This window comes from Dipodomys merriami, unplaced genomic scaffold (assembly GCF_024711535.1).
Source record: "Dipodomys merriami isolate MVZ:Mamm:240054 unplaced genomic scaffold, mDipMer1.0.p SCAF_11, whole genome shotgun sequence".
Classification (NCBI taxonomy): Eukaryota; Metazoa; Chordata; class Mammalia; order Rodentia; family Heteromyidae; genus Dipodomys; species Dipodomys merriami.
In genome coordinates, this window is record NW_027202382.1 from 15,192,311 (window position 1) to 15,264,399 (window position 72,089).

Consider the following 72,089-nt stretch of genomic DNA (forward strand, 5'->3'; position numbering starts at 1 on the left):
AACTGCTATAATAAAGGTGATGTACAGGGGGTTACAGTTACATAAGTCAGGTAAAGAGGACATTTCTTTTTTTTTTTTTCTTTTGCCGGTCCTGGGGCCTGAACTCTGGGCCTGGGCGCTGTCCCTCAGCTCTTCAGCTCAAGGCTAGCACTCTACCACTTGAGACACAGCGCCACTTCCGGCTTTTTTCTTTTTTCTTATGTGGTGCTGAGGAATCGAACCCAGGGTCTCATGCATGCAAGGCAAGCACTCTACTACTGAGCCACCTTCCCAGCCCCAAGAGTACATTTCTTTTTGAACAATGTCTTCCCTTCCCTTGCTCTCTTGTTATCTCCTCCCATACCCACCATGAGTTGTATAGTTCATTTTCAACAGTGTCTAGTTAGGTACCACTGCTAAATTTGTTTACCCTGTCCTTCCATCTCTGTGATTCCCCCTTACCCTTTGAAAGACAGATAAATAAACGAGACAAAAAAGAAAAGGAAACAAAAACAGTAACAAAGACAAAACCTCTTGTTTCCATTTCTGGAGTTCATGTTGATAAATATTATTTTATATGATCAGATGCACATAGTCATTCCACCTTTGCATTCTTCTAAGAATTTCATCCTTTGGCCTCACTATGTATGTCCTTTGGACTCTTACCATGCAATAGGCCCTGTGCTTTCTGCATACATTATCTTTCAAGTGCTTATAACCTGCCCTATAACCTCCATTTTGCAGATGAGTGAGGAAACCGAGCCACCATGCTGTGCGCCATGCATAAATGCTGGATGGGCAGGCTCAGAGAGGCATCTATTTCCTTGTGCATGCCAAGACAGTGCAGATCTACTAAGGGAGGGGCAGCTGGGGATTTGACTTCACGTGAGCAAAAGTGGCTGACTTTGAAGAGGAAAGGAGCTCTTTCTATCTGTAGTCCCCTAGGACTGTCCAACAAGACAACACCTGCAGAGGGTTGAAACTGGGGAGAACACATATTTCCAGTCCTCTAGCCATGTCAAGGCTCCTCCAAGACTTCACACCTGCACAAATCAGACCATGTCTCTCCCTGCCACAGGTCTTGCTTCCCTTTGTCTCTATCTTAGGGCTTCTCTGTTGGCTCTATGTAGGTCAAAGGGCAGAGAGAGAGCCCAGCAGGTTACATCTAGGACTCACTGGGTGCAATGGAACACACTGATCCTCACCTGGTCTCTCCCATTGACTGGCTGGGGCCTGGATTTCTGGTTGTAGAGAGCTGAGAATCCCACCTCGCTGGTGTGCAGTGTCTGGCATGAAGTACCTTTTCTCCCCAGCTCTGGGCTCTGAAAGCAGAGTGATATTTCACTCTAGGACAACATGCCTTCTGGAATCAGATGGCCTTGAAATAACATGTTTTCCGGAAAAATACCTTCCTTAAAGGAAACCACTTGTTCCAAGGAGAAGAAAGAGTCATTGTACTTTGTCAGGTCCCCATTCCTGAGGATGTGACACTTGTAAAGCCAAACACAGTTGGAGACAGAAGACCTACAGACCTCTGAACAACCTCACCCAGATGCCTCATCCAGCTGTCCAGGAAAATGTCAGCATGAGCACCAGGCGCCAATGGCTCACTCCTGTAATCCTACTTAGGAGACTGAGATCTGAGGATCATGCTTCAAAGACCTGAACAGCAAAGTCTGTGAAACTCCTGTCTCCAATTAACAACTGAAAAGCTGGAAGTGGAGCTGTGGGTCTAGTGGTAGTGTGTTAGCCTTGAGCAAAATAGCTCAGGGACAGTGCCCAGGCCCTGAGTTCAAAGAACCAGGACTGACATGGAAAAAAAGAAAGTTTGCTTTCTATAAGAAATACTTAATGGCTTATTATAATTATAAACCACTATTGTGTGATAATATTCTTTCAATAACATTAAATATTGTATCTTCCTGGTATAGGTACTGGATATAGAAAATGTTTAAAAAAAAAAAAAAAAGAAGAAGAAGCCAGGCACCAGTGGCTTGCATATGTAACCTAGGTACTCAGGAGGCTGAGATCAGAGGATTGTGAGTTAAAATCAATTCAGGCAGAAAACTCCACAAGACTCTGTCTGCAAAATAACCAGCAAAAAGCTGGTCTGTAGGCATGGATCAACTGATAGAGCTCAACCAAACTGAGCATGAGTGTGAGGCCCTAAATTTGCCATGGCATTTACAAATTCTCTCTCCCTCTCTTTCTCTTTCTCTTTTTCTTTCTCTCTCTCTCTCTCTCTCTCTCTCTCTCTCTCTCTCTCTCTCTCTCTCTCTCTCTCTCTCTCTCTCTCTCTCTCTCTCGCAAGCTCTATGTAGCCCAGGCTGACCTTGAATTCGTGGTTTTGCTGTCTTTGCCTCCAAAATCTTACATCTGAAGTATCCCAACTTCCCGGGTCCAGTGGGACTTGAACTCATGATCAGTGAAAGGATTCACCAACATTCAATCAATTGGACTAAGAATCTTTATTAGCCACAGCAACTGCTCCCCACTATATCAGGACAATGAAAAACAGCAATAAAGTCAAATAGTTCAGAGTATTTAAAGGCAAGATCTATGTTGGGGTGGGGATACTCGAAAGTGGTCAGCAAGTTACAGAAGCAGGGATAGCAGTTAGTGATTACAGATGGTGATTACAACGCCAGTAACCAAGGCAATAAGTCATCAAGGCTAAGTTCTTATCCCAGTTCTTCCCTTTGTTCAGTTCCTGGTTCTGGGTTTAACTGATATTGACCAGAACACATTCCAACTTCTTATTTATCACACCCAAAATCAAACCACCTTCCAGGTTTTCTGGTTCTTTCTGAGTTTCACTGTTATTTACTGAATTCCAGTAACCTAGTGTTTAACCCCCTAATTACCCAGGCCCTTTATCTCTGGACTTTTCCTTTTACTGACTAGACTGGAGTTTTTCTATATAGGGAGATCCCGCCTTTCAAGTTTGGCCCTATTCTTTCTCACTTTGCAAATTTCAGTAAATGCTAGGCCAGAGTTTGTTCCATTTCGAGGGTCTGTACTTATGTTTCTCAGGTTACCTGAGAAACTGTTTGTCCCAATTAAATTTCATTTTTCCTTTATCTAATTTATACTCTATTTGTTTAATTTAACCTGGTTCTAACTGGTTCTAACAAGGTTCTAAATGTTGTCTTTAGATAAGCCTCCAATATTCTCAGAAATTTAGTATACTTACAACCATTTCTCTTGTCCAAAGCCTTCAGTGAGCATCTCAATTGACTAGTATCTTTATCTGTGTGAGCAAGACGATGTCTGGTCCACTTTTACAGAGCACACTGCATTTAGCACACTGCCACACTAATGTGATCATTTCCATTTGCCTAAATGTTCCTGCTTTCCAAGGCCTTTGTAATTTGCTTCACTTCAGTGGTAGTTCAAATTGCACAAGTTGACCTTTCCTTTGTCCTTCTCCATAATAATAAGCCAAAGACAATCCAACATTATTCATAGGCATCCTTTCATTCAAAAATATTTGTTGAGAGCTTTGCATTGGGCACCCACCAGTAGACAGGACGGGTGAAATCCCTTGTCTCTGAGAGTGTGTGCTGGGGAGGTAGTCAACAGCAAATAAGAGACTGTAAGTTATAATGAAGAGTGCAGCTGTAGGGAAAGCAAAGCAATGGGACTGTAAGGTCTTCCCAGGAAAAATGGCTCCTTCACAATGGTTCTTCCTTGGCCCCTTCCCTAGAAGCCCCCACCCTAACCCAGGTAACTGGTGCACCTGGCGGTAGTGGGAGGTTCCCAGGCTCTGAGTCATGTCTCATTCATGCATTCACCGTGGCCACTCCTCCTCCTTGCCTCCTCCCTACATTAACCCAGTCTTTCCATGCGTTGGCCTCTTCACCATGTGTAGGATGACAGTTCAGATACATCTAATAAACTCTTTTCTGCTTGAATGATCATGTGGTAGTCTCCTTTTTGGCCTAACCTTACTTAATGGTGCCAACACCCAGGAGGGGTTAATGTTAGAAGCTTCCTCTTCTCTTTCTTCTGAGGGTAAATTCCCATCCTGGCCACCCCTCCACATACCCAAACTTCTAAAGGAATGCCACACTAAATTTCTTGCCTTTACCATTGCTGGCCACACATCCACCATACCATCTACTGTCTATGTCTGCCGAGTGACTCCCATCTACTTTCTATGTCCTCAGGGACTTTTCTCTTCTACATCATCACCAGGCATGCTCTAAAGGACTCCATAAATCCCAAACACCTTATTTTTGCCACAGTTTCTGCTAACATAGTGGTAAATGGGCAGAGATTCTATACATTCAGGCTCTCCTTGTTCATCCTTGTCTCTCTCTTGATTGACTCCTGTCTCATAAGCCTCCCAGCTACCTCCTGTAGAAACTTTCCTTGTCTTGTAATTCACTCTCCTCTCCCCTTCTCTCTTTCTCTCTCTGTGTGTCTCTAAAACTGTCTGTCTTTCTCTGTGACTCTCCTCGGGAGCATACTCTGTTACTGTGTGTCCCTGCCTTTCTGTGTGTCTGTCTACTTGTCTGCTTGCTTGCTTACTTAATAAAGCTCCACTAAGTTTTCTTACCATCCTGTTTTTTCTCATCTTGGCCATGTGATAGGTTGTCTTGCAATCCCCATTCTTCTAACAAGTGTTCAAAGGTCAATTTGTATGCCAATCCAGAAATTCCCTATCTTGGTCACATGGTGGGTTTTCATGTGGCCCTTCACCTGTCTAGCAAGTGTTCAAAGGATGATTAGAAAATGTAAAGAAAGAGAAAGGAATTGAGGAAACAAAACTGGTTTCTTTGGATAAGAAAGGATTTGGAAAATAAGAATTGTCTTAAATGTTTGTTCCAAAATGGAAAAAGGGATAAAATTAAGACAAACCTTGGAAAGTTTGTAAGTAGAGAATAGTATGAGTATGTCTTGAATATATAAGATAAAGCTTAGGAGTAAAGTTTATAAAGTTGGTATGTAATTAAATTATCTGTGATTTAAATAAGGTCAAGATGTAAAAACAGCATCTCATTCTTTATGTCCATCTATGAAAGTAATTGTTTGTGCACTATTAAATTTGTCAAGTTTTTAATATGTGTTTCCCAGGGAGGTGAGCTGTCTTGGATACAGAGTCATTCAGTTAAAAATTAACTAGATTGTTTTAAAACTCTCATCATGTCTACTGAGTCTTGTCGTTGCAGATTTTATCCTGTGCAGCATTTAGTCAGACCCACAGAGGAATAAATAACTTTTATAAGTATTTATTAGTCAATTCTTAATAAGTTCCAGGTAAGCACTGCTTAAAAACTATTTCTATTGATCTCCTTTTTGCTTCAACTGGAAGTGAAAAGGGCCAAGGCTCATTTGATCTGAGGATTGTGGTTTGAAGCCAACCCAAGCAAAAAAGTCACTCAGAGACTCTTATCTCAGAATATTGGAAATGGAGCTGTGGCTCAAAGTGGTAGAGTGCTAGCCTTGAGCAAAAAAGCTCAGGGACAGCACCCAGAGCCTGAGCTCAAGGCCCATAACTGGGACAAGCCATCCCAGCAATGAGACCTAGATCCCTGGGACAAAGCTAGTCTTGGCACTGAAGGATGATGGAGAGGAGTAAAAGAGGATGATGTCATATCCTAAATGGAGTCAATTTATGCCTGCTCTTTCAAAACTAATCAGAGCTGGGAGATCAAAAGAAAATAGTTAACAAGCATGCCTATCTAATGTTCATACCTGTCTTCTAAATGGCATGAACTTATAATGAGTATTAGACTCAGAACAGTTAGCCTTGGAAGTTTCCTGGGTCTCCCATACATATTCTATAATCCAGACATCTACCAAGGCCTCCTGCTGGTCCCTTAACCACTCCAATCAATTCAGCTCCAGCTTCTGACTGCTTATTCTTAACCAGTCTACCATGATCTCCCCCACCAAGTTGCCAGATGTTAATCAGTCAGAAGTAGCATGGGGCATATTCCATTAACTCCAGGGCCTCCTGGAATGCAGGAGATAGGAACTAACCAAGTAATTCAATTTTTAGTTTTCTGCCCTGAACCCACCCTTTTGACATTGTGTGCTCTCTAATAATATTTTTTTCTTATTGTTCAGCCCCTGCCTTGTAGGATGTATTTCAGATTTCATCCAAAGACACACAGGCATGTTCACCACCAAGGAACAGTTACTGCTGCAATCTCTTGGACTGGACCAGACATCTCTGCCTTTTACCCCTAATGTCAGCCCCCCTTACCAGCAGGAAGTAGACAAAGAGAATCAGTGCCCCTTTATGACTATCAAAGGGCTGGAATGTTAGGTCTACCTGGGAAAATGGCCCCTTTTCTTAGAGTGAAGCTGCACATAGAACCTCCTCCCTCTTTGTTTTCCCTGTGGGACTGCACATGTCCTTCCCTAGAAGTCTCTACCCAGCACCTGAGTAACTCAGGTGACTGGCACACCTGGGGGCAGTAAGAAGTTACGAGGCCTGGAAGTCATTTCTCTTTCCTCTGAGGTCATATCCTGGACTGCTCTGGTGAATTTTCTTTTTTTGGGGGGGGGGTCCAGTTGTGGGGCCTGAACTCTGGGCCTGGGTGCTGTCCCTCAGCTCTTCAGCTCAAGGCTAGGGCTCTACCACTTGAGCCACAGTGCCACTTCCAGCTTTTTTCTTTTTTCTTTTTTTTTTTTTTTGTCGGTCGTGGGGCTTGAACTCTGGGCCTGGGCGCTGTCCCTCAGCTCTTCAGCTCAAGGTGAGCGCTCTACCACTTGAGCTACAGCGCCACTTCCAGTTTTCTGGTGGTTTTATTGGAGATAGGAGTCTCACGGTCTTTCCTGCCCGGGCTGGCTTTGAACCGCGATCCTCAGATCTCAGCCTCCTGAGTAGCTAGGATTACAGGCGTGAGCCACCAGCGCCCGGCTTTTTTCTTTTTTCTTATGTGGTGCTGAGGGATCAAACCCAGGGCCTCATGTATGCAAGGCAAACACTCTACCACTAAGCCACTTTCCCAGCCCCAGCCCTGGTAAATTTATGTCATCTCAACTTGTAGTGAACTTCCCTTTCCAAAAGGGAAGTTGATGACTCGGGCCCTAAAAAAGAGTAATGTATAGAGAAATGGCACCACATAAAAATGGAGTAAAAGACATCAGTCCTGACACACACACTGTGAATTTTTTTTTCTTTCTTCTCTGGGTCTGGGCGCTGTCCCTCAGCTCTACAGCTCAAGGCTAGCACTCTACCACTTGAGCCACAGCGCCACTTCCAGCTTTTTCTGTCTATGTGGTGCTGAGGAATCGAACCCAGGGCCTCATGCATGCAAGGCAAGCATTCTACCACTGAGCCATCTTCCCAGCCCCACACTGTGAATTTTAAATATAACTCTAAAAGTAGCATTATCAGATGATTGCTGAGGTCTCTCCTGTCTACCAGATCAGAGGCATGAGAGAATCAGGACTGAACTACATCCAGAGAATACTGGAAGATTATTTCCTTGGGGGTCTACAAGGGAGCTGCCTTGTAAGGTGAACCTGGCACCCCTGAGTACTCATTTCCCACCAACAGTACATTTACTGGGAAGTCAGGACATTGCACTGGAGCCTTGGAGTCAACATCACACATCAAACTTTGAATGGCATCTGCCATGAGCACCTTTCTTTCTATAACATAGCTTGAAACCCAGAAAGAGACAGAGACTCTTACAGCCTAATATATACATAACTTATTAAATGTCTCATGGTGTTTCAAGGCAATTCTTCAAGGCAATTTTCTTCATATTTACCCATTTGAAGTAGTCTGGTTGCATCTAGAAGAGAATAAGATGAAAAATCAAGCTTGGTATCCAGGGCCAGATGTAGAGTTGAGTAAGGATAGAAATGAAGGAAGACTGGCCATGAGTTGATTATTGTTGAGGCTGAGTGATGAATAGGACAGAGTTGAGTTATTTAACACTTCTGCTTTTGTGTATGTTTAGAATTGCCTGTAATTCCAAGGTCAAGCAATGTGTCTACATTTCTTTAGATAGTAATGATGAAGCTGGAAATGGAACAGAGTGATGTTTGTTCCCAAAGCCTGTCATGTCACATCCCAGACACTATACCATTGTACCCAAATAAAATGTTTCTCAAAAAGATAATGACTCCTTTAACATACTGTATAACAGTGTTACTATTTGTAAAATTGTATCAGTACAGTCTCACAACTATGCAATTATACCTCTTCCCAACCCATCTAGCGCAGGAGATGTTCTTCTGTAGGGCATCTAACCCCAATATGCTCAGGCTAAAGCACTCAGAGTCCCTATATTCCTTAACTCTTGGTGCTTGCCTTGAGTTATACATACATACATACATACATATATATATATATATATATATATATATATATATATATATATATATATATATATATATATATATATATATATGGTGGGTAGGTACCTAGGGTACACTGCAAGAATCAGATTATGTTCATGGAGTTTGCTAGTTACCTCTTAAGACAAGATAAAAACTTTGAATGTCAGCCTGAGACACTTAATCCTTGTGAATAAATGACATTTTGGGTCTAACTTAATGTAAGTTTCATGGAATTGCTTAAGATGTCTGCTTTGTCATTTTATTTGCTTGCTAGATTTTTTTTTCTGGGAAAATACCTTGATTTTGGTCAAGGGAAACAGAATTATTTTATCTCTCAGTGCACACAGGGTATGGGGTCCCAGGACCTTACAACAATACCAACATTTTAGTATACTTGAATCCCTTACATAAAATGGTATATAGTATTTTACATATAGCCTTTTTTTTTTGTCCATCATGAGGCTTGACTCAGAGCCTGGGCGCTGCCCCTGAGCTCTTTTACTCAAGGCTAGTATTGTACCACTTGAGCCACAGTGTCACTTTCAGCTTTTTCTGTAATTAATTGGAGATAAGAGTCTTATGACTTTCTTCCCTGGGCTGGCTTTGAAAGGCGATCTTCAGATCTCAGCGTTTTGAGTAGTTAGCATTACAGGCATGAGCCACCAGTGCCCTGGCTTGTGGTCTGACTTTACCTTTCTAAGATTCCTGGTTTGCAATCTAATCCACACTGAGGTAGCTCCAGAAGGTGAAGGCTTTGGGAAGCAATTAGGCCTCAAGGTTTTGGGATCTTTATAAGAAGGATGGGGCAGGGCTCAAGTGAGCCACCAGGGCCTGGCTAGCCTATGTTCTTATATGAACTTTAAGTCAATTATAATAGCTAGCATGGTATAAATGTTTTGTTAATAATATATAACTTTTATAATTAATTATTAAGTACATATTATTAACAAAACATTTATATTGTGTTAGGTCTTATATATATTATCTATCTATATATGTATACATATACATGTATATATCTTGAGTAAGGGCTTACTATGTAGCCCAGGCTAGCCTGGAATTACTATCCTCAGTCACCCAAGTGTTGGGATTACAGTCATGAGTTATACTGACAAATTATTATTATTATTATTATTATTATTATTATTATTATTATTATTATTATTATCATTGGCACTGGGGAGAACTTGGGATTCAGGACCTCACTACAACTTGAGCCATATCCTCCAGATGCATTAAGAAACATCTTCTTAATATGGAGATATGGAGCTCAATTGTATAGGTTCTGGTCCCTAAGACACAAGATATACCAAATGTGCTGTGGAGGTCACTCAGTAACTTGTGCAGTGATTTCATCTCTGCCTGAAATTGCTATTGACTTTTGTGTTATGATTCTTAGGGACATTGAAGACATATAGACTTGCATAAATGGCCACATTAAAATTGTCCCTGTAAAAAGTCTGATGGCAATGCTTAATCTGTTTTCTATGATAATATTTTTTTCTCTTTATTTTTATCTTATTTGGTTTATTTTTAATTTATTGATTGATTGATTGATTTTGCTAGTCCTAGGACTTGAATTTAGGATCTGGGTGTTGCCCCTGAGCTTTTTTGTTCAAGGCTAGTGTTCTACCACTTGAACTATAGCTCCATTTCCAGCTTTTGGGTGTTTAAGTGGAGATAAGAGTCTCACAGACTTTCAGCCTCTTGAGTAGGTAGGATTATATGTGTGAGCCACCGGTGCCTGGTTCTATTTTCTTTTTATCTAGTAAAAGTCAAATGTAAAATATATTTAACAGAAAAACTTAAATTTGTTATTAGAGAAGCCTGAAATAATAGGTTTTTTATTCAAAGCCTAAAAAGAATATTTATTAATCCATAATAAGTTTCTAACCCCTGAATTCAGATTTTATTGGTATTTTCTGATTTTACTTATGTTATTCCCAATGACAGTAGGAATTATAATTATAAAACTTAACTTACTGGGTGCCTGAGCTGGCTTTGAACTGTAATCCTCAGGTTTCAGCTTCCTGAGTAGCTAGGATTAGAGGCTTTTGCCACTGGTGCCTGGATCACCAGCCCACATTTTAACATTCTTTATGCCTGTAGTTCAGAGGTATGAAGTATATTTATATCATTGTAACTACCACTTCCATTCAGCTCCAGAACTTTTCCATCTTCCCAAACTGAAACTGTATAATTAAACAATAACTCCTGCGCCCCGTGTCCCAGCCCCTGGTAACCGCCATTCTTTCTGTCTCCATGAATTCGAATACTCATATAAGTAGAGCTATGAAGTGTTTGTCCCTTCACGACTGGCTTATTTCACTTAGCATAACACCTTTAAGACTCATCTACATTGTTTTTAAAGAATGAATAGTAGACCTGGAGGCTGATGGCTCATGCCTGGAATCCTAACTACTCTAAAGACTGAGCTCTGAAGAATGCAGTTCAAAGCCAGACAGATTTGAAACTCTTATCTCCAATTACCCACCAAAAAGCTGGATGTACTTTGAGTGAAAAAGCTAAGCAAGAGCTCAAGGCCCTGAGTTCAAGCCCTGTTACATGTATGTGTGTGTGTGTGTGTGTGTGTGTGTGTCTGTGTGTGTATGTATAATAAGAAACACATAAGGTGTATGTACAGTAAGAAACATATTGTATGTAGACACACACAGACACACACGCACATACACGACTGAAAATCATATGAATATAATTTTTATTAAAAATTTTATTATGGAAGATTTCAATAAATAGTATAAAATGATGACAGACACCTATCATCCACTTTCAGCAAATTTGTTTGTACTTCCTTCCATTCCACTTTATAAAGCTAATTCCAGAAATATAATTTAACTCGCAAAATATTTGGGGAAAAATCTAAAAGATAAAGGTTCTCATTTAAAATAGTTAGAGGAAGTGGTGCTGTGACTTAAGCGGTAGAGCGCTTGCCTTGAGCTGAAGAGCGCAGGGACAGCGCCCAAGCCCAGAGTTCAAGCCCATGACCGACCAAAAAAAAAAAAAAATTAAAATAGAGAGGAGTGAGAATGGTGAAAGGGATGACACTGATCAAGACACTTTGTATTCATAAACTGCTTTGTTAATTGGCACCTCTTTTGTACAGTTACTTAATGATAATAAAAAATTAAAATAGAAGAAAAGTAGTTAAAATACCATTATCATATAATAATGTTTCCTTAGTATAACTCACATCAATAACTATGTCATTTTTGTTGTTGTTGTTGTTGTTGTTGGTTGTGGGGCTTGAACTCTGGACTTGGGCGCTATCCCTCAGCTCTTCAGCTCAAGGCGAATGCTCTACCGCTTGAGCCATAGCGCCACTTCCAGTTTTCTAGTGATTTATTGGAGAAAAGAGTCTCATGGACTTTCCTGCCCAGGCTGGCTTTGAACCGTGATCCTCAGATCTCAGCCTCCTAGGTAACTAGGATTACAGGTGTGAGCCACCGGCGCCTGGCACTGCATCATTTCTTGATGTTTGATTTGATTATATTTTCTTATATTTGTGTCTGACCATTTTAAGCTTTCAAACATTTGATGACAATAGAGAGGTTTGTTTGTTCTAAACCAAGATAAATGAGATTTGAATCATTCAGGCATCAAAGAAACTTCCTGAACTTAAAGGAATCTTGTATTGGCTAGTCTGTCCATTCTAGACAGTTTTACTTATCTCTACAAGCAACAAGAACAGTAAAACAATTGTTCCTTTGCAGTTGAGAGCCTCTGAAGATGGAGCCTATTTGTACTCTCTGCCCTGGATTTGCCTTCTTGCACCTTCCTAAGAAAAGTAGTAGTTCTTTTTTATTTGTTTTTGTTTTTCCTGTCTGTGGGACATGAGGCTTAAAGACTTGAACTCCTGGCCTGGGTGCTGTTCCTAACCTCTTCTGTTCAAGGCTAGTGCTACAGTGCCACTTCCGGTTTTCTGGTGGTTAACTGGAGATAAGAGTCTCATGGACTTTTCTGCCTGGGCTGGCTTTGAACCTCAGATCTTAGCCTCTTGAGGACTGCAGGCATGAGCCGCTAGCGCCCGGCTAATGTAGTAGTTTTGAGACAGATAAAGGGTTAAGTCTTAAATATACTTGGAGCAGATAAATGCAATTTGAAAATGAAGAAAGCTTATGAATAAAACAGAAAAAAAGAGATAATAGAGGATACTTTAAGATCCAAAGATAAAGATAATTAGCAGAGAACTTCTGTGAAGAAAGCTTTGAAAACTGTATAATTGAGTAAGAAACACATGAAGGAGAAGGGGAATTGATTATTATTTTTTTAGTCATGGGACTTGAATTCGGGACCTGGGTGCTCAAGGCTAGCACTCTACCACTTGAGCCACAGTACCACTTCTGGTTTTCTGCTAGTTAATTGGAGATAAGAGTCTCATGACTTTCCTCCCCTTGCTGGATTTGAATAGCAATTCTCAGATCTTGGCCTTCTGAGTAGCTAGGATTATAGGTGTGAGCCACCAGTGCCCAGCTGGGAAAGGGATTTTTTTTCCCCCTTATATCTTACTTTTTTTTTTCTTTATTGAGATTGATTACATAAATTTCACAGTATTGTGGGATAGTCATACTTAGCTAAAGTCACAAACACATTTTGACCTTCATAAACTGAGTTGTCATTATCATGGTCTATAATGCTTATGAATTCTACGAACTTTGACAATTATTTCTTCCAAATCAGGTGATATGTACATTTCTTTCCTTTTGCTGAGTGTGAGCTGTTCCCTCTTTTTCTCTCATTTCCTCCCTGCATCACTGCTCTTGATTTGCTTAGTTCACTTTCATCGATGTCTAGCACAGCTGATGGGCCCCTCTACTGTATTTTTTAACCAGTTTCCCTTTTTAACATTTTTAACATTAGTCAAGGTAAAACTTCAGACTCTTGTTCTTATTATTGTTTTATATTATATTTATATTATATTATTGCTTTATATTAAAATAAGGCTGCTAGATAAAGCACAAGATGATCAGAACTTAAGTATTCATTGTTTACTTGAAATGCCAATTTAATTTGGCATCGTGTGTGTGTGTGTGTGTGTGTGTGTGTGTGTGTGTGTGTGTGTGTGTGTGTGTGTGTGTGTGTGTGTGTGTGTGTGTGATTTTTTTTAATTTGTTGTTTTTTGTTTTCTGGTCAGTCCTGGGGCTTGAAGTCAGGGCCTGGGCATTCAGGGACTTTTTTGTCTGGGCTGGCAATTGAACCTTGATCATTAGATCTCAGTCTCCTGAGTGGCTGGGATTACAGACATGAGCCACCTAAGCCTGGCTCTGTTGTATTCTTATTTGCTGAATTTGGCAAGCCTACATTAAATGTATGAGAATCCTACTTTCATCTTTGGGCTCCTTAATTTTCTTTCATAGAAGACAATTGATGTTTCATCGTTTAGTTTACATGTCTTATATAGATACCTATTCATATATATGGATATATGCATATATATGGATATGTATCCATATAATTCTATGTGTAGATATAATATATATGTATGTAAAGAGAGAGAGAGAAAGAGAGCAGCATGTCCCAGCTTATGTTAGCACTGAATGTAACTAATTATTTCCTCAAATCCTCAGCAAAATCAGATATTGTTAGTTTTTAATTTTTGTTAACCTACAAGGCACTAGTAGTTTAGAACACTTTTAATGAGACAAACTTTTCTGATGACTAGCCTCAAGATCTTATTTTAAAGAACTTAAAATTTACTTCAAACAGCAAGGAAATGTAATGATTTATACTACAGTCACTGTTTTTTAAATTCCCAGTGGATTTTGCAGCCACCTCCAATAAAATCACTCTTTTCTGTGCATACTCAAGTCAACATTCAAGAATTTCAATATAACTTTAGCAAAAGCAAATATTTATATTTAAAAAGAAAACATTTGGATTCAGAATCCATTAGATAAAAAGGTTAACAAACTAAAGATGCCTTGTTAATTGATGCCCCTAAGAGCAACATCTCTAGTCAGATGACTTATATTGACTTAGAACATTTCCATTGGCTTTACACAATCATATTTGCATTATGACAATAAGGGTTTTAAAAAATATAGTCTCATCAATCTACATTTCCACAAAAAGCTGTTAAAAGAACACATTTCTACTCAGTTGTTTTTTCCTTTGCCTTAAAAAAAAAATGTGCCAGGAATCCAACCACACCCACTTCTGGGTAACACTCAATCATTTATTATTCCTGGATCAAACACAGGCATTCATGCCTAGGAAAACGTTTTGCAATGAATGGGATCTTGGTTTCTACTAAAAACAAAAAATGGCTAAAAAGGGACCTCAATTTATTTTCAAATTCTATGGCTAAATTCCTATAATTCCTAACTGGTGAAAATATTGGCAAGCTACTAGATTTTACTTTGTGGAGTCAGATTTACTTCTTTGGTGTATGCCCAGACGTGTTACTGGGAACTATTTGTGGTTAGCTTTTCAGGAGGTGACCAAATGGAATCCAAATAGAATGGATATTGACACTGAGTACAATGTACAAGAAGAGGCAGAGAGGAGAATTGAACACTTTAATTTAAAAAAAACTAAGTGTATACAATATCTACTTAGATATTATGGTATTTGGAAAATTTAAAAGATCACTTCTCAAAATGACCAATCTTATAGGTGAGCCCTTTGTGTTGTACCTTTCTTAAACCAGTAGTTATAATTCTTACAAAGTCGTATATAATTCTGTACTTCTATGTAATCATATAATTCTTTTTTCTTTTTTTTTGGCTGGTCATGGGGCTTGAACTCTGGGTCTGGGCGCTGTCCCTTAGCTCTTCAGCTCAAGGAGAGAGTTCTACCGCTTGAGCCACAGCCATACTCCCAATTTTCTGAGAGGTTTATTGGAGATAAGAGTCTTACGGACTTTCTTGCCCGGGCTAGCTTTGAACCATGATCCTCAGATCTCAGCCTCCTCAGTAGCTAGGATTACAGGAGTGAGCAACAGGTGCCTGACTATACTTATAATAATCATATAATCTGATATAATGATTAATTCCATCAGCCTAATCTAATGTAATTATCCTCAATCCAGAATCCTTTCCTTGCTAAAGCTAAACCTAATTAACTCCCTAGAAATCAACTGCATTCAAATTGATCATGTTACTTTCTCCAAACACTTCCCAGCTCTCAGTTAACAATTTAGCCATGCTCAAGCAATCATTCATAAAACAAATTATGGGATAGAAGCTGCAAATCCAATATCCAGGGCTTTTTTTTCCTCTTTTAATTTTAATTTTAATTTTAGTCGAGTGAGTGGCTTGTCATCAAGTTCCACTTCCCATAATCCTTTGCATCTGGGCATGGCCCTATGAATAAGTTCTGGCCAATAAGGTATTCCATGGAAATAATGTTCAACTTCTAGGTCAAATCCTTCTACAAACACAGATACACATAAACAAAAAATTCACCTTCTCTCTTCTTTGAGCTAGAATACTTAAAGTATGGAATCAGCTTTAATCATTTGAATGAGGAACATATGGAGGCAGGCAGTGGAGCAGAACAAAAACAGAAGGAAAAGAACTGGGTTTCTGGGCTCCTTTAAGAAGCAGTGTAGCTGTGGTGCTCTGGACTGTCTGCTTTGGTCTCAGCTCTCTGTCTCTGTCTTTCTCTCTCCGTCTCCATTTCATTTTGTTTTCTTTCTCTGAACTTAACATTTTAGTCAGATGAAAAATAGTTTAAAAAAAGTAAGCTTCCTTCTTTGGGCTAGAATTTTCCATGTAAAAACAAAATAACAAAATAACTTGGAGAACTAATAACCTCCTTGGCCTCTGTAACTAACTCACAAAATTACAGGCTTTTCTTTAAGCTGTCTGAAAATTTTAGCCAAAAAGTAGTCTTTTTTTTAAATTAAGTGTCTGAAATCCTGGTAGTTGTCTTCTTTTAAAACAAACAGCCAAACTGGGTGCCTGTGGCTCACGCCTGTAATCCTAGCTACTCAGGAGGCTGAGATCTGAGGATCTTGGTTCAAAGCCAGCCAGGACAGAAAAGTCCGTGAAATTCTGATCTCCAATAAACCACTAGAAAACCGGAAGTGGCGCTGTGGCTCAAGAGGTAGAGACCTCGCCTTGAGCTGAAGAGAGCAGGGACAGTGCCCAGGCCCAGAGTTCAAGCCCCACAACCAACAAAAAACAAAACAAAACAGCTAGGTATGGTGACTCAATCCCATAATACTAGCTACTCAGGAGGCAGAGATTAGAAGATTATAGTTTGAAGCCAGTCCTGGACTCGAAAAGAAGTGTGTAAGACTCCATCCCAACCAATGACTAGGCATATTGGTATGAACATGTTATCTCAGCTACTGACGAAGGAAAACCATAATGGTGCAAGCCTGTCATCCCAGCCACACAAGGAAATATATATGTAGGAGGATTACAGCTCAAGTCTGCCCAGGCATAAAATGAGATTCTACCTAAAAAAATAACCAATGCAAAGCTGGGCACTGGGTTACATTCCTGTAATCCTAGTTAGTCAGGAGACTGAGATCTGGGGATCGAAGTTCAAAACCAGCCCATGCAGAAAAGTCCAGGAGACTCCTCAATAAAGCACCAAAAAAACTGAGGAGCTGAGGCTCAAGTGGCAGAGTGCTAGCCTTGAACAAAAAAGCTCAGGACAGTGCCCAAGCTCTGAGTTCAAGCCCCAAGACTAACACACACACACACACACACACATACACACACACACACACACACACACACACACACACACACACACACACACACACACACACACACACACACACACACACACACACAGCCAATGTGAAAACAGAATGCAGGTGTGACTCAAGTCACAATCAAGAGGCCCTGAGTTCAATCTCCAGTACTTCCAAAACAACAAGAATAACAAGAACAACAAGGCCCTATCAAAGCATACAGGTGCTTCAATTATACCAATAATTGTAACTATTAAAAACTTTCACAATTCCATCCAGTTCAGAATGGTTAAAAACAAAACCTGCAAGTGAGATGTGCCAACAGCTCTGATAAAGGTAGCAGTAAGGATGCATGACGGTTGGCAAAGTATCAAGATCATCAGCTCAGATGCAGGTAGACCAGGGTCAGAGCCATTGTATTGCATTTATAATAATATCTGTCTGTTCTATCAGTCAGACCCGAAAGTGTGGCTAACCCAGATGGGTTTGGATGGTCTTGCTCATCTCTTGGACATTAAAGCCTGTGGTCACCCCGAAGAAATAAAGGTGGGTCCCTAGGTATCTTTGTTAAGTCCAGGAAAGTGAAGTCACCTAGACTTCGATGAGATCTTTTGAGTTTCCTTGAAAGTGAGGATTTGGGAGAGATGAACAAAGTACTTATGAACCTTTAAAACTAAACCTGGATCATACGTCTGGGTGCCTTTTTTTGGGGGGGGGAGGGTCGGTCGTGGGGCCTGAACTCTGGGCCTGGGTGCTGTCCCTCAGCTCTTCAGCTCAAGGCTAGTGCTCTACCACTTGAGCAACAGCACCACTTCCCGCCTTTTCTGTTTATGTGGTGCTGAGGAATCAAACCCAAGGCCTCATGCATGCAAGGCAAGCACTCTACCACTGAGCCACCTTCCCAGCCCCTGGATGCCTTTTTGTAAAGGTCTGTGGGCTATACCTTCAGATAGATGTTCAACATCTGTGAGCAGGATAAGCAAAAAAATACAAAGAATCCTCCATATTTGTAAATAGTGCCAATGTATATCGCTGTGTGTATACAGCTATCTGGCCCAGTGTTGTAGGGTTCCAGATTGATGGAGTTCAGATTCCAGACTGAAACTGTTCAGGTTAATGATCACAGTAATATAAATAATTAGGGAATGGCTCATACAGGTGATCATGTATAAGCCAAATAGAACCACCACTTAGTTCTGGCAGCAACTTCGTCTGTGAAGTTGCTTCAAATGGACTTAAAATATAGTTGAGATTTTTTTTCAGCCAGAAGATTCAGCTGAGCTATAATATTCACTCTGAGGACTATTTTCAGGAGTCGCCGATGTAAGAGAAGACAAGGGCTTCACTATTGGAGAATTTGATTCTATTCTGAACTGGTTTTTGTGCTATCAATAGGAATATTATTTTAGAAAGCCGGAGAATAAATCTGAGAAGTTTCATTAGAGTACTGCAAGACGTCCTTGTATACAGAGAAGAAAAACTGCACAGCCGTAGCTACTTAGGGGAAAAGACCTGCGGCAGGATATATGCAAATCAACCTGCCACTGATCTCTCCTTGGCCTGGCGATTGGCTTCTAGGAGGCAGCCAGCCCTCGAATGAGCCAACAGTGATGAGGATCGTCAATTCTTCGTAGTGTGTGAATGTATGAGAATCCCAGTGAATTGGGCTGTATGGAGGGCTGGTCAGGTGTCCGTGTGAAACGGTGGCCAGTGTCTTTCAGTTGGCATCCTTGGAATATATATATAGACCTTGTAAAATTAATAATGGGTGGATTCTGCTAGGATGCTTTGGAACCCAAATTAAGACATGGACATATACTTACCATAGCTGTTGTGCCCTAGTCTGCAGAGAGGGATGAAGTCAACATCTCCCTTTGTTGCATGGCCATTGATAATCTACTGCATAACTACACAGGGGGCACAAAGCATAATGTGGTGTCAGGAAGCCCTTTGGCTAGTGTAGAGAATTGCAATGATGATTATAATTACTATTCCAAATACATCACAGCCTCTCTGAGAGACATCAAAGAGAATATTTCATTGCCCTACATTTTGGGAGTATGTCTCATTGTGCTGTTGATGGAAATAGCCAAAGAACCCAATCTCACATGCAAGCTTATTATTTTAGATGTACTAGATAAGCTAGCATAGCATTCACACTAGTATCCATAATGAAATTACAGTTGTGTTGCCTGCTTCATCAGAAAATGAGTGAGAATTAAAGGCAAAAAATGTTGTTCACTGTATCAAGAAATTCACAATTCACCTTACCTAAATGGGAAGTTTATTGTCCATAATTAAAAGACTCATGATGACTATTTTATTTTCATGAGCTAACAATTGTTTGAGAAGATTAGTTTCAACTACTGTGAAACCAGCTAGGAAGTACATGTGAAGATAAAAACCTTAAATATCTGGGGCTGGGAAGGTGGCTCAGAGGTAGAGCGCTTGCCTTGCATGCATGAGGCCCTGAGTTTGATTCCTCAGCACCACATAAGCAAAAAGAAAAAAGCCGGAAGTGGTGCTGTGGCTCAAGTGGTAGAGCGCTAGCCTTGACTAAAGAACTGAGCGACAGAGCCCAGGCCCAGAGTTCAGGCCCCATGACCAGACCCCAAAAAAACCAAAACCTTAAATATCTATTTTGCTTACTTTTACTTTTTCTCAGTGTAGTTGAGTAAGTTTTCATGTATATGGTAGCAAGTGTTTGTTTTTGATTTGTTTTGCTTTTGTTTTTGGTGCTGGGATGAAACTCAGAGCCTTGCATATGCTAGACAATCCTCTTACCACTGAATCTTGTTTTTGAGACAGACTCTCACTGTCTGGTCCAGGTTTTCCCCAAACTTGAGATCTTCCTTCTTCCACTTCCTGAATGGTAAGAGTGCAGGGATATACCACCATGCCTGGCTCAGAGATAGAAGTTCTTACATCAAGAATGAACAAGCTGGGAATTCGTGGCTCACACCTATAATCCCAGCTATTTAGGAGGCTGAGATCTAAGGATCACAGTTCAAAGCCAACCCAATCAGAAAAATCCCTGAGACTGTTTCCTCCAATTAACCACCAAAAAGCCAGAAGTGGAGTTTGGATCTAGCCTTTTAGCACAAAAGCTTAGGGGCAGTGCCAGGCCCTGAGTTCAACCCCAGGACCAGCAAACACACATACACACACACACACACACACACACACACACACACACACACACACACACACACACACACACACACAAAGTAAGAATATCCTTCCTATTATAACAAAGTAGAGGCATGACTCAAGTAGTAGAGCACCAATGTTGAGTGAAAAATCCAAGTGGGAGTATGAGGACCCGAGTTCAATGCAGAATTAGAATGATGAGGCCCTTGTTAAAGAAATTGTTGATTGTCTCTCAACCTCTAGCATCTCTTCTTCAACAGTCAAAGAATCTTCAAATATTAATCAGGTCAGAGGGTGCTGTGAGCCAGATACTAATGGTTCTCACCCTTAGTGTGAGGTCTTTGGTGGAAGGAGACTTAAGGAGGTAATTAATTTAAGATTTGGCCCTCAGGGGCTGGGAAGGTGGCTCAGTGGTAGAGCGCTTGCCTTGCATGCATGAGGCCCTGGGTTCGATTCCTCAGCACCACATAAGTAAAAAGAAAAAAGCCAGAAGTGGTGTTGTGGCTCAAGTGATAGAGTGCTAGCCTTGAGCTGAAGAGCTGAGGGACAGCACCCAGGCCCAGAGTTCAGGCCCCACAACTGGACCCTCCCCCCCCAAAAAAATTTGGTCCTCAGTGAGATTTTAAGCCTGGGAAGGAAAAGTCTGTGAGACTCTTATCTCTAATAAACCACACAGAAAACTGGAAGTGGCGCTGTGGCTCAGGTGGTAGCGTACTAGCCTTGAGCTAAAGAGCTGAGGGACAGTGCCCAGGCCCAGAGTTCAGGCCCCATGATGTGCGTGGGGGTGGGGGTGGGGAGAAGAACAGGAAATCTGACCCCTCTTCACACCCAAAAGGCTAGTGCAGCCATGTGCCAAGAAGTTAGGAGGTACTGTCTGCTCCCCAGCTGCCATCTTCATGTTGGACTTTCCAGCCTCCACAGCTGAGAGAAATAAATGCCTGTTGTTTAAGCCTAGGCTACCTCTTAAGCTTGGACTTTCTCCTAAGCTTAAGAGACAGGGTAACACAAGTTAAGCTGTATTTAACACAAGTTAAGCTGTATTTCTCAGTAATTTCTTCATCTTAATGTCCATATGACTAAGCTAAGGCTAATGGGTCATAAGCAGAAATAAAGCATGGTAACTTCTAAAAATCTTTTTTTTTTTCAGTACTAAAGTTTGAACTCAGGACTTCACACTTGCTAGGCTGGTGTTCTACCACTGAGCCACACTGCCAACCCTGTTTTTTGCTGGTGATTTTTGACACAGGGTCTCACTCTCTGCCTGGTATGCACCCGAGTCTACTCAAGGCTTCCCATCATTGCTAGTATCACAGGCAAGAATTTTTCGACCCAGGCTGGCCTGGAACTATCCTCCAATCTCAGCCTCCCCAGTAGTTAGGATTACAGGTTGACATAAAATGCACTTGGATCTAGGAACCTTTTGTAATGATGGCTGGCATCTGGCATTGCTTTCCTTCTTTGTCACTCTTTCCATTCTATTACTTGAAATGTAATACCTTTGATCCACATTTGGTGTGTGTGGATAAGATCTGCACCATAGGAAGCATAAGGAATCAGTGTGAGACCCTGAGGTCCTTGGTGAATAGAGCCCCTGGGACAGTCTTTGAGTTCTTTCCTCCAGTCTGGTACACAAGACCTATATGCTATCTTGTTTAACAATGTTACTGTGAGGTTATGCTATTTTCAGCTAAACCAAAATCCTTGCTGTTAGACACCCTTTCCTTTAGGTTAACTTGACTCTTCCTGAGTGTTAATTTGATGGATCTCTAGGTCATTTTTTGTCTTAGCAGTGAGAAGCCAACTGTGGCCCCAACAGGTTCCAGAGCAATATGTTAAGACTGCACTCTTTCTGTCTACAAGGAAGGAATAGGGACAGGTCCAGTGAATCCCAAAGACTTAAGAGTCTCCAGCTGCTTCAGCTGGATCCTAAAACAGTTGCTCTCCATGGAGGCACTATGGCTTAATTTCACTCTGTAGGCAACAATGTTAATTCAAAACTTTAGCTTTTGTTTCCATAAAGATGTTAATTCTGTCCTGCAAATCTTGTTGCTCATGAGGGAAAAAAAATCATTAGAAGAAAAAAAGATTAATTTATTTATGGCTTTGCTTTCTTTGTTTTTGGGAGAATGGGAAATCTTATGATGAATTTCATGCTGTCCCAGATACCTCAATAACACTCACAAACAGAAAGTATATGTACTGATAAAGTTGCACAAGGAAAAAATATATGGACTTGAAAACAAGTTTGTAAGAAATGACCATTAGAAGCCAGGTGCCAGTAGCTCATGCCTGTAATCCTAGTGACTCAGGAGGCTGAGATCTGAGGATTGTGATCTAAAGCCAGCCTGGCCAGGAACATTTGTGAGACTCTTATCTCCAATTAACCAGCAGAAAACCAGAAGTGGTGCTGTGGTTCAAAGTGGTAGAGTACTAGCCTAGAGCACAAGAGCTCAGGGACAGTACCCAGGTACTAAGTTCAAGCCCCAAGATCAACAACAACAACAACAAAAAGGAAGTAAAGAAGAAGAAATGACCATTAGAAAGTAGAGGAACTGGAAGCATGGCTCAAGAGGTTGAGTGTCACCCAATGAATGGAAGTCTCAGATAACAAATTTGAGTCCATATCCCGGACCAAAAAAAAAAAAAAGTTTGTATAATAGATAAGGGAGGGGCTGGGAAGGTGGCTCAGTGGTAGAGCACTTGCCTTGCATGCATGAGGCCCTGGGTTCAATTCCTCAGCACCACATAAGCAGAAAACAAAAAAAGCCGGAAGTGGTACTGTGGCTCAAGTGGTAGAGTGCTAGCCTTGAGCTGAAGAGCTAAGGGACGGCGCCCAGGCCCAGAGTTCAGGCCCATGACCAGATCCAGAAAAAAAAAAAAAAAAAAGATAAGGGAAGAGGAAAGACAAAACAGACAGTGATTAGGTCACTGGACTGGATATGCAAGTGGCTCATTCTTTTTTTTTTTTTTTTTTTTTTTGTCAGTCATGGGACTTGAACTCTGGGCCTGGGCGCTGTCCCTCAGCTCTTCAGCTCAAGGCGAGCACTCTACCACTTGAACTACAGCGCCACTTCCGGTTTTCTAGTGGTTTATTGGAGATAGGAGTCTCATGGTCTCTCCTGCCCGGGCTGGCTTTGAACCACGATCCTCAGATCTCAGCCTCCTGAGTAGCTAGGATTACAGGCGTGAGCCACCAGCGCCCGGCTAAGTGGCTCATTCTTAACGTACACTTTTTTTTTTTTTTTTTTTACTATATTTCCTTCAACAATTTTCAACATTTTGGACCATGATGATCATCTTGCACTCAAAGTATACCACCAGTACAAATGAGATCACAGAAAATACTCATAGGGAAAATATAAATGCAAGAGTATGTCAAAACATGTAAAAAAGAAAGTCCACAGAAGTTTCTAGAAGACACTCCCAACCTCCCCACTCCTCTGGCTTAACAATGAGTTTCAGATTCATTCATCTGTGACAAATCATTCATATCTGTACCATATGATAGCCTCTGAGTAGAAAAACTGCTGTGCCAAAAATAAGCTCATAAAAGCATCCCTGTCGGATTTCATAAAGTCAAAATATCCCTTCGTGTGAGCTCTGACATTAGGTAAAAACATTGTTACGCAAAAAAAAAGTAAACAACAACAAAAAAGAGTCTTTGCTTGGCAACAGTAGGGGGTAGAGGAAGCTTGTAAGTTTTCACTGAACTTGTAATTCTGCAGCAAGACAGGTCAGAGATGAGTGGCAATTCATAATCTCTTTTTATAGGCTTTTCCTCTGAGAACACTGAGCTGAGATGCCAGGTAAATTTGGATTGGTTTCTTTATAGGGACCCTGCACCCCCCCCCATCTCTCCTGTTTTCTTTCAGCCAGAATTGAGGGACATGGGGAATGTGTGGCTTGAATGTTTTAGTGCTTCTGGGAAACAGCTGTAGGACTTTCCAAAACCTGGTGACTTTTAAAGAAACAGGAGATTGGACTGCTTCTGCCAGCTGAGTCCACCTAAGAGTTTGTTTTGTTAAAAGATGAATAAAATCTTGCTGGGCAGTGCAAGTCTTTCTGGGAGCAAGAATGGGAGCAGTTCACTTGTACCTGCGCGCTCATCTCTGCAGATTTCCCCCACATCTCTTGAGGACAAAGTCTATTATGAGTTGCCTCTGAGCCCCACGTGAGCTTAGTAAACATAGAGGTGAAAGGCTTTGCATTAGAACCCGATTCAATCCTCCCATTTCCTTCTCTAGGCATTTTAAAATGTTGTTTTTTAAAAATCCTCCCTTCCCTTAGAAGAAAAACAAAACAAAACAAGAAGAAAGCCTTCTGACCTTGCATTCCTCTCAAATAGCATTATTTCATATCTTCTTGCTAACTCTATGTGAGTGCTCAACCTGCCAATTTACTGAGATAGATGTTTTTGTGCAGGACTGTCATCTCCTGTGCTCTTGGCTTGTGTTTTGTTCTCTAGCAGTGCAATTACACTGGGAGGTTTGTTTCTCTGGGCTCTGTTTGCTCTTTGGTCTCACTGGGCTCCATGCCACTGTAGTACTTTAGTCAGCTGCCATCTTTGGAAGGGGTGGGGGTGGGGAGGCACTGTAGCCTGCCATAGGGATTGGGGTGCAAGCCACTGGTCAATTGTACATTCTTTATTAGGCTCCAGGCTGCAAAGGCTGTTAAAACCCGGGGCATCCCTTGATCAGAAACAGTTTCAGGACAGGGAGACTCCTGTCTTTGAAACATCCAACAGCTGAGTACAGGTGGCTCAGGCTTGTAATTCTAGCTACTCAGGAGGCTGAGATATAAGGATCATGGCTCAACGCTAGCCTGGGCAGGACAAGTCTCCGAGACTCTTATTTCCAAGTAACTACCAAAAAAGTTGGAAGTGGAACTGTGGCTTAAGTGGTAGAGTGCTAGCCTTGAGCACAAAAACTTAGGAACAGTGCCCAGGCCCTGAGTTCAAGCCCCATCACAGACTAACTAAAACTAAAAATCTTCCAATAATCCTAACGGAAGCCCAGTCCTGACCCTCTGTGGCTGGATTGTCCATTCAGACCTCTAGATCCCACTATATTCCTCCTTCTTCCCCCGCCCCCCCCCTGCTCTTTGGAGTTTATCACCAGTGTTGTCTGTGGTCCACAGGAGGAAGATTCCTGCACCAATGCCATCTTGCAGGCCTAAGACTGAGCTAGGGCACTGCCCACACCTTTTGAATCTCTGCAACTATTTGGCTTCAGGGAATTGAGCAGCTAGATCCAGGCTGGGTGGTTAAGCATTATAGATTCTATGAAACAAATGACTATTTTTTCCCCTCAGAATCATCCTTATTTCTCTCTGTCATCTAGAATCTGTAAGACTTAATTTCTTTTTTCCCCCTTTTTAATTTATTTCTCTTACTTATTTTTTGTTTATGTGGTGCTGAGGAATCAAACCCAGGACTTCATGCATGCTAGGCAAGCACTCTACCATTAAGCCACATCCCCAGTCCCTTAATTTCTTATATTTTCTGATCTCTTGGAACTTAAATTGGTGTTTGCGGAAGGATTTTATGGACCTGAGATCCAGAACAAGAAGCCTAGTTTCCTGTCACTGGAATCAACCGGCTGGGCTGGCATGGTTAAAGGAATAAGAAGACAGTCTTCTTTTTGTATGTTCTAAAATAATTTGGACAATATTAAAACCTTTTGTTCCCTGAATGTTTAGTGATATTCTGTGAAGCCATCTGCCTTGGAATGTCTTAAAATGGTAACTGACAATTTCTCAATTTGTTCTCAGTTAATTTGTTTGTAGGTTGTCTGTTTCTTTCATGGTTAACTGGATCAATTTGTCAATTTCTCAATTTGTTCTCAGTTAATTTGTTTGTAGGTTGTCTGTTTCTTTCATGGTTAACTGGATCATTTCTCTCCCCTTAGAAAATAAGGATTTTTCTAAGACCTTCAAATTTAGTGCTGAGCATGGAACCAAATATTCTTTTTTTTTTTTTTTTTTTTTGTCGGTCGTGGGGCTTGAACTCTGGGCTTGGATGCTGTCCCTGTGCTCTTCAGCTCAAGGCGAGCGCTCTTCCTCTTGAGCCACAGCACCACTTCCGGTTTTCTAGTGGTTTATTGGAGATAAGAATCTCACAGACTTTCCTTCCCCGGGCTGGCTTTGAACCAAGACCCCCAGATCTCAGCCTCCTGAGTAACTAGGATTACAGGCGTGAGCCACTGGCGCCCTGCTCCAAATATTCTTATAAGATCACAGTCTTGGCTTAGATGGTGCAGGTGCTTGTGGCCTGTGGGATGGGATGAAGAGATAGCTGAGCAGATGGAGCCCAACCCCACCTCCTACCTCCCATGCGTTCTGTTCCTCAAGCTCTGGACTCCCTGCTTTAACCAGAACATACTTATTTAAAATTGGGAGTTTTTAAAGATTTCACTGTAATTTGGACACTAGAATAAAAGTCAGGAAAACCATAGACTCAGAACTGAGATTTTAAATAATATTTTATATGCATGATTATATGCATAATGAGTAAGGTGTCTTTTTCCAATCAAAAGAGGGTGGGAGTGAAGGGTGGGAGTGAAGGGAATCTTTATTCCTGGAGGAATATCTGTGTTTAAAATATTTATGTTGGAGGAAGCAACAATGCTCGATAAAAAATGTGCTCATTACCTTACTCATGTAACTGTAACTCTTCTGTACACTATTTTTACAATAAAAAACACATTAAAAATAAAATGTTTATATTATTATGATATTATTTGTAATATAAGAAGATATGGCTGCCATTACTCAAGGGAAACAAGCAGAGGACAGATTCCCAAGAAGGCTGGCTTGCTCCCAAGTGTCTGCACAGACAGATCTCCACCATCCTGAGGGAAAAAAGGATTAGATTAATAGCACCATTATTTACTATCAAGGTATTTTCAGAAATGTCATATTCTTTCCATCGCTGGAATAAATAGAAGATGCTACAGACGTAGTTTAGTTCCTATCAGTCAGGCAAGTTGGGTGATTTGGGCACTGGTAGAGTTACTGAGGCTGTAAAAGATGGAGGGGAAAAACTTGTGCAACCAGAAAACCATCTTCACTTACCAGTGGGAAAGAGTTTACATACAGGTCATGGAGAGGCACAACACTGAAGTAGGAGCTGGGTATCAGTAGTTCACTTTGGTAATCCTTGCTACTCAGAGGCTGAGATCTGAGAACCGCAATTCAAAGTCAGCTCAGACTCTTTTCTCTAATTAACCACCCAAAAGCCAGAAGTAGAGCTGTGGCTCAACAGGTAGAGTGCGCAAATAAGCTAAGGGACAATACCAGACTCTGAGTTCAAGTCCCAGGACCAGCATGTACATACACACACACACACACACACACACACACACACACACACACACACACACACACACACACACACACACACACACACACACACACACACACACACACACACAGAAAGAATTGGAAAACAGAAGCTACTGGAAAATGTATTTTAGCACAATTCCAGGAAGAATTTGGTAGTTGGGCTGAATGAAACAGCTGGTATCTAAGCAAATGATGGTTGAATGGAGAACTCCAGTTATTATGCAGATAAAGAGATCTCAGAAAGCTCTTGGGAATCACTTTCATGGCTCCGGCAATGTGTGAAGTTGGTCTGAATGGCCACTAGATGTCACTCTTGTATATTCGTGGTAGGAAGATAGTTCCTCAGAATAAGGAAAAATCAAGAACTCAACAGACTAATACAAGAAAGGGAAATCTTATCTTAAAAATATGCATTCTTATCACATGAAATTCATTCTTTTGGACATTTTACAAATGCTTCATTAGTGGTCGTGGTTGTTAGGTATTTAGCTTATATTGCTCTTTGACCTCAAGGTGAGAAGGATAACATAACAATGAAAGAATGTTACTGCATCAGTGAAATGCTAGCTATGTCAATAGTGATAGAGAAAGAACAAATGGGGCACTGGTGGTTCATGCCTGTAATCCTAACTACTCAGGAGTCTGAGATCTGGAGATTGTGGCTCAAAGCCAGCTGGGGCAGGAAAGTCCATGTGGCTCAAGTGGTAGAATGCCAGCCTTGAGCAAAAAAGCTCAAAAACAGTGTACAGGCCCTGAGTTCAAGCCCCAGTATCAGCATAAAAACAACAACAACAAACCAAGAAAATTGAATTCTGTGTGCAGAGAAGTAAGCTCAGGCTCTGTTCCACTCATCCCCCAGTTCATCATCAAAGCCTTCAGAGTTGGAATCCCTTGGGATGGAGGGTGGCAGGCAGGGTGGAAAGGGAGGGAAGGAGGTGCTGTTTGCACAACAGTTTTGAACAACATGGTGGATGGTCCAGATCCGTCTTCCCTGAAGAGCAACATATTTTTCCACTAATTTCTTTCTACTGAATAATCAATTTGATTTGCAACTTCAACCCTCTTTGAGTTCTGGATGTTAGTCTATGATGACCTTGGTTATCAATGTCTGCAATATTTTTCAACTATCTTCTGGGGTGAGAGTCTAACAATTTAGTAGTGTCACTTCAAACCTTTCACCGCTCAAATGGTTTGCAGATGTGACATTTCCACCACCTTCTACCATTGGAAGGAGACCTTCTGAATCAATTACCACCACATTGCCCAGCTTCTTGTAGATTCCATTAAGAGCTATTTTTTAAAAATTCCTCTCACTTATTCTTCTACTACTATTGTTCATCCTCTACAAATGAAGAGATTTTTGCAAAGCTGCTTTCACACCAATGTGTTGCAGGGGTTGAAGGAGCAGTTTGTAATGAGAGGGGAGATGACGATGGCTTATGTATAAGGACCAGAGTTTATTATCACACTTTTAGCTGTGGACAGTGTCCAGAATCAACAGCACTTTCGATTCAAGACTGTTTTCATTGAAACATTGCTTCACCACAGGAACAAAACACTTCAAAAATCAGTTGGAAAAGTTTCTCAGCAATCTTTAGTTTTATGCATTTCCTTCATGTAGACATAAAAGTGTTCCTGGCGTTCTCTTTTAAGAGGACAAGGATTTTGGAAATTGTGAAGTAACCTGGGTTTAATAAAGAAGTTGCCAGAAATGTTAGAACAAAGCAGAACATTGAGCTTGTCTTTTCCAGGCTTGAAGTCTGGTCTTTTTCTCATCTTTTGCAATAGATGTTAGTATGTGTTTCCAGAACAAGACCATTGCAGTAGCATTGAAGACCTGTTTAGGCAAATAGCTGTTTCCTCCATCAGTTTCTTCAGTTATTTTTGCAGCAGCTTCACAAGCTGCTTCCTTCGCCAGCAACTTCTTGGATTGGCTGTCATTTTCTTAAGCCTAACCAACCATCACCTCTTGCAATCAATGTTACAGACTTTCATCCCGATAGAGAATAGAGCTTGCATGTTTGTGGTGTTCCCAGGTATAATATACAGAAAGCTATTCTGCTTTCTTTGCTTTGCAAATGACAGATACAAATTCATTTCAATTTTCTCTAATTTGGCGTTATGTATGCTTTTCCCAATGTTTCTGGTCCTCCTCAATACACTGACCCTAACCGCATTCTCTTAAAAAAAATTCACATTGGAGATTCATAAACATGAAAAATGACAAGAAGAGTTCTTGTTTTTGTTATTGGAGCTAGTGACACTTCAGGGAGGAAGTCTCTGGAAAGGAGGAGGCTTTTGCTTGCTTATTGGGTACAGAATTCCTATTGTGGTTGCACAAAAAGAATTTGAGTGCATATCAAAGTAGAGACCAAGAAAGTTTATCAGTAAAGCATAGCAAAGAAGGGATAGTACACAACCCAGCATAGGGGTGGCAGATGCCGTGAGAGTGAGCATCTGTGGTGAAAAGTAGGGTGGGGTTAAATTCACCTTAAGAATAATGTTCCTTTTATTCTGTACATCTGGTATACTTAATAATTTCTGCTGTTACACTGTTGGGTCATTATGACTTAGAGGCTACCTTAAGATATTTTTTGCCTTTACAAACACTTCTGTGATTAGAGTTATTTTAGCAAATATTCCCCTGTCCATCCACACCAACCAAAGTGATTTCTTTAAGATATTCTTGCTCAGTTTCCAGAATGTGTGATCATTTGGGCAAGCAGGCAAAGTCAGAGGGAGAAAGCTGCCTGCTGATCCTAAATGCCACCGACTGTGAGGGAATATGAAATGTAAAGCAAAGAAAACAGTGCCGGTGTGATCTTAAACAAAGTTATTCATTCACAGTGTTCATGTCAGAATCTCTGGCTCTTCTTTCCTGTGCCTCACTTTCCCTGATCTCTCCCATCTCGCTTTTGTAATTACCAAGCATTTCAACATTCATTTTGTTTGCTGTTGACATATCTTCATTGTCCTCTTCAATCTTCTAACATTTCTTTTTTCTTTCTTTTTGTTGATCCTGGGGCTTGACCTCTGGGCCTGGGCTGTCTCTGAGCTCTTCAGCTCAAGGCTAGCCCTCTACCACTTTGAGCCACGGCTCCACTTCTAGTTTTCTGGTTCACTGGAGATAAGAGTCTCATGGACTTCCTGCCCAGGCTGGCTTTGAACTGTGAGTCTAAGATCTCAGCTTTCTGAGTAGCTAGGATTACAGGCATGAGCCACTGGTAACAAGCTTTTCTTTTCTTTTTTCTTTCTTTCTTTCCTTTCTTCCTTCCTTTCTTCCTTTCTGTATTGTAGCTTGAACTCGGGGCTGGAGCACTGTCCTTTTTGTTCAAGGTTTGTGTTCTACTACTTGAGGCAGAGCTCTATATCTAGCTTAAAAAAAAAAAAAAAAGTTAATCCTGCCCATGTAATTGTAACCCCTCTGTACAGTATGTTCACAAATAAAATTAAATTAAATTAAAAAAAATAGATTCTATATGGATCTGGACAGATGTGAAGATAAAAGCATGAGAATTTTTAAAAATGATTTTAATAACACATTAGTTGTACAAGCAAGTTTTCATATGTACCATGAAATTAGTATTCAGTCATAAAGAAAAAATAAAATCATATCATGTGCAGAAAAATGGAGTGGAATTGGAGATCTTTATGTTTAGTGAAATAAACCAAGTTCAAAAAAAAAAAAAGTTAATTGAGATAAGAGTCTTTTAGACTTCCCTGCTTGGACTGGCTTTGAGCTGTTATATTCATATCTCAGTCTGCTGAGTAGCCAGGATTACAGGCAAGAGCCACAGGTACTCTGGCTCTTCTAGTATTTCTTTTTTTTGTGTCTGTCATGGGGCTTGAACTCTGGGCTTGGGCGCTGTCCCTCAGCTTTTCAGCTCAAGGCGAGTGCTCTACCACTTAAGTTACAGCGCCACTTCCTGTTTTCTGGTGGTTTATTGGAGTCTTGCGTTCTTTCCTGCCTGGGCTGGCTTTGAACCATGATCCTCAGATCTCAGCCTCTGGAGTCACTAGGATTACAGGTGTGAGCCACCAGCGCCCGGCTTCTTCTAGCATTTCTTTAGGTTGTTTGTGTTTTGGTGGCACTGAGATTTGACCTCAGGGCCTTGTGCTTGCTAGACAGGCTCTCTATTGCTGAGCTATACCTCTGGTATTTTGCACTGGTAATTTTTGAGAGATAGTGTCTCATTTCCTTTACAGATATGTGCCTGGATTATGATCTGCCTATTTTAGGCTTCCATCCTTGCAAGGATGACAGGTGCATACCACCACATTCAGCTTTCCTTTGTTGAGATGATTTCTTCTGAAGTCTAGACAGTCTTGAATTAAAGAAATTATTTTTAGTTCTATCTTCTGTATTTGTCTGCTAATTGCTATTGACTTTCACTTGGTGAATAACATTTTTTTCTTTTCAATAAAATGTACTTGTGTTTCATTCACATTTCTTCCTGGACTCTTACACAGATTGCTCTTGAGGCAATAGCCCCTCAATTCCCCTGAGAATATTGCTAAAAACTAAGACCCATTTTTTTTCCTGCAACTATGTGCACTAATTTTTTTTTTCAGCAAAGACCACTTGCTTGATCATTAATTTTTGTTCTTTTCTTTTGGGTTGATGCCAGTGATTTTGCTGATGGTGAGTTTTTACATTACTTTGGCCATACATAAGAGAACACTGCTACCAAGGAACAAATTCAGGCTGAATGAAAACTTCATAAAGAGAAAGACAACAGATCAAGTGCTGTCTCCCTGGTCCAAGAAAACAGATCAAGCCTCAGTTTTTCTGTACCTTTCTCACCTCTCCCCTACATTTAGGAAATAAATGGATATCTGTTGAGTACCTTCATTAAGAACAACAGACAGAGACCTAGGGAGAGAACAACTCAGAATAAGAAAAATTTGTTAAGTACTTCTATCACAGTAAATAGAGTGAGGGAAAGATAAATAAACCAGGTGTTATTTTATACAGATAGTATTTACTCTCAAGGTACTACTTGCTATAAAATTAAAGACTCATTTAATGTATATTCAAAAATAGGCAATAAGCAGTTGAATAGGATATGTGAGAACTAGAGATTTTAATTTGCTAAACAATAAAAATGTCAAGAGTCACTTCCTTGGGCTTAGTTTGGCTAGTGCCCATGACAGCATGAGAACTTGGAGAACAAGTGAATAACTGTGTACACTTGTGGAACTGTTTCTAGAATGAACTGGAAGAAAGTTCCATCAAAAGCTCCTTGTTCACACAGAGCCATTTGGTTTAATCAGATCACTTACATAATCTTTAATGAAGTTGGCCCTCCCATGGTGATCTCATCCTCTGGAATGTTCCAGAGGGAGAAGTCAGTCAGTGAGCACAGGACAACTGGGGCCCCTCCACCGTTATGAGGTGAAATATTTCTTTTCTTTTTTCTTTTTTTTGGGGGGTGTCCAGTAGTGGGGCCTGAACTCTGGCCTGGGCACTGTCCCTTAGCTCTTTAGCTCAAGGCTAGCGCTCTACCACTTGAGCCACAGCGCCACTTCCGGCTTTTTTCTTTTTGCTTATGTGGTACTGAGGAATCAAACCCAGGGCCTCATGCATGCAAGGCAAGTGCTCTACCACTGAGCCACCTTCCCAGCCCCAGGGTGAAATATTTCTTACTCACAGATTCCTTACTACAACCTTCACATCCTTATTCCTCAGGCGGTAGATGATGGGGTTAAGCGTAGGGGTCAGCACCCTATAGAAGAGAGAGATAAATTTGTTTGCAAGGTCTGGCTTGTTGGCCCCCATTGGGTCCTTGGACTTGAGCTTCCCATACATGAACAAGATGGTCACATAAGAAACAACCACCACAGTGAGGTGGGCAGAGCAGAGGATCCCCTCCACTGAGGGGATTCTCAGGATGGTGGTGAGGATGAAGAGGGAGGAGAAAGAGATGAACAGAACTGGGACCCCCAGGAAGATCACATGGGTCACCTCCATGTTGATGACATTGATGGAGATGTCAGCACAGGCCAGCTTCAGCACGGCCAGGAGCTCACAGGTGAAGTTGTTGATGGCATTGTCCCCACAGAAATGCAGCCTCATTGCAAGGGATGTTTGGACCAGGGAGGTAGCGCTCCCAGCTGCCCAGGAGCTGGTGGCCATGGGCACATAGGCAGCCTTGCTCATGACCACAGGGTACCACAGGGGGTTGCAGATGGCCACATAGCGATCAAACGCCATCATGCTCCCATGCACTCTGTGGCTCCCATGGCAAAGGAGAGAAACATCTGGATGGCACAGGCTGAGAGGGAGATAGTTTTCCTGGGGGTCAAGAAGCTGTCAAGAATGAGGGGGACAGAGGAAGTGGTGTAGCAGATGTCCAGGAAGGAGAGGTTCCCCAGGAAGAAGTACATGGGAGTGTGCAGGTGGGAGTCAAAGATGGTGACCAGGATGAGCACCCCATTGCCCAGCAAAGTCACCAGGTACATGGCCAGGATGAACACAATGAACATTTTCTCCAGCTTTGGGTGGGCTGAGAGGCCCAGGAGAATGAACTCTGACACAGGAGAGGTCTCATTTTGCATGACCATGCTCCTATATCACTTGGAGGAACTCAGAAGGTCAAGTTCATGATTCTCTGATGCCTAATGTGTCAAGGGATGCAGGAAGGAAATGTTTCCTTGCTGAGCAATTGAAGCACAGGTCCAATTGTAGAAGCAAGCTGTCTATGGTCTAAACAAAATGCAGGGGAGTTCATCAGTAACTATTTCATTATATTGATCACCCCGAAGAGACGTTTGAGGTCACTTGCTTTGATTTAATTTTCCCATCATATTCAAGGCATTTAGTTCATGTGGCATCATGTGTGGGTTCATTTTATTCAACTTTGGTTGGAAATATTATCCTTGATTAGAATTTTTCCCTCTTGGAGCCTAGGACTGATAGAAAACCCTGGTGAGAATATTCAATTTTGAGTATTCTCCCTTATAAGCACTCTTGGAAATTGTCTTCCTTTCTCACATATGTAGGGCCAGGAGCTATGCATATACTTGCCAAACATTTCTGGCACATTTATTAGATGAACTGGCATTTCCCATCACTGGCACTTATTGGTATATGGGAAATGTCAGGTCCCTTTTTCTACAGAACTGCTCAATCTGGAACAGATTATTGTTGGAGATGTTCTGGGTAGAATATCTCATGAATTTCTCGTGCCTGGCCTTGCTCTTACACTACTGACACGTCTTTTCCTCTCCTTTCCTTCAAGGTCCCCTCATGCCACTTAGTACCAGGAAGAAAGCCAGAGATGGGGATTTTCTCAAGAGTGTCTATATTGTTTTGAAATTGCTCTCTTACTTTTTTTTAGAAAACATGGTGATAAAGCAAATGACTTCTCTGAGGTCTCAGAATAGCCCAGAAGCCAAAAATAACCACTCTCGTAAGAAAGCAGCAACCAAAGGAATAAGCACCTAAAAATGAGCGCAAGCAGTTTTCTTGTTTTTTTTCTATGTTTGGATAAAATCTACACAAGATTGTTCAGTGCACCTTCAAAGCCATTTAAATCCCACTCTACTATTGGGATTCTTCTAGTCCCTGAAGTGATTTAAAGTTTCAAAACTGAAGTGAGAAAGTTAAGAAACTTGCAATACACGTGGGATTATGTCCCTAAGATCTAATTATTCTTGAGTCTCCCCAGAAATTTTTTACTTCTTCTCTGCCTTCCTATTCCTTCTGCTGAGCTGTGTAGGGAGAAAGGGCCATCCAAGCCCCATTGGGATAAACCTCTAAGTCAGTGAGAACTCTTACAAGATACCATAATAGGCCTGGAGAAACGTGAAGTCCACCACATAGACAAGTCTTGTGGCTCATTATCTTTGGCCATTTCCAGATTCTGAATCTCAGGGCTATACAGAAACAAGTGACCCTAAAGATCGCCACTTATCTAGGTGCTGCCACCTACACTGTCAGTACCTACCACAGTATAGGCCTTAAAAGGCATTGAAAAGGTCAAAAATGAATCTAGTTATAACTCCTGCCATGAGAATCTCACATGCATAGCACCTATGGGCTTCAAAAAGATGGGATGTACCAGGTGCTAGTAGCTTATACCTGTTTTTCTTCTTCTTCTTCTTCTTTTTTTTTTGTCGGTCATGGGGCTTGAACTCTGGGCCTAGGCGCTGTCCCTCAGCTCTTCAGCTCAAGGTGAGCGTTCTACCACTTGAGCTACAGCACCACTTCCGGTTTTCTGGTGGTTTATTGGAGATAGGAGTCTCATGGTCTCTCCTGCCTGGGCTGGCTTTGAACCTCGATCCTCAGATCTCAGCCTCCTGAGTAGCTAGGATTACAGGCGTGAGCCACCAGCGCCCGGCTTATGCCTGTTTTTCTAGCTACTCAGGAAACTGAGATCTGAGGATCAAGGTTTGAAGCCAGCCCAGACAGGAAAGGCTGTGAGACTCTTTATTTCCAACAAACTACTCAGAAAGAGCCAGAAGTGGCACTGGGCAAAAGAAGTTCAGTCCCAGCACACACACACACACACACACACACACACACACACACACACACACACACACACACACAGGCCCCACAATTTAAAAAAATGGTTAATTAATCACAAAAATGATGTACTGTTGTTTGAAGTCTTTACTTGTGTGTATGCATGAGTATCCCATATCTGCGCCTTGGTTAGAGTGTGGCCAGTTTACAGCTGAGATCCGAAACCTTCTGCTTCTAAGATCCAAAGCTAACAGCTATGATCACAGCAGCCAGCAGCAGCCAGAAGCATCCTCAACTTAGTCCATTGTTTCCTAATATGCTCTGGCTTCTTAAACTACAGTTTAGCTTTCTCCTTCTTATTTAATTCTCATTAGGGATGGTAAGTGCACATGAGTTGAACTCACAGGGGTTCATGGGGTACAAGACTTACCTATCTTCAGGAGTATTGCTGTACCTCTTACACAAATGAAAAACACCGTGTGTGTGTGTGTGTGTGTGTGTATTCTATATATTTATAGAATTTGGGGGTAATAATTGAGATCTCACGGGTGGTAGAACCTTTGTTCTGACAAGGGCCATTTGGATATTTTTAACATCGTTTGTGGGCCATACAAAATGATCAATACAGACAGATGGGCCACAGGCAGCCAACTAGCAGCAGATGCGTCTATCCTATCATGTGCCAAATGGTTCCAAGGGCCTCATGGTCTGTGGGCCAGATGTTTTCCACCCCTGCTTAAGCTGTTATTTTTGGGTACATTGTCATGAGACAATAAGGAAAAAATACTTTCTTTAGAGTTCTTTTATTGTTTTACCACCTACAATTAGATCAGTGTGCAGTGAGTTATTCCATTTTAAAAAATACAAGAAGGGGCTAGAATGTAGCTCAGAGGCAAAGCACTTGCTTAGCAAGTGCAATGTCCTGGATTCAATCCCCAGTACCAAAAAAGAAAAGACAAAAAAAATACAATAAAAATTGCTGATGTTTTTTTTCTTTTTTCTTTCTTTTGAGACATGGTCTTCCTACATAAGCTAGGCTACCCTTAAACTTGTAATCTTTCTGTGTCAGTCTCCCAAGTGCTGGTATTACAGATGTGTACCTTCATGCCTGCCTTTTTTAATAAAAAGGAAAAAATGCCATTATTTACTTGAGAATATAAACACTTTTTTTTTCCCTGATGGAGATGACCTACATTATTTATAGATTTGAGTTCTCTAAGGTCAACAGTCTACAAGGGTGAGAATAGATAATAATCTTCCTCCTCTGGGAAATGGCAAATTGGTGTGTTTAAGGAGAGAGAGGCTGAGACTGACTAAATCCCTGGTTTCAGGCAGCAATGGCTTTGAGCTGTCCAACCCCCAACTGCACTGTGCCCATGCTGGGGCCAAGACCCAGCCTGCCAATCATAGACTCAGGAACCCAGAGATGGAAGTTCCCTTGGGGGTGGGGCGGGGGTGGCAGGGTAAAATAATTTCTTGTTTCCAAGATTTAGAGAATCCTGAAATTACATCTAACAACTAACCAAGATCCCCTTAAATTAATCCTCTATATGCCAGTGATGGGTCTCTTTCTTTCTTTCTTTCTTTCTTTCTTTCTTTCTTTCTTTCTTTCTTTCTTTCTTTCTTTCTTTCTTTCTTTCCTTCTCTTTGTTTCTTTCTTTCCTTTTCTTTTTTCAGTCTTTTCTTTCTCTAGGCATGTACTTTAGCATAGAGCCCAAGCCTAGGTTTTCAATACTGTATTTTTTTAATTCTTCCAATGAAAATGTGAATAGAATTGCTTTCATTTTCATAAATAAAGGAGTACTCACAGAGAGTAAGCTATTACATATGTTAGCTACTGTCTGTCAATCAATCATCTATTTATCTATACTTACCATTTTTATTATCTGGGTAAATCAGACATTTGATACTAAATATTATTAGAGGAGTGGGTTATGTAATGTTTTTCTGTCTTTGGTTCCCTTCTCATTCTTAGGAACAGGTCAAAGCAGAGTACCGTGGGTGGGGAATGAGTCCCTCAGCTAGCCCCAACAGCAAGGCAGGAAGAGGGAAGAGGGAATTTTACTATTGCTCCCTCAATATATGGAAGGTACAGGAAAAAGTGTGGGCTGCAAACATATCCTCAAAGGAATGGCATTTAGGAGTCCAGAGAAGGAATTCCTTCTGTGGTCTGTCTCAGGCCTCCCTCTGAGCTGCTACCTTCCTTATAGGCCTATTTCCTAGCCTATTTCCATAGCTCTGGAGATTTTTAGCCGGTCTAATAGATGGAAGCTTCTGTTTCTTCTCTCTCCCCTCCCACCCCCCAGTTTCTTGGCTTATTCTCTTGTTTTGTGGATCACCTTCTTGGAAAGCTTCTGCAAAGGATATATTGTATATACATGTTGTATCTAAATGTATTTTTATTCAGTCCTCATAAATGACTGGTGTTTGGGTGGATTTATTAACTAGGATTCTTCTGATAAAACATAACCAATAGAGAGAGAGAGAGAGAGAGAGAGAGTGTGTGTGTGTGTGTGTGTGTGTGTATGAATTTTAAGGAACTAGCTCATGTGATTCTTCTGATAAAACAGAACCAATAGTGTGTGTGTGTGTGTGTGTGTGTGTGAGTGTGTATGAATTAAGGAACTAGCTCATGTGACTATGGAGGCTGAGAAATTCCCTACAAGTGCCTGCAGCAGGCTGGAGCCCTGGGAAAGCCTATAGTGTAGTTCCCGGCTGCAGAATAACATAATGACCCATCCCCAAAGCAGAGGCGTTCCCTCTTACTCATGCACTTTATTATTTTATCTTATTCTATCTTACCTTGTTTACTTACTTATTTAATATATTTATAGGGAGTACTAGAGTTTGAACCCAGAGCCTCCTTTTTGCCATGTACACACACTACCACCTGAGCCATGTCTCTAACCCTTTTTGCTTTTAGGTTTTTGGGTTTTTTTAATGACTTCCGGACAGTTCTTTTTGTAAAAACCTTTTTTGATCTTTATCCAATCTTTCCAAATTTCAGCTTTTGTAAATTTGTTAATGCAGATAACATATTGATTTAGTAGAACATCAATTTTATGAATAAACAAAAATAGCTCATATTGTAAGGAAAGACAATCTTTGGTCAGATATGTAGCTTCTGCCTATGGCTCCATCTTTCCAAATATTCAACAACTCAGTAACCCTCTCTTTTCTGAATTGCTCCTCTCTCTCTTTCTCTCTCTTGTCTCTCTGTCTCTGTCTGTCTTTTGCTTTCTGCTTTGTTTCTTTTTCTTTCTTTCTAACAGTATTTGGGTTTGATCTCAGGGCCTTGTTCAGGTAGGTGCTCTACCACTTGAGTCACATTCCCAGCCTTTTTTTTGCCTTAGCTGTTCTTCAGATAGAATCTTGTGGGTTTTTTTTTTGGGGGGGGGGAGAGTCCAGTCATGGGGCCTGAACTTTGGGCCTGGGTGCTGTCCCTCAGCTCTTCAGCTCAAGGCTAGCGCTCTACCACTTGAGCCACAGCGCCACTTCTGGCTTTTTTTTCTGCTTATGTGGTGCTGCGGAATCGAACCCAGGGCCTCATGCATGTGAGGCAAGTGCTCTACCACTGAGCCACCTTCCCAGCCCCAGAATCTTGTGTTTTTTGCTGAGGCTGGCCTTAAAACATAGTCCTCCAACCTGGCCCTCTGTGAAATTGGGATTATAGACTCAACTCACCACAATCAGCTTATTTATTATTTATTTATTATCTTTAAGTAGTTGTACAAAGTATTCAATTTCAATTCAACATGTCAGTTTGTGAGTACAATTCATCTTGATCAATATAATCCCAACCAGTTTATTTGTTGAGATAATTTTTTGCCAGGACTGTTTTCAAACCCTGATCCTCCTAATCTCAAGCATCTGGCATTATAGGCAGGCATATTAGTGCATTAGAGATACTAGAAACATGTATTTTGAGCTGAGCAAGGTGCAGAATTCAAGGTTTCTGGCCCGAGCAATTCTGCCAGCTTCCTTCTTGTCTGCATCTCAGGATGCAAAGGCTGCCCCCTGCTGAGCAAAGCCAGTGACAGCAAGATTTAGGAAAGTCACAGATGAGTAATGAGGGGCCCTGAGGTTCAAGTTTGGAGTCTTTCTCTCTCTGCTTCTTATCTTCCTAGTCAACCACTCCCTAGTTCCCTACTCCTGAGCTGTGGAAGCTCAGGAAGAGGTGGAAGAGAAGGGTCCACACTACTGCCTGGGCCTCTAATACTCTTTGAAAAACACAAGTTCACTCTGGACAGCTCTGGCCCTAGTAGCTCTTGATATCTTATGTTGGTGAACTATTAAGCTGTTTGCAAGCTTTCTGCAGTGAGGAGATACTATATGCAAGAAGGAGATACAGGTATGTGTTGGGTCTTCATCCATCTCACGAAAGACAGACGGGGTCCGAGGAAAGATAAGTGAGAGGCTTGTTCCCCAGCCTCCCTCAGCCCGGGAGACAATCAGACACAGCGGGGAGCCAAATCCAGCAGGAAGAAAACTCGTTTATTAACACAGAGCAGCCCTTTTTAAAGCCAAAAAGGGCGGGTGGCATGGGGGGGGGGGGAGGGGGGGGAGGAACCAATCACTGTCAAGGTCACACCCTATCATGCACCTAAGCTTTCACGGGCTGGTTACGCACTGCACTGAACGTAAGGTGAATTGGGCTCTGCCCACTCGACTCTCTCTCAGCGCCATCTTTGCTGCCTGTGTTCCCCACAGGTATGAAATCAAGGCAGCTAAGCAAGTTGCTTATCCAGTTATTTATTCATGGAAGACAAACACTAAAAGTTCTCTTCTGCACAATACATTGGCTCCTTCTTAAGTAGCTGAGATGTTCCTTCAACTTACCCGGGACCTCTCCTGATTGCCCACTGCACTGGCTCAGCCTAGTGGTTTTCCCATTTCTTTCAGCCAGCAACCTCACCCCAGGACATGACTTTCATCCAGCATCCCTCATGCTGCAAGGGTGTCCTTCTCTTTTCTTCCCCCAGTGTCCATCGCTCAACTCTCCAGATTTTAGGCCCATGCTATGGCACCTAAACGAGACCCCCATTTCCATCGCTCAGTCACAACCTCACCAAATGCAGCTCTTATTCTTTTAATTGTGTCCCGGAACATATAAAGTTCTCAGTACATGAGGATTCATTTTTCTGGTAATCACGCTTCACATGCATCTTCTGGGGAAACACAGTCTTCTGAGATTCACAGAACCAAGCAAGAGTCACAGAACCATATCTGTCTTCCAAACATCACAAGATGAAGTGCTTTTGAAATATCACCAGGTTCCTCACAGCAACCTTAACGTCCTTATTCCTCAAGCTATAGATGATGGGGTTCAGCATGGGGGTCAACACACCATAGAAGAGGGAGATGAGCTTGTCTTCAAGGTTCTGCTTGTCTGCCCCCAGTGGGTCCTTGGACTTGGGCTTTCCATACATGAACAGGATGGTCCCATAGAAGATGATCACCACAGTGAGGTGGGCAGAGCAGGTAGAGAAGGCCTTCTTCCTCCCCTCAGCCGAGGGGATCCTCAGAATGGTGGTGAGGATGAAGATGTAGGAGACAATGATGAACAGAACTGGGACCCCCAGGAAGATCACATTGGCCAAGACCATGCTGATGACATTGATGGTGATGTCAGCACAGGCCAGCTTCAGCACGGCCAGGATCTCACAGGTGAAGTGGTTGATGACATTGTCCCCACAGAAATGCAGCCTCATTGCAAGGGATGTCTGTACTACAGAATTGGTGATGCCAGCTCCCCAAGAGCTGATGGCCATGGGCACATAGGCAGCCTTGCTCATGACCATAGGGTACCGCAGGGGGTTGCAGATGGCCACATAGCGATCAAACGCCATCATGCTCAGAAGCACGCACTCTGTGGCTCCCATAGCAAAGGAGAGAAACATCTGGATGGCACAGGCTGAGAAAGAGATGGTTTTCCTGGGAGTGAGGAAACCATCCAGGACCAGGGGGACAGAGGAAGTGGTGTAGCAGATGTCCAGGAAGGAGAGGTTCCCCAGGAAGAAGTACATGGGAGTGTGCAGGTGGGAGTCAAAGATGGTGACCAGGATGAGCACCCCGTTGCCCAGCAGGATCACCAGGTACATGGCCAGGATGAGCACAAAGAACATTTTCTCCAGCTTTGGGTGGGCTGAGAGGCCCAGGAGAATGAACTCTGACACGGATGTGTTCTGGTTGACATTTTCCATAATGTGTCTCCTTTATCAGTTGAAGAAAATACTTAGAGGTCCAAACTCAACACTCTTTGCTTTGCAGAGAGCCAGAGCATTTGGTCTGAGTGATTTTAAAAGAATCCTAAAAGCCCACAGTTTCTTTTTCTTTCCAAGAAAAAGGAACAAGAAAATCAGGAAATATTTGGGGAACATAAGGCCAATTTGACAAGGTCTAAAATGATTGCTGATAATTTAATGCATTCGTTCAGTGACCAGGTCACACAGCATATTTATTTAGTGATGCTACATATAAATGGCACTTCATTTATTTGAACAGAAAAATCACTTTGTGACAGATATTAGTGACATGGTTTGGGAACCTTACGTTATGACTGGTTTTCTCCAGATCATTCTTAACAAAAACAAGCTCTTGTTGTTCCCAAGATTGTTCCCAACACCAGTCACTCTGCTTACATACACCATACATTGATCCATCCATCCATTAATCTATCCACTAATTTATCCATCATGTAAGAACATCCACTCACCAAAATATTTGTTTATCAGCCTGGTATAACAATCCTGTGGGGATCAGAGGTGACCCATCAACCCAGGCTTAAATGAGCTCACTACTTGGCAGGGAGGAAATATAAAAATTCACTAGAGGGGGCTGGGAAGGTGGCTCAGTGGTAGATTGCTTGCTTTGCATGCCTGAGGCCCTAGGTTTGATTCCTCAGAACCACATAAGCAAAAAGAAAAAAGCCGGAAGTGGCACTGTGGCTCAAGTGGTAGAGTTGCTAGCCTTGAGCTGAAGAGCTGAGGGTCAGTGCCCAGGCCCAGAGTTCAGGCCCCACGACTGGACCCCCCAAAAAAAATTCACTAGAGGCTGAAGTATCCAAAGGCACTCTGGATATTGATGGGAACAGGGAGCAAAGAAGGCTGTCTCGACGATACAGAATCCAATTGGGTCTTTAAGAAAAAGCGAAGATTAGTCGCTGAGAGATGCAAATGAAAGGGGGAAGGTTTCCAAGGTGACTTAATGTTCTGGATATTCTAATAGATCCCTCATAGTTTGAACCTAGTATTTCACGGAGATAAAGAGAGGTAGCTCCTGTAAACTATAGTGACTCACAGCTCCTACTTCTCTTAGGCAGTTGCCTAAGAGCAGTGCTGTTTTTGTTTTTCATTCTATTAAGTTTCCTTCCCTCAGGCGGAGTGTCTACATAGGAATCAGTGGATATAACAGTCTTCAAGGTTTTGGGGTTTTTATTGTTTTTTTTCTCATCTGTTAAGTATTTTACACAAAAGTTAGGCTCAGCATTGAGTGTACTCCTAAATAATTGAGCCCAAACATCTCTCCCATTCTAGATTCTCTTCTGTACAACACTGATTCATAGCTTTTCAGTTTCAGCTTGATCATTTCTGGTGAGGAAGAGCTCACTACATTCCCAAACAACCTGCTCCATACCTTTAGAACTCTGAGAATCAGAAATGCATCATACTGAACCAAGCCAGCAGCTTTGTGAGTTTCTTACTCCAAGGTGATTAAACCTCTTTTGTGAATTGCTTGCCTTTGCAGGAGGTTATCAGAAGGTGGGGCTATCTCCCTTTTGAGGGGAGTGACATGAGTCCTTGAACTTTTCCTAGGGCTATTGCCAGCTAGATTTTGCAGACACAAGAAGGGCTTCTGCATGACCCTCAATCTTGGTGCTATCAGTGAAATTGTTTCATTTCTTCCCCCTCTCAAGCCCTAATACCTCTGGAAAATCAAGTCAGAAGTTAGAAATATTACTGTGCTAATAAAAGACTGAGTATTATTTTTGTAAGAATCCTTACTTTACCTGAAAAAGGACCCTGGCTGAGAAAGGTCCGTGTGACTTAGGAAGAGCACATGGACCAGAAATAAATAGCATGGGCTTGAAAGAGCCCATGTTGAGGTGACCTCTGATTGGAAGAAAAGGGAAAACTAGTTCTTCCCACTCTATCTCCCTTCAAGGGTTAGCAAAAATCTCCTAATGAACAGCCAGTGTATTAGAAAGCCATGGAAACTGTTGGGCTCCCTAAAGGGATTCAAAGTTTGGAAATGGAATAGTACAGTCAATAAACTTTTTATACTTCTGGGACAACATCCCCAAGATCCAATTATGTAGAAGTAATCAGGAAGAATTCTTTTCCTTTCCCTCTGCTCCTCTTGGACCACGTGTGTGTGTGTATGTGTGTGTGTGTGTGTGTGTGTGTGTGTGTGTGTGTGTGTGTGTGTGTGTGCGTTTTGTATTTGTGTGTGTGCATGTGTGTAGCTCCAAGAAATGAAGCAAAATGTGAAAACTTCAGAACATAACACCAAATATGACAAACGTACTAGTATAACTTAAGCCTCCTGCCACTGCATACCATATCTTTTTTTTTTTCTTCCATTTCTCTTGGTCATGGGGTTTGAACTCAGGGCCTGGACGTTGTCCCTGAGCTTTTCTGCTTGAGGCTAGCACTCAACTGCTTTGAGATACAGCTCCACTTCTGGTTGTCTGATGGTTAAATGGAAATAAAGTCTCACAGACTTTCCTACCTGGTCTGTCTTTGAACTACAATTCTCAGATCTCAGCATCCTCAGTAGCTGGGATTATAGGCGTGAGCCAACAGCGCCCTGCTTCATGTCGTGTATTTCAATCCTGTTTCTTCCAGAACTGGATTTGGAAATTCTGAAATCATTTCCTTGTCTTTGTCTATCAACTTACACATATATAAACATATCATGTCCAGATCCACAAGTTGTTCCAAGGTTTTTCTGGTGATAGTCAACTTCTCCCCCATATAATATTTCTAGTCTTCATCTATATTGATATGACCATATGATTTTCCCTTTTGCATTTCCATGTAGATGACCATTTTATTTACCCATTCTCTTGTAGAAGGATATATGGATTGCTTTTGGGTCATCTCTACTAAGTTTCTCCAGGCATGGACTGCTGGGCATTGGGAGAACACCCATCTTAGGTTTAAATTAATGGCAGATTGGGACTGGGAAGGTGGCTCAGTAGTAGAGTGCTTGCCTTGCATGCATGAGGCCCTTGGTTCGATTCCTCAGCACCACATAAGCAGAAAAAGTCACAAGTGGCACTGTGGCTCAAGTGGTAGAGCGCTAGCCTTGAGCTGAAGAGCTGAGAGACAGTGCCCAGGCCCAGAGTTCAGGCCCCACAACTGACAAAATTAATTAATCAAACAAACAAACAAATAAATAAATATAATGGCAAATTGTTTCCCAAAGTGGGAAAGGGTTTCTCCATCATGTTTGTGAACCCCTGTGGGAATTTGTTGCATATTATTGCTGTGTTCAACCTAAGATCCTGAAGAGACACACAAAATTGAGTTTGGCCCTTAGGATCTAGGTGATAGCAGACATTAATTGAACAGGAACAAGGGGATGTTAATAGAAATTTTACATTGTAGTAATGATTTATCTAACTGGAAGCTGCTAGAGATTCTCTTCTTGATCTTCATTACCTAGAGTTTGGCTGCTATTGGTGCAGACTCCTCAATGAAGTTTGGTAGGAGTAGTTGTACTCCATGCATTAGTATACAGAGAGAGATACCCCCAAATCAGCTGTAGGTTATTAAGCAGGAAATAAAATGGAAAACATCCTAAGTGCCTATGGTCAAAGAGAGGTTAAATGGTATCATTCAGGCTATGTATTAATGTCAGGGATTATTCAAAGTGGTAGCTTCATTTTCAGTTTTGATACTATTAAGAAGTGATCTTTCAAGTGGAAACATGGGGGTTTTGTCGTAATTATTGTTGGTGGTAGTAGTGTTTGCTTGTGCTTTGGGTTTTTATCTTTTAGGGGGGCAAAGGAGGGACACAGAAAGGGAGGGAGAATAAACAAATGCAACCATTCTATTCAGCATATATTATGTGGAAAATGACCTATATAACTGTGTGCTGGGTGGGAAGGGGAAACTGAGGGAAAGCAAAGGAAGGAGTGACATTGTCCAAAAAAACTGAAATGTACTCATTACCTGACTTATGAAACAGTAACCCCTCTCTACACCTTAATAATAACAATAAAAACAGCAGAAGCCAGGATAATGTAAGACACTTGCATATCTATGTTCATTGTTGCACTATCCACAATAGCCAAATTGTGGAGACAGCCTAGATGCCCTACAATGGATGAGTGGATCCAAAAAATGTGGTACCTATACACAATGGAATTTTACATAGCCATTAGAAAGAATAATATTATGTCATTTCAAGGGAAATAGATGGACCCAGAATGAATCATGTTAAGTGTGGTAAGCCAAGCTCAGAGAGACCAATGACCCATGTTTTCTCTCATATGCAGAAGCTAGATCTAAAATACACTGGGACATAATCAATTATGCAGGACTCTAGCCATTCCCACACAGTGAGACCAAAGGAGGATATTCTTAGGAAAGGAACAGAGAGGCACAGTGCCTATGTGCATCTTCTGATCATATAAAATAATAATTACTAAAATGAACTCTAGAAAGTAGAAACAAGAGGCTTTTTTCCATTTATTGTTGTTTTTGTTTTCTTTTTGTCTTGTTTATCTGTCTTTGGTAGGGTAAGAAGAGACACAGAAATGGAAGGACAATGGGTGAACAAATGTAGCAGTCATACTCACTAGAAACTATGTCAAAAATGAAGTATACAATGTGTAGGTGAGGGTGGGAGGGAAAAACTGGGAGAGAGCTGGGAAGAGGTGACATTGTCCAAAAAGAAATGTACTCTTTACCTGACTCACATAACTGTAATCCCTCTGTACATCATCTTTGTAATGACAATAAAAAATTTTAAACAATATAATTATATTTTCAAAAAAGAAAAAAGAAGTGACTTTTCCTCACTATCATGTTCCCTGTAGTTTAGAAGAGCACACACACACACACACACACACACACACACCTCGTTTGCATATGAAACAACCATGGGAGTATATTTTTTCAAAGATTAAAAAAATTATTTTTTTGTCAGTCATGGGCCTTGAACTCTGGGCATGGGTGCTGTCCCTCAGCCCTTCAGCTCCAGGCTAGTGCTCTACCACTTGAGCTACAGCACCACTTCCAGTTTTCTGAGTGGTTTATTGGAGATAAGAGTCTCATAGACTATCCTGCCCGGGCTGGCTTTGAACTGTGATTCTGAGAGATCAGCCTCCTGAGTAGCTAGGATTATAGGCATGAGCCACTGGAGCCTGGCTTTCCAAAGATTTTTATTGCCTATTTTGCCACAATAAAAATAAAAATTAATTTTTATTAGTATGCATTAGTTGTATATGGGAGGCAGCTCATTGTGACATTTCCACACATGAAAACTATGTATCTTTGTCAATCTGACCACCTCCCCTTCTTGAAAACAATTGGGTGACTAGGTGTAACCACCTTTTTATCTCAGTGTAGATTCCATCTATGCTCAGTCACCCAAGAAGGTCTCAACTCAATGTTTATCAGTTTGGAAATTGCCATGTGCAACCACTGAGCAAGTCTATGTTTCCCAAAGGGTCATTTGCTAGGAAAGCCCCGGAATGTACAAGAACCATGAGATTTCTCTCATTTCCTCTGGCTATCATTGGGCGAAGCATTTCTGACTCACAAAGTTCTTCACAGAGACCTTCACATCCTTGTTTCTGAGGCTGTAGATGATGGGGTTCAGCATGGGGGTCAACAGACCATAAAATAGGGAGATGAGTTTGTCTGAAACATCCTGCTTATCTGCCCCCAATGGGTCCTTTGATTTGGGCTTTGCATACATGAAAAGAATAGTTCCATAGAAAACAATCACCACAGTGAGGTGGGCAGAGCAGGTAGAGAAGGCCTTCTTCCTCCCCTCAGCCGAGGGGATCCTCAGAATGGTGGTGAGGATGAAGATGTAGGAGACAATGATGAACAGAACTGGGACTCCCAGGAAGATCACATTGGCCACCCCCATGCTGATGACATTGATGGTGATGTCAGCACAGGCCAGCTTCAGCACGGCCAGGATCTCACAGATGAAGTGGTTGATGACATTGTCCCCACAGAAGGGCAATTGTACTGCAAGAGAGATCTGCACCAAGGAGTTGAGTCCACCAGCCGCCCAGGAGCTGGTGGCCATGGGCACATAGGCAGCCTTGCTCATGACCACAGGGTACCGCAGGGGGTTGCAGATGGCCACATAGCGATCAAACGCCATCATGCTCAGGAGCACGCACTCTGTGGCTCCCATAGCAAAGGAGAGAAACATCTGGATGGCACAGGCTGAGAAAGAGATGGTTTTCCTGGGAGTGAGGAAACCATCCAGGACCAGGGGGACAGAGGAAGTGGTGTAGCAGATGTCCAGGAAGGAGAGGTTCCCCAGGAAGAAGTACATGGGAGTGTGCAGGTGGGAGTCAAAGATGGTGACCAGGATGAGCACCCCGTTGCCCAGCAGGATCACCAGGTACATGGCCAGGATGAGCACAAAGAACGTCTTCTCCAGCTTTGGCTGATCTGATAGCCCCAGCAGAACAAACTCAGTCACGATGGTTTGGTTGGCCCCTTCCATTTTAAATGTTCTCTTTTACACAATAACTGAGGACACCAAACACATCTATAGGGATCAATATGTGTGTGTTATGATGACATACTTCTAGTACTTATTCGTTTTTTTCTTTGAGGTGCTGAAAAATCAGCATTCAGGAGATAAATTTCTATGTCTACTAAACATGTTAAAAGGTTAGGCTAGTCTGATCCAAACAGGAAAAACACCCCCTAAGAAACTTAACCATGATACATGGAAGAACTGTAGTGAGATCTGTGGAGGTGGTGCTCCTGACAGTAGAGAGGTATACATCCCGCATGCACATCTACTTGAATAAAGCATAAAAGAGGAACTTTGAGGATGCTTGTACCTGAACTGTCCCACCTGGATTGTCAGGAGTATCAGGCTGTCACATGCAGTAATGTTGGCCACTGATGTCTTCTCCTTCTCTCTTCCTGCTCTAATTCTGTGCTTCTGTGATATTTTTCTGATAATAACTCAGATTCACCTGGAGTCTTACAGGGACAGAATGTGATGAACAGAGGCCAAGAAGAATATAGCTAGGATGTCTATTTGTTACTTCATGCCTCATGGATACTTCATTTCCTATGAGTCTGTTGGGGACCCCACTTAGTTGCATAGTCAGTTTGGAGTTTCTGGTCCCCAGAACATTTAGACTTTTACAGTCCTTCTCCCTGGCACAGCTTTTGTCCAAAGTACTAAGGTTTTCCTAGTCTGCTCCATACCCCTGAAAGAGCAGTAATAGATTCCACGGAGAGTCATTCATGGTTCCCAGGGTATTTTTGTGACTAGATTCTGCCTTGGAAGCTGGTCTCCAAGTGACATCATCTAACTGAGGCCCTTCTCTATTCCAGTTGACTGCTAATGCCACTGCAATACTATCACAGCTCACTCTCCACAGCAGAGCAGACTCTACTGCCAAGCCTCACAGACGACTTGCTCAATGGAGGTACCACATGTAGAGTGTGCTTCCATTGAAATAAAACTGAAGGTCAAGCCAGATGCTGGTGGCTCATGCTTATAATCCTAGCTACTCAGGAGGCTGAGATCTGATGGTGCTGGTTTAAAGCCAGCCTAAGCAGGGAAGTCTGTGGGATTATTCTTATCTCCAATAAACTACTCAGAAAGTGGCTCAAAGTGGTAGAGCTATAGCCTTAAGGAAAAAAAAAAAACCTCAGGGAGAGTCCCAGGCCCTGAGTTCAAGCCTTCTGACTGACAAAAAAAAAAAAAAAAAAAAATCAAAACAAAACAAAAGCTGGGTGCCAGTGGCTCACGCCTGTAGTTCTAGCTACTAAGGAGGCTGAGATCTGAGGATCACAATTCAAAGCCAGTCTGGGAAGGAAAGTCTGAGACTCTTATCTCCAATAAAACCACCAGAAAATTGGAAGTGGCTCTGTGGCTCCAGTGGTAGAGCGCTAGCCTTGAACTAAAGAGCTGAGGGACAGCGCCCAGGCCCAGAGTTCAAGCCCCACAACCGACAAAACAAAACAAAACAAATCCCTGAAGATCAGAGAGAAGCTCTAGGCAGCCAGGCCAGGGCCAGGAGGTTCCTCACCTTCTCCCTAGAGCCCTTCCCTCCTCACTCTGATTGCATTTTTGTTCTTCCATTTGTGTCAGAACAGGTCTATAAAAGACTAGAAAAAAAAACCAATTAGGGAAGTCTTGGTCATTCTTGCTTTCCCTAGGCCACTCAAGAAAAATAGACTTACCACACCTTTCCCCAAGGTATCTGTGTGCAGTAAGGCTGGAGTGGGAGGGATGGCACCCTTACCTCTGCGTGTTGCATCTGCGATTGTTACCTTGTGGCTGGTTCGGTATCATTGGATGAGAAAAAGCAGACACAGCCTGAAACTGTTCTTATGTAAATTACCAGTAGAGATCAACTGCAGACATCAGGATCATTTCCAGGAAACACAACTGCTTCTGAAGAGATTAGTACTACATTACCTCCTTACCTTCCATTCCATGACCACCTTAACATAATTTGCCCTTTTTCTGTTTTTAAATATATATTGCTCATGTCCCCCATTCTTTTGCCATGCAGCTTTGATTGTTAGAGCGTTTGCCCTAAAATTGAACAGAAATTTTCTCCTCTAAAGTCATCCCCCATGGCTCCCCTGACCTTACCCCATCCCTGTACTGGTTTGGACTCCCAGTATGTGTCTAGCCCTTTCCCTAGGATTACATTTTCTTTTATGTAGTGCTGGGAATTGAACAGCCTCAAACAATCCAGGCAAGCATGCCAACAAGCTATAGCACCAGCCCTTTCATTTCTACTATAAACACATATAGAAACTGGGTTCAAGTTCCCACCTTGGAGTCCACTTCTTAGATTTCCATCTTTGCTCTTCTCCTCACCTACCTGAAGAAAAACTGGTTATAGAGAGAAACCAGTCTGTGTCCATTGGGGAGATAATTTCATGAGGAGTCTTGGAGCACATCCAATCATCCAATTAGAAGGAGCACAGAATATGCTGGAAGGCCTCTGGCTTGGTAAGATTATGATTTCAATTGCTAACCTGGATCACTCCTGATCTATCTTATCTGTTGGAGTAGAATAGGTAGCAGATTCGGTTTAGCTGTTTGGGAACTTGCAATCAAGGTAAGGGGAATCTAAGCCCTAGCTGGGGGACTTCTAGCTACTCACTGTCCTAGTTGGGCATCTCCATGCCCAACAACTTGACATCCACTTCCTCCTTCACCGTGCCTGGCAGTCACACACAGCCTTTCTCTCTGGGAACCTTCTGCTCTTTCCCCTTTACTCTGCTCTCCAGAGGATCCATCAAGGAACCTGGAACAATTTAGACTTCTAGTTGTTCAGAAGCAATTTAAAGTTTAATCCCAGAAGCAATTTAAAGTTTGACGAAAGGCCTCCTAGGAATTTAGGGAGCCTGTGTCCTATAAACACAATTAGACAAGTTGTAGACAACTCTATGGTAAACCTAACTATCATTATGAAAGAATCTTCCTTAGATAAGAAAGTCTCCGTCCTGGGCTTGCTAAACTTCCTGGACGTTGGGGGGTGATTACTAAAGTCTGGCTATACTTTGACCACAAGGTTGTTATTTGTCTATCGGGGCCAGCCATTTGTCTTTCAAAGATAAGTGACAAAATGAGAGGCAAAGGCCTGCTGCTGCTAAGATGGGTGCATTTGTCACCCACCTGCTGGCCTTCCCTGAAGTCCCTCCACACCCCACAGAGCAGACTAGACCTGGAGACACCACACACGGGAAGCAAGCAGGAACTGTCAAGAGCTCTCACCTCTAGAAAGTCCTGGGGACTGCTCCATGCTGAGAGATGACTGCCAAGCGTCCTTGGCTTTTAGGAAAGTCCAGAAGTAGAGAAGAGTCAGAGGAGGAAGATCAGAGGGCAGGATGTGGTGGGAGTTAATGTGAAAGATGTCAGGTGAAGACAGGGCTTAGCCACAGATCAGGGACAAAGAGAAAAACTGAAACAAGAGTAGAAGTTTAAAACTAAGACACAGAAATAAAACATCACAACTAAATTTGACAAAAAATGAAGCAGTTAAGATAGCATAGGAGTCTTGGGTCTGAAGAATTGCTTTATCAAATCACTTTTCAGATTTCCCATATTCTGTGTCTCCTGAGGATAGGAGATTAACAAGGAATCTTTCCTGTAATTGAAGACTGTGGATTGGTAGACAGAGAGGGAGTAAATTTATAATGGGACACTATCCTCATGGACTTTCCTTCCATGGCTGGCTTCTGAGACCCTCAGCTCTCAGCCTCCTGAGTAGTTAGGATGACAGGTGTGAGCTACTGGTGCGTAGCTGTAGTTGAGACTAGTAAGTGCTTTTAACCAGCCTCCTTTTAACTGGATCCTTTGGTTAACTGATGCTATCATTCCTTGGAAAATATGTGTGGCGCAACAGACACATGCTGGCCAACAGCATGTATGTTCCCACTCACTGGGAGTCATATTAACCAAGAGGCAGTTAATCTTGCTTCCCACCTTGCTCAAGCCAAAAGTTAATCATATAGTTACATCATTTTAACTTACACAAACTGATCTTAAAAAGTTGTTAAAGAAACTTAAGTTGAATACTTTGATAGGTCCATTAAAAGCCAGTTATAAAAATAAAATACTGTCCTATCAGATGGCAGGAAGACATAACAGTTATCTGTAAAATCTAGAGACTCTGCACTCTTATCCTTTTGCAAAAAAAAGAAAAACTTTAACATTTTTAAACAACTTGGAGAAACTTAAATTGAGTGCTATTGCTGTGATTTAGTTGAATCCAACAATTATTAATAGGTAAGGAAAGGCTCTCTCTCTCTTTATAAAAAGATTAACAAATAAATCCAGTTATATATTTTTGCTTAAAAGGAAATATTTAAGACAATGGTTCTCAAAATTATAAGTGTAAATATTTATAAGATAACTATTGTTTGGCCCTTTTTCTCCTCCTGTGATGTTTCTATGATGCACAATGTGTTTTTTTTAGTTGTCTTGGATATTTGTTTGTTCATTGGTTTCTTGGTTTTCAGTTTTTCTTTCTTTGCTTCTCAGTTTTGGAAATTTCTTTAGACATATCCTCCAGTTTTGAGATTCTTTTCATCAACCATGTAGACTCTACTAATGAAACCATCAAAGGCGTTCTTCATTTCTGTCACGTGTTTTAATGTCTAACATTTCCTTTTGAGTCTTTCTTAGAATTTCTGTCTCTCTGCCTACACTGCCCATTTGTTTTTGCTTGTTTTCAACCTTTTCGATTAAGACCATTAGCATATTAATCATAGTTGTTAGAAATTGCTGGTCTACAATTCCAACATCCCTGCTGTCTCTGGATTTGGTTCTGATGCTTGCTCTATCTTCAAATTATGCTTTTTATCTTTAATATGCCTTGTAAATCCTTTTTGAAGACCAAGAATTATGTGTTCAGCATAAGAAACTGGGGGACATAGGCCTTTAGTGATGTTGTGATAAGGTAGGAGGAAAGAAAATATTTTAAAATTGTTATTATAAAAGTAATGCACAGAAAGTTAGTAATCTAAGTCAGGTAATGAGTACATTTCTGTTTTTGACAATATCACCCCTTCCTTGCTCTCTCTGGTTTTCCCTCCTATCCCTACCTATAAGCTGTATAGTTCATTTTCAACATAGTATCTAGTGAAAATTTTAAAAGTAATCCCCCATATAGATCATAATCTTTTGGGCTGTAATCTTCACAATTGCTTCTCCATATTTTCTCCCCTTTAGGTGGGCTAGAATGTCTGAGACTGGCTCAAGTCTCTAGTGAAATACAAATAAGCTAGAAGCTATGAAAAACACAAAACCAGAACAGAAGTAATGTGCTCAGGGTAAGTCAAAGCTCAAGAGATAACTAGGGAGTCTCAAAGAGTGGCCTAAGCAATATTCAATAGTGGAAATTAACCATTTGGCCTTTTAAGGTTATATGCCTTGATGGGTAGACATCATGAAAATAAGAGTAACAATAACCTATTCTTTTGGTTGCCTACTATGTATCAGGCACTGGGTAGACATTTGTTCTCATATTTTAATTTAATCCGTGCAAAAATCTGATAAAGTCATTTTTAAAAATTCACATTATAAAAATCTGGAAACACATACAGAAACTTTAAGTAAAATTTTGAAGTTTACGTAGGAAATTTCAGAACTGAGATTCATACTCAGGTAAGTCTAACTCTAAAGACTGTGGGATTTACTCATATAATATATATTAATATATTATAATTGTGTTTTCTAAAGTGTACTTAGATTGGATTAAGTGTTATTAGAGCTCAACCCTGGTTCTAAAGAGAAATAGTCCTGTTGTTTGAACACAATATCTGAATAGCAGCCACAGTTAAGCCCCAATAAAATCAAGTCCATTGAAAGACAGAAGAAAAATAAAAAAGCTATGCTTGTATACTATATGATTCTACTTATGTGACATTCTGGAAAAGAGAAAATTATTAGGATGGAATTCAGGTCAGAAGGTTCAGGAGCTGGAAGAAAAGATAGAACCGACTAAAATAAGGTTCATAATCATTTCGGTGAGTGAAATGTTTATTTCTTGACTGGTGGTGGTTCATGACCATGCATTTGTTAAAACTATCTAACTTGTGGTTACAATGCTATACATTTGGCAAAATTCATCAAACTCATTGAAGTCAGTGTGACTCATCTAAAATAAAGTGATTTTGTTATACCACAGGGGCATACGCAAATTATACTTGAATAAACTTTAAAAACAAGTCCAAGCTGGGTGCTGGTGGCTCACACCTGTAAGCCTAGCTACTCAGGAGGCTGAGATCTGAGGATCATGGTTTGAAGCCAGCTGGGGCAGAAAAGTCCATGAGACTCTTATCTCCAATAAACTACTCAGAAAAAGCCAGAAGTGGTACTGTGGTTGAAGAGGTAGAGCACTAACCTTGAGCAAAAGAAGTTCAGGGAAAGTGCCTAAGATCTGAGTTCAAGCCCAGGATCAGAAAATAAATAAATAATATACAATGGAATTCTATGCCTCCATCAGAAAGAAGGACACTGGAAAAAATTATATTAAGTAAAGTAAGCCAGGCTGAAAGAAACATAGGTACATGGTTTCCCTTATTTGCAATAACTAGTATATGTCTAGGACAAGCAGAAAAGCTCAAAGCTATGTACATATGACCATATAAGATAATGCTAAGCAAAATGAACCCCAGGATAGAGTCACAAGTGGTTTTATCTTTCTTGCTATTGTTTTAAATGTACTTATAATGTACCATGTGATTTTTTTTTTGTTTCTTTTGTATGTTCTTCCCCCATGGTATAACCTGTTTTCACTGTATTTGATTCCAGTGCCCTGAGTCTTGTATATACATTTTTCTAATTTGGGGATAGGAAGGGAAATAACAAAATGCTGAAATAAGGATATAGTTTGACCTATTGTAACAATGAGATGGACAAGACACTATGTTGAAAATGAACTTTACAACTTTGAGGAGGTGGGGAGGGAAGGAATGGTAGGGGAAAAACAAAGGAGGAGGTAATGCGCGATAGGAAATGTACTCATTACCTTACTCATGTAACTATAACCCCTCTGTACAGTATTTTTACAATAAAAATATATACAATAAATAAATAAATAATAAATCTGTATATACTTCATCATTGAAAATAAACTATGCAGGGGCTGGGAAGGTAGCTCAGTGGTAGAGCGCTTGCCTTGCATGCCTGAGGCCCTGGGTTCGATTCCTCAGCACCACATAAGCAAAAAGAAAAAAGCCGGAGGTAGCAGTTTGGCTCAAGTGGTAGAGTGCTAGCCTTGAGCTGAAGAGCTGAGGGACAGCGTCCAGGCCCAGAGATCAGGCTCCACGACTGGATTCCCCCCCCCCAAAAAAAGAAAGAAAATAAACTATGCAACTTGTGAGGGAGACTGGGAAGAATCAAAGGAAGGAATGACATTGTCCAAAAAGAATTGTACTCATTTTTTGACTTATGAAATGGTAATCCCTCTGTATAACACCTTCATAATAACAATAAAATTACATTTAAATATATGTATAATTCAGAGGTAGGTATGGTGGCATAGGTCTATCATCCCAAGGCTGAGGCACCAGGGGCCTGTGCTCTAATCTAGGCTATGTAGTGAAATTCTGTCTCAAAAATAAATACAATTCAGTAGTTTTTTTAAAAACACATTTACAAATGTGTATGGCATCAACACTATCACATTCCAGAACATTGTTAATATTCCCCCCAAGAAACCCTGTACCTGCCACAATTACTTCCCTTTATCTCCCTCCCCCAGTTCCTAGCAACCACTCATCTATTTTCTGTCTATGGAAGTTAGTTACCTGCTGGGACATTGTATATACAGAGGGTCATACCACATAAAGTCCTTTGTGTCTACCTCATCCTCACTTAGCACAATGTTTTCAAGGTTCTCCATGTTATAGCAAGTGTCTGTCTTTTATTTCTTTCAGTTATGGAATAATATTCCATTAAATCACATCTTGTTTATCCATGTATAAGTTGGTGAACATACAGGCAAATTCTATTTTGGAGGGGTATTTTTTGCTAATATACCTAATATAATTAATACATATACAAAATATACGTATTTTTCTAATATGCATGATACAAATAATAACATAATGCTAATATGCATAGTAACATGCATGACATACATAATGCTAATAAACACAATATACATAGTGCTAATGTACATATACATGATGCTGGTGTGAACATATGTGTACCAGTTTTGCAGGAACAAGTGTTTTCAGTTCTTTTGGGTATTGTCTTTTGAAATTGCGGGGTCATGTGGTTAATTTTAGATTTGCTTTTTTTGAGGAATTGCTAAATTGTCTTCCAATGTGACTATATCATTTTCTACCACTACTAGCAGTTTAAAAGGGATGCGATCTCTTCATGTCCTTCTGAGTGCTCACTATTCTTTAGTTTTTATATTACAGCATGCTGTAATACAGAAAATATCATATGCTGTATATTATATGCTGTAATAACAAAATATTTCATTGTTGTTTTGGTTTGCATTTTCCAGATGACTAATGATGCTGAGCATCATTTCATGTGTTTATTGGCCATTTGTATATCTTTGGGAAAATGTTTATTCAAATCTTTTATCCCAACTTGGGATATTATTGAGGTTACACTTCTGTAACCTAACACCCATCATTTTATTTTATCTATTTGGTGGTATTAGGTTTGAAGTCAGAGCCTCACACTAGCTAGGCAGGTGCTCTACCACTGAGCCATACCACTAGTTCTTTTTTGCATTGTTGATTTTTGAGATAGGGTCTCATTTGGTGCCCGAGTGTATGCCCGGACCATGCTCCTTGTATTTTCTTCTTTGTTTCCTACCATAACTGTGCTCTGCTTCTTGAGTTGGGATGGAATCTTGCAGACTTTTCTGCCCATACTGGCCCGGAATTGAAGTCTTGTGAATCTCAGCTTACCACATAGCTAGGATGACAGGCATATGTCACCACACCCAGCTATTGGTTGAGAAGGATTCCCAGGAACTTTTTTGCCTGAGTTTGCTTCAACTGTGACCTTCTAATCTCAGCCTCCCAAATGTCTAGGATTACTGGTATGACTTACTGATGCCTGGCAAAACCATTTTAAAGTGAACGATTCAGTGGCATTAGTACATCCACAATATTGTACAAGTACCAACTCTACCCAGTTCCAAAGCATTTCAGTCAGTCCAAAATAAATCCTCATACCCCTATGCAATTTCTCCCCACCCATCTGATTCCAAGTTAGTGAGAAGACACTCCATTGGATTAAACCAAAGTTCTCAGCTGGGTTAGAAATCAAGTGGGAGGGCAGGGTAGGGAGGGTTTAGAGCCATGGTTGCAAGTGAAAAAATATACATAGATTAACCTATACTTAAGTGGCATCAGTTCTACAATGTGTAATGACGATGTATTTCTTCTCTCCAAAGACCCTTCTGCATTTCAAAACCTGTATTTGTAGGAAATGCTCCCTCTCTTACTTTATACAGTACAAATAAGTGGTAACTTCCTAGATAGGTCCCACTGTTCAAAAACAACAGCCAGCTTTAAATGTCCATGACTGAACAAAAACACTCTGTGGTTTGATTTGGAACCCTTTACATCATTACATAGTACACACATAATCTTCAGAATTGCTAGAGTTCTTGTTACCAGCCTTACAGAAGATGTATATCTATTGGTGAAAACAAAGCAGAGTGTGAGACTTAAGATGAGATTTAGAATTTGCAACTCAGATGACCCCGGAGGACATGAACAGGTAGGTATAGAAAGTCAAATAAATACTATGATCTCACGTATATGTTGAATCAAAAAAGATCAAGGTCAGGGGTTAGAGGTGTGGTCAATTGGTAGAGTGCTAGCCAATGAGCGAAAGGGTCGTCTCAGTTTCAGACAAAAGAAAGAAAAAAAGAAGAAGCAAGCAAGCAAGCAAGAAAAGATCACGTTCACAGAAATAGAGAGGAAAACGAGAGTTATTAGAGGCTGTAGGGTTAGGGTGAGGTTCACTCGGAATATGTTGACCAAAGGACACAAAATTTTAGTGAGACAAAAGAAATAAGTTCAAGAGCTCTAGTGTACAGCATGATAATTATAATAGCAATATATTCCATACACAACAGCTGCTAACAGAGTAGACTTTTTACATGAAAAATAAGTGAGGGAATGTATATGCTAGATAGCTTGATTTAGCAATTTAGCCAGTGCATACACATGGACATATACCATATACTTATATCAAAACCTCGTGTTGTACAACATAAATATATACAATGTTTACTTGTCAGTTTAAAATGTCAAAAACATTTCTCCTTGTATGGTTTCACCTCTTTTTAGTGTATCTAGAGAAATCATTTCTTCTTTACAAAATGAACAAGAAAGAAAAAGGCATGATATAGAGAATGCTTTTAGCCTTCAAGTCTTTAGCTACAGTGTATTACAAAGCCAGCTTCAGTTCTCACTGGTGCATACTTGTAATCCCAGCACATGGGAGGTAGAAGCAGGAGATCATGGGTTTGAGGCCAACCTACACTATATAGCCAGACCTTGCCTCAAAAATAAATAAATAAATAAATAAATATAATAGATAAAAACAAATAATAGATAACTAAATAACAAATAAGTAAATAATAAATTTAATTCTTTATCTAAGGTTGATCACTTCAGGTTTCTACCTCATATAACTAAAAAAATGATTAACTAAATGGATTAAACAGGCCTAGGGCTCATGCTCTTATGGCCAGTGAGAAGATGAATGCTATAAGACAGTGTTATAATCTCCATATTTTTGGCCAGTTGAGAATCCATTAGCAGCTTGGGTTCCAGTAATGCAGGGACTCTTTCTGCTAGAGATGTTGGGCACTAACCTGTCCATTGCTACCATCTAGCATGGAACAAGGGTTACAGATTGAAGTAGAGAAAATGTGGTCAGAGGGAAGTTCTGGGGTTCCGGAGGGAGCAATCAGATCAAGCCTTAGGCAGAAGGAGACCTGAGACCTGGCAAATAACAAACATTTTGTAAAATAAAACCAGCTTAATCATGGATCCTCATTAGTACAAAACAAGTGTTTCAAGTAATCCTCACCTAGGGCTACAGGGGTGAGCACAAGTAGTAGAGTGATTGCCTTGAGCTGAAGAGTTCAGGGACAGTGCCCAGTCCCAGAGTTCAAACCCCCCAACCTAAAAACAAACAAACAAACAAAAAACCTGCTTTCCCTCTAGAAATAAAAATACACTGGGTGTTGGTAGCTCATGCCTATAATCCTAGCTACTAAAGAGTCTGAAATCTGAGGATCGTAGTTCAAAGCTAGCCTGGTCAGGGAAGTTCATGAGATTGTTGTCTCTAATCAACAACCAAAAAGCCACAAGTGGAGCTGTGGTTCAAGCAGTAGAATTCTAGCATTGAGCCCAAAAGCTCAGGAACGGTGCCCAGGCCCTGAGTTCAAGCCCCAGGACTGGCACACACACACACACACACACACACACACACACACACACACACACACACACTTATAAATATGAACTGAGGTCATTTTATAGAAGTGAAAATTAAGGGAGCTTAATTTAGCACATTTTGGCTCTTGGCTTTAAAAAACATATCAACTTTAATATTAGGTACATTTTTATATTCATGGATTATTTTTAAACAGTCATTTGACTGTGGAAGCACCTTATTCTACTTTGTAAAAGCCCTGCATTGCATTTACACAATTATTTTTGAGAAAACATTGTATTGTAAGTTATGTGATACACTCGTAAGACAAATAAGTGGTCATTTTCTAGGGACCATCCTGTTCATGTAAGGGAAGCCCAAGTCCAAGGACCTGCTGGGGGAATACAAGCAGGGCCTTGAAGACAGGGCCTTGAAGACTTCTGAACCCCATGCACTCTGTGGCTCCCATGGCAAAGGAGAGAAAGAGATGGTTTTCCTGGGGGTCAGGAAGCTGTTGAGAATGAGGGAGACAGAGGAAGTGGTGTAGCAGATGTCCAGGAATGAGAGATTCCCCAGGAAGAAGTAGATGGGTGTGTACAGGTGAAGTCAAAGATGGTGAGCAGGAAAAGGATCCTGTTGCCCAGCAGGATCACCAGATAGATGGCCAGGATGAGCACAAAGAATCTCTTCTCCAGCTTTGGATGGCTGAGATGACCGGCAAGACAAATTCTATCACAGTAGACTGGTTATATGTCTCCATTTCAAACTCTCTTTCATTTCTAGGTATATCAAAGGCAGAGAATACATGCTCACTGATTAGCTTGCACAAGTCAATATATGCAGATCACAGAACAATCTTTAAAATTATAGATAGGCCTTTTCTCTGAGATTCAATTATGAACCCAAGTTATCCAAAAACCAACTGTGTAATAATCTTTGTGAGATCAAAATTTTACAAATGTAATGAATCTTAATGAAATGGAGGACATTTCTGTTGAATCAATGATATTAATAGCCCTAAAGCAATGTTACATGTCTATAAATGCTGTCTGTTGTACTTTGTAAGGGAGCAGGGTCCCCGAGTAACTGTACCTAGAAGACCTTGGGTTATCACAGCTCAATGACACTGGCCATTGAGTCACATGACCTGTTCTTCTAGATTAGGTTCCTCTTCATTCAGCAAGTTTAATTTCTAGTTTGACTCAGCTGGGCACCAGTAGCTCATGCCTATAATCCTAGCTACTCAGGAGGCTGAGGTTTAAGGATCACAGTTCAAAGCCAGCCTGGGGAGCCTGGGCAGCAAAGTCCATGAGATAAATTACTCAGAAAAAGCTAGAAGTGGCCCTGTGGCTCAAGTGGTAGAGCACCAGCCTTGGGCAAAATGAGCTCAGGGACAGCACCCAGGCTCTGAGTTCAAGCCCCAGGACAGGCACACACGTGCATGTGCAGGCACACACACACATACACATACATATATGTATGTGTATATATAAATATATTTAATTTGACTCTCCATATAGACATGCTTACATGGAGAGAACATACTGACTTGAAAACAAAGTTTTAAAAAATCTCATCAGTTATTTTTTTCTTTTTTAATACTTGGTTTGAACCTCAGTCTTTTCTTTTTTCTTTCTTTTTTTTTTTTTTGGTCAGTTGTGGGGCCTGAACTGTGGGTCTGGGTACTGTCCCTCAGCTCTTCAGCTTAAGGCTAGAGCTCTACCACTTGAGCCACAGCGCTACTTCCAGTTTTTTCTGCTTATGTGGTGCAGAGGAATTGAACCCAGGGTCTCATGCGTGGAAGGGAAGCCACCTTCCCAGCCCTGAACCACAGTTTTTTTTTTTGTTGTTGTTGTTTTTGGTCAGTTGTGGGGCTTGAACTCTGGGCTTGGGCGCTGTCCCTGTGCTCTCCAGCTCAAGGCGAGTGCTCTACCACTTGAGCTACAGTGCCACTTCTGGTTGTCTGAGTGGTTTATTGGAGATAAGAGTCTCACGGACTTTCCTGCCTGAGTTGGCTTTGAACAGCAATCTTCAAATCTCAGCCTCCTGAGTAGCTAGGATTATAGGCGTGAGCCACAGGCGCCTGGCTGAACCTCAGTTTTTTTGTGAGTTTAGTTAGTACCAACAAAAGTTAGACCTTGACTCTGCAAAATCTGACCAAAGTGAATTTCTGGAACCTATCATATGAAATCCTACCAGACCTCTCTTAACTCCTGACACCACTCTTGTCCCCGAAGTCTCCAGAAAGAAGGACTGTATTCAGAAGGGTTCATGTGTTTCCCCAGAAATGATACCTGACTGTCTGCAACTTTCTGCTCCAGAACTTCCCTGCAAGAGGAATAAACTCTTACCTGATTGTTGGATCCTGCTCAAAAGTCACATCCTCAGCATGGGTTCAGTGCATCAGATTTGGGAAGAAACACCATCTGATATCATTTCAAAGGTTTGCAGGCGTGACCAAACGCAAACCTACTCAAACTTCCCAGAATCAGAACCTGTGCTACAGCGGATCACAATTTTCCTGCCAAAGATGTCCAGAATACAGCATGTGTTCTGAGCACCACTAATAGCAGGGAGCTGGCTGCCAAATAGCTAGCCAGGTGATAATGACCACCTCCTTTTGCAGATTGCCTTGGCAAACTGATTCCATGTTGTTTGCGTCTATGTTTTGTTCTTAAAATAGAGGTTCCCAGCTAGGTATGGTGGAATGCACCTGTAACCTCAGAACTTGGCGGGGGCAGGGAGCAGAGGAGGAGAGGAGGATCACGAGTTTTAAACTAGCTGGCTACAATGCAAGACACTGTCAAAAAACCAAATAAATAAATAAATAAAATAATCCATGTACTTCTTATGTATCCTCTGGCCTTGGGAATGAATCACTGACCTATTTCAACTCCTCTTACTTCACTTAGAGAGATGAGATCAGAAGATCAGGAGAGATATTTGGCCCTCCCAAATAAGGCCCCTGAAAGGGTACTTTTTTCTAATTGGAAATGATATAATGTCCAGTAGAAAGTCAGAATCATCAGATTAAACCAATCCATTCACCACCAAAGCCTTTTTATCCTCTCTCTCTCTCTCTCTCTCTCTCTCTCTCTTTCTCTCTGTCTTTCTCTCTCCTCCTCTCTCCCTCCCTCTTTCTCCCTCCCTCCCTCTCTCTCTCCCTCTCTTTCTCTCTTTCCCTCGCTCTCTTTCTCTCTCTCTCCCTCCCTCCCTATCTCCTCTCTTCTCTCTCTCTCTCCCTTCCTCCCTCCCTCTCTCTCTCCCCTTCCTCTCTTTCCTATTGAGGATTTGAACTCAGGACCTTGTACACGCAGTTTGATGGTTCAGTTAGTGCTCTACCATCTCCAGAATGGCTTTTTGCTCATTTCTTTGGAGACAAAGTCTCACAGACTTTTCTGCTTAGGCTGCCTTTGAAGCTTGATCCTCTGTATTTTAGCCACAATTATAGGTGACAGTTCTCTCTTTAATTGGTGACAGGAGCCTGAGCTATTAGAAATTTTCAAGCACCTGAAATCTACCTTTTTTTTTAACTTTCCCCTTCCTCTGCTGGTCCTAAGTTGGCCTTTCAGACTCATGTAGAGCATGCTGCCCACTTGCCACATTGGCAGCCTTCAGACCTATGGAAACAGCCACCTGTTACCCCACTATCTTATTCCCAGTCTTCCAAACTACCTCAGCCCCCCCGCCCCCACCATTCACTATTTTTCTTCCCTTGCAAATGGTGGGAAGCTAGCTGCAGAGCTCGTCCACCACTTGCCCATGTGGGGTACAGTCTAGGCTATACCGGCTGCCAGAAGGAAGGCAGCTCAGTGGAGTGCAGGAGTGGCTGGTGGGTTGAGGGCAGGACAGTTGACTTGCTCTTGGCCACCATTTGCATGCTATCTAGCCATCACTAAGCAGGCCATGTATGGTGTATCTCTCAGCTCTGCCCTCAGAAACATCTGGGGACATGTGGCATATAGTCTTCTACTTTGTCTCACTTTTTGGTGTCTCAAGAGAGTTCAAGATGGAGCCTCAGCTCCAGCAGCCTTTGCCTGTCTTTGAGACTCAGTGAGACCAGGAGAGGAGGGCTGCCTCTCAATCCTGAGGCTCTGCGAGGATCCCCATTCCCTAGAAGGCTGCAACGGGGCTGAGCTGGCCAGCCATGGCCAGCCACTGGACCCCACACACTCTCCTTTCTGCTCCACGCTGCTCTCCAGGCTTCCCATAAAGACTCTCTCAGGAACATAGGGCTTGCTTTGGGGCTGGGTCCTATATCAGAAGCAATTTAAAGTTTTGTGAGAAGCTCAGGGATGAGACTTCACCCCACAGACCCTATTAGGCAGTATGGAGAAGGAAAGACTCACCCCAAATGCCTTTCCACTAGGAAAACAAACACAAAAACAAAACACTTCAGCTGGAAAAGTTTTCAACTGCCAGGTACTCAGAGTTCTCCTGGGCTTTGATCACAGTGACTGATCCAGGGTGACTCTGTCACCTCAGAGAATCTAGAAACGAAGAAGAGCTGGGCCTCAGTGACCCAAATATTGCCCACACCCCAGCATTTCCTTCTCCTCTTCACCTGCTGACCAATGTCTGTCTGTCTGTCCCTGTCTCCCTCCCTGTCTCGCTGACTCTGTCTGGAGTTTGTTGTGTGGGAAAACCCCTCACACTTGTTATCATAATAGAGCCTAGCAATAGGCTATCTGGATCATGAACAAGTAGAGATAACTGTCTTATATTTGTGTCATAGTGTCTTCATTCATGATGTCAACCATTCTTAATCTCTGCCTTCTGAAAGCCAGGAGCCTCCCTTTCATCACACTTAATTTCCTGAAGGGTTGGCCTGTAGCTGGACAGATGCTGCAATGTTAGTCAGGACCTGAGTGACTCCTGCCCCCCCCACCCCACCCCACCCCCGTGGCAAGGTTTAATGACTCACAGACCTAAGAGTCTGATATTGTGGAGACTCAACCACTTTGGTTTTGCTTCCTCTTGTTCCAGCTGAAACTAAGTACTCTTTAGTGTCTTCATATGCCCTCACTTCAGCTACCACAAATCAAGCTTCTTTTCTATGCCTGTGTTTGCCCTACCTTGCTTCCTCCTTCCTCCTTTTCCTCTTTTATCAAGGACTATGTCCTTGTGTTGTTAGTTCAAGTTCCCTGAGAGACAGATCTGCCTGGTCAGGTCACAGCTACCTCTTGGCCAATGGACAGTCTGTGTGCTGATTGTCTCTGGGTTAATAACCAACCTGTCCCTGTCACCAGCACTTGTGGCCAGGACACCTCTTTGTACAGAGCATAGAAACAATGTAAGGAAACTTTTCAGCAGGAAAAGCTGGCCATAGGAGGTAAGTGATCGCTGATATGATTCCTAGAATGAAGCTGCAACTCAGGCAAACATTCTCTGATTAACCCAACTTTCTGACATCTGCTATTATGTGCTTGTTTCTCCTCTTAGTACATGCCTGCAAGGACGGCCTCTCTACCGTGAGGAAACAAATCTTTGGCCTCCTCCTGGAGGCAAGCTCCTTCTCTCTCCTCTTTCTTCTTCCTGCTTCAGAGAAGCTTAGTCTCTGATTTACAGTATATGGTCCCTGTCCTTGTTTTGTTTCATGATGGTGGAGATTCTTTCCCCTTCACAGAGGACGTGCTGCTTTTCTAATGGTTCCTGACAGAGTCTCCTAAGGCCTAAGAGCAGAATTGAAACCTTTAGAGCAAGGATCTTGGAAGACCTGTCCATTCTGAGGAGAATGTACATATTTGTCCTCAGAAAGCCACAATAAAGAGAGTACCTCCCTACACACACACACACACACACACACTCACTCACACACACACACACACACACACACACACACACACACACACACACACACACACCAAAGCTTGACCAATCAGAACTCAAACTGTGGATGTTCTGCTGCAGGAAGCTGGAAACAGGGGTGAGAGATGTCTATCATTGGCAATTCCCTGAGGGCTGGCTCCACACATGCCAGGAAATATGGCTTTACTTCCTCTAGTCTTTCACCACCTCTGCACATTCTCTTTGTCTCAGCAGTTGCTTTCCTCATTTAATAAATACCTTTTAGGTTGTGTTATCTTTCTGGTCCTATTTCTGTCCATTCCCAGGCCTCACACATGCTAGGCAAGCCCTCTACTCCTGAGCCCTCTATTATGTTGTCATGTGGCTCTCTTGCCACTAGAAGGCACATTCTCCAAAGGCAGAGTTCTTGATTCTTCTGCATGTTTCCGTCTTCTCTGAAGTACATAGTCTTGATTAAAATTCACTTTTATATGCTGATTTACATTCCTCTGGAATACCCATAGTGGCAGTTATAGTTTAAATTTCTCTATACTGTTTTCCAGACTGGCTAGACAAATTTATATTCCCATCCATAGAGTATAGGATTCCTTCTCCCACTCTTCTCACAGCAGTTATTGTTTTCTTGATGATTACCATTCTGATTAAGGTGAGATGGAGTCTCAGTGTCAGAAGTGGTCTGTTTAATTCACTTGTCCATTTACTAATCCGATTTGTTCTTTTGTGGTTAATTTTGAGCTTTTAAAAATATATATTCAGGATATTAATCCTTTGGTCATACAAAAGACGTAGCTATACACCCATGTTGGCAGAAGCACTATTCACAATAGCCAGAGTATTATCTGTCCATAAAGAAGAATAAAATTATGCTTCAAAGGCCAGTTTGAGCCTCTCTTCTTCCCTCTCTCTGTGTTTGGACTTGCTAGTACATCCCTTTGATACTCCACTTGTATTTCAGAGCTGGCAATATCCTGTTCTCTGTGGAAATTCAAACCACAGAAGAAAGGACATAGTTATATAGATAAGACACACTTGAGAAAGATCTGACAGCCAAAGGAAAAGTATTGATTTTCTCATCAGAATAATCTCTAGTTTACTACACTTATAATTGAATGTCCCTCTCTCCAGGATCTAATGTCATCACCTACTCAGACATTGTGGGAGCGCTGATGGCCAATGAAAAGGAAGTGGCGGGCAAGATCCCCAAGGGGGAAGCTAGTTAACTTTGAAGCTATGACAGTATCTGATTTGCCCTCAGCAAAATAGCTAGAAGCTGGATTAATTGTATTAGAGTTGTTCCTGACATTAAGGTCCATAATCAAGATGGTAAACATAGATTCTGCCACACACTGTGTCAAGAAACTCTATTCATGCCATTGGACTTGTACATGATGGCCTGGGCCTTACACTTAGTAAACTTTTTTTTTTGCTTTTGTTTTGTTTTCATCAATCCTGGGGCTTGAACTTGGCCTGGGTGCTGAGCAATTTTGCTCAAGGATAGTGCTCTACCACTTTGGGCCACAGTGCCACTTCTGATTTTTGAGTGGTTTATTGGAGATAAGAGTCTCACAGGAACTTTTTTGCCCAGACTGCCTTCAAACCATGATCCTCAGATCTTAGCCTCCTGAGTAGCTAGGATTGCACATGTGAACCACCGGTACCCAGCTAAGTTACTTTTTTTTTTTGGGGGGGGGTCCAGTTGTGGGGCCTGAACTCTGGGCCTGGGTGCTGTCCCTCAGCTCTTCAGCTCAAGGCTAGCGCTCTACCACTTGAGCCACAGTGCCACTTCCGGCTTTTTTCTTTTTGCTTATGTGGTGCTGAGGAATCGAACCCAGGGCCTCAGGCATGCAAAGCAAGCGCTCTACCACTGAGCCACCTTCCCAGCCCCTAAGTTACTTTTTAAAACATGGAATTATTAAGAAATTAGGTCCTTTATTACTTTTGATATCAGTTTTTTAATAAAAATTGGATATTTTAAATAATTTTCCCAAACCATAACAGAAATCATAAAAATGGGGTTTTGGGGGAAAAAGCTACTTGACCAGGAAGGGAAGTGTGTGTGTTAGCCAGGTTCCTGTAGCATCCATAATCACACATGGTGCCTTTCTTACAGTGACATGCTTACTACAGAAACCAAAACTTAGTAACTAAGATGAACAAAGCCAAGAACAAACCAGGAGTGTTGGCATCCCTAGACTTGCTTTTTGTACACTTTCTGTGGGGTACTAGTTTTGACTTATGGTTCCCACATGTAGGCTCTCCATCTCGTGGAACTGTGGATGCCCACTGGGTATCATAGCTCATGGCCAGGACCACTGATTCTAGACACACAATATTTACTCATGACCTAACACTGAATTACTGAATCATGTTTTTCTCTTCTTTGTTGGAAAAAATAAACATACACCAAAGTGATTTTTGTAAATCACTGATTTTGGGCACTGGATTATGTGTTTTTATTTCGTGAGCAAGTTTTGCTTTTAAGTATAAGAACATTTAAAAAGTTGATTACTCTTTGTTTCAGACAGGGTGAATGGTAGTGAATGTAATGTTCATTAAACCATTGCCATTTTCATGGAGGGACAAAGGCAGCAGTGGTACTCTCTAGATACTATGTTGAAAATAAACTGTACAACTTGTGAATGGGGAAAGGAGGAGAAAACTGGAAAAGAGCAAGGGAAAGGGTGACATTGACCAAAAAGAAATGTACTATTTACCTCACTCATGTAATTGTAACCCCTCTGTATATCACCTTTATAATAAGAAAAATATAATGGAAAATAGAAAATCACTTCCAAAAAATGGTTGCCATTTCCAAATTAAAGAAAAAACTGTTTGAAGCCATGTTTGAGATCCTGCAATTCTCTAGGACTATTTTAACAATATTGAGAACACAAAAAGTAAAGTATTCAACAACTACTCAACAAAAAAGAATAATGGAATTCTGTCATTTGTAGGAAAATGGATGGAACTGGAGATCATTATATTAAGTGAGATAAGCCAAGCTCATGAAGACAAATGTTGTATGCTTTTGCTTACATGCAGAATCTAGTCTAAAAAAATAATATTACATGATTGTAAAAGGGGAGCTGTTGTGGGTAATAGCAGGTGCAAGAGGAGGAAAAGAGTGGGTGAATATTATAGATTATACGTATGGATATATATGTATATGAATGAGAACAGCATAGAATATATTATAGAATATACATATGGATATATGTATATGAATGAGAACAGCATAATGAAACCCACCAAAAATTATTAAAAAGAAGAGTGGAGAAGAAAGGGGTTAAGAAAGAGCAATATAGATGAGATGGTTTAATTAAAGATATTATATACTTGTATATATCACAGTGAAGCCCTTAATACAATTAATTTCTGCTACTATATTTTTTTTTAAAAATAGACATTTCCTGAGTAAAGCAATATGGCCATTCTGTAGACCCATACATGCCCTTTTTTTGCTCAAGGCTACCACTCTACCACTTGAGCCACAGTGCCACTTCTGACTTTTTCTGTTTATGTGGTACTGAGGAATTGAACCTAGGGCTTCATGCATGCTAGGCACTCTACCGCTAAGCCACATTCCCAGCCCCTCTCACCTATTTTCACCAACTTCAGATTTTCCTTTATATAACAGCTTAGCTGAAACAGTCCCAGTCTTTAGTCTCAGAGAAGAGCTTCTCCTTTTAATCTGTTTGAGGAACTTCCATAAGTCTTCATCATCTGCTGTCACTGCCACCATGCTTGGTTTGTAGTTTGTAGTAGTCCAACCAGAGCAAATCTCAGGATATTCATTCTCTAGTAATTGGAACCAAAAGTTTCTAACCCATTAGTGAACTGGGAAACTTCAGCCTATGGCTTGTAGCAGCTGACCATGAGAAGTCAGCCTGAGAACAGAGCTGACCCACAGAAGGGTAGAGAATAGAGGAAATCTCAGAGCAAAGGAGCTGAGCCTGATCACCTAGCTTTTAAATAAATCTAAATAGTTTTTGAATATTTCTAAATATATTTGAGTGGAGTTTTCCTTTTTTCACTTTTATTTTTTTGTTTTGTTTTGTTTTTTGGGTCTGGTTGTGGGGCCAGAACTCTGGGCCTGGGCGCTGTCCCTCAGTTCTTCACCTCAAGACTAGCGCTCTACCACTTGAGCCACAGCGCCACTTCTGGCTTTTTTCTTTTTGCTTATGTGGTGCTGAGGAATTGAACCCAGGGCCTCAGGCATGCAAGGCAAGCGTTCTACCACTGAGCCACCTTCCCAGCCCTTCACTTTTATTTTTTGTGCCAGTCTTGGGGCTTGTACTCAGACCTGGGTACTGTCCCTGAGGTGTTATTGTGTGTGTGTGTGTGTATGTGTGTGTGTGTGTGTTGGGGTGTGGTTCTCAATGCTAGCACTCTACCACATGAGCCACAGCCTCACTTCTAGATTTTTGTTGGTTAACTGAAGATAAGAGTCTCACAGCTAGGAAGGTGGCTCAGTGGTAGAGCGCTTGCTTTGCATGCCTGAGGCCCTGGGTTCCATTCCTCAGCACCACATAAGCAAAAAGAAAAAAGCCAGAAGTGACGCTGTAGCTCAAATGGTAGAGCACTAGCCTTGAGCTGAAGAGCTGAGGGACAGCGCCCAGGCCCAGAGTTCAGGCCCCATGAACGGACCCCCCCCCCCAAAAAAACATAAGAGTCTCACAAACTTTCCTGCTTAGGCAGGCTTCAAACCACAACCCTCAGATCTCAGCCTCCTAAGTAGCTAGGATTACAGGTGTGAGGCCCTAGTGCCCAGTGAGTTGTCCCTTTTTTTTTTTTTTTTTTTTTTTTTGCTACTGAAGATCCCCTGCCCACTGAAGCATCCAATCTCCAGTGCTGTCAGTTCTCTCCGCTGCTGACCATGCCAAGCATCCAAACCAATAGACCCATAGCCTTAATACCATGCAGGAGCTAGAGGGGAGCAGGTCTGAATAATGACCACTGATAAATGTAGAATTGAGGATGATCTTTGCCATTTGCTTCCCCTAAAGTATTTAGTGATTTCTTTATAGTCTCAGACTATTGAAAGTTTGGGAGTTTTCAGTGGTGTGGGCCACATGGGGTAAAAATATGAATTGCTGCTGTCTCCTAACCATGTAGGCCCATGTCACTGAGTGACTGAAGCTTGGGTGGGGAGAGAAGCTGGCAAATATTTCTCCATCTTCCCTCATAGTCAGGTAACATCCCTCTACTCCTGGTGCTGAAAGTCAAGAAGCATTTCTTTCATGGTGTTATTGGCCAGCATATTGTGATGGATATTCTTCATGTTTCCTTACAAAATGTAGGCCTTTGAGCTGAATTGCTCAGGGACAGCTCCCAGGCCTAGAGTTCAAGCCCCATGACTGACAAAAAAGAAAGAGAGAGATCTTTCATGCGATTGTTTCTAACGTATTTATAAGATTATGTCTTTGTTGCTTTGTATGTCCCTCCTCCATGGTATAACCCCTGCTCTCACTATATATGATGTTGGTATATGTGGAGGGGAAGGGAAAAAACAAATCATTAAAACAGGGATACAGGAGGACCCATGCAACAATGTACAAGTCATTATGTCCAAAAACAAACTTTACAACTTTGGTGGGGGGGGAGGGATGCAAAGGGATGGGAAGAGGAAACAAAGGAGGAGGCTACAATGCTTGATAAGAAATGTACTCATTATCTTGCCCATGTAATTTTCAGTACAGTATTTTCACAATAAAAAATACGTTTATAATAAAAAAAGTAGGCCTCTGAGACATCGCAAATAGTATAAAGCATAGAGTATAATTGATACTTGCACACCAAGAACCCAATGCCATTAAGTCCAATTTCTATACTTGTCTCTCCTCTCTCTGTTTTTATCTCTGTCTCTCTTTATCTCTTTCTCTTTCTCTCTCTCTCCATGCCAGTCCTGGGGCTTAAATTCAGGGCCTGGGCACTGTCTCTGAGCTTTTCTGCTAAAGGCTTGTACTCTACCACTTGATCCACAGCTCCACTTCTAACTGTTTTGGAAATTAATTGGAGATTAGAGTCTCATGCACCTTCCTGCCCAGGGTTGGCTTCAAACCACGATCTTCATATCTCAGTCTCCTGAGTAGCTAAGACTACAAGAGTAAACTACCAGTGCCCAGCTGTACTTGTCTCTTAATTTTGTACACATCAACAACTCCACAGACATTTATTAGCTTGGGGTAGCAGAGGACCTAAGATTTGCTAGTGTAAAATTTGTGGGATGGTGTTACCAAGGTTGGCATA

The 72,089-nt window shown here is 41.5% G+C and overlaps 2 protein-coding genes and 1 pseudogene across 2 annotated transcripts; all 3 read right to left on the bottom strand.

The window, feature by feature from the left end:
- Positions 1 to 33,092: 33,092 nt before the first annotated feature.
- LOC138816158 (olfactory receptor 13C7-like) lies at positions 33,093 to 34,009 on the bottom strand (annotated as a pseudogene).
- A 4,221-nt stretch (positions 34,010 to 38,230) lies between these two features.
- LOC138817080 (olfactory receptor 13C7-like) lies at positions 38,231 to 42,118 on the bottom strand. Its single transcript, XM_070007494.1, has 2 exons — positions 41,186 to 42,118; positions 38,231 to 38,266 (listed from the first exon to the last, which is right to left on the bottom strand). The coding sequence occupies exons 1-2, from the start codon at positions 42,116 to 42,118 to the stop codon at positions 38,231 to 38,233; spliced, it is 969 nt and encodes a 322-aa protein (XP_069863595.1).
- Positions 42,119 to 47,278: 5,160 nt separating this feature from the next.
- Positions 47,279 to 49,130, bottom strand: LOC138816164 (olfactory receptor 13C7-like). The gene is made up of 2 exons (XM_070005712.1): positions 48,964 to 49,130; positions 47,279 to 48,662 (listed from the first exon to the last, which is right to left on the bottom strand). The coding sequence occupies exon 2, from the start codon at positions 48,615 to 48,617 to the stop codon at positions 47,661 to 47,663; it is 957 nt and encodes a 318-aa protein (XP_069861813.1). The 5' UTR covers positions 48,618 to 48,662; positions 48,964 to 49,130; the 3' UTR covers positions 47,279 to 47,660.
- Positions 49,131 to 72,089: the final 22,959 nt, after the last annotated feature.

Excerpts from the sequence above, each read along its gene's own strand:
- LOC138816164 (XM_070005712.1), bottom strand. The coding sequence starts at position 48,617 with ATGGAAGGGGCCAACCAAACCATCGTGACTGAGTTTGTTCTGCTGGGG.
- LOC138817080 (XM_070007494.1), bottom strand. The coding sequence starts at position 42,118 with ATGGAAAATGTCAACCAGAACACATCCGTGTCAGAGTTCATTCTCCTG. Across the intron at positions 38,267-41,185 it reads AGGTTGCTGTGAGGAACCTG|CTTTCCAAGAAGGTGATCCA; the intron begins GTGATATTTCAA and ends CCTTTGCAGAAG.